At 30.7% G+C, this 52,325-nt stretch overlaps 5 protein-coding genes across 5 annotated transcripts; 2 read left to right on the top strand and 3 right to left on the bottom strand.

The window, feature by feature from the left end:
• The first annotated feature begins 9,058 nt into the window (after positions 1–9,058).
• On the top strand, positions 9,059–12,744 carry LOC123910726 (serine hydroxymethyltransferase 6-like). Its single transcript, XM_045961922.1, has 4 exons — positions 9,059–10,420; positions 11,181–11,586; positions 11,843–11,944; positions 12,049–12,744. The coding sequence occupies exons 1-4, from the start codon at positions 9,386–9,388 to the stop codon at positions 12,270–12,272; spliced, it is 1,767 nt and encodes a 588-aa protein (XP_045817878.1). The 5' UTR covers positions 9,059–9,385; the 3' UTR covers positions 12,273–12,744.
• A 9,559-nt stretch (positions 12,745–22,303) lies between these two features.
• LOC123910725 lies at positions 22,304–23,800 on the bottom strand. Its single transcript, XM_045961921.1, has 2 exons — positions 23,260–23,800; positions 22,304–23,043 (listed from the first exon to the last, which is right to left on the bottom strand). Exons 1-2 carry the CDS (start codon positions 23,623–23,625, stop codon positions 22,426–22,428), a joined length of 984 nt encoding a protein of 327 aa, XP_045817877.1. The 5' UTR covers positions 23,626–23,800; the 3' UTR covers positions 22,304–22,425.
• Positions 23,801–30,408: 6,608 nt separating this feature from the next.
• Positions 30,409–32,504, top strand: LOC123910724 (CRS2-associated factor 2, mitochondrial-like). The gene is made up of 6 exons (XM_045961920.1): positions 30,409–31,006; positions 31,122–31,249; positions 31,369–31,594; positions 31,679–31,806; positions 31,910–32,086; positions 32,216–32,504. Exons 1-5 carry the CDS (start codon positions 30,589–30,591, stop codon positions 32,000–32,002), a joined length of 993 nt encoding a protein of 330 aa, XP_045817876.1. The 5' UTR covers positions 30,409–30,588; the 3' UTR covers positions 32,003–32,086; positions 32,216–32,504.
• On the bottom strand, positions 32,494–39,525 carry LOC123910723 (potassium channel AKT2/3-like). The gene is made up of 11 exons (XM_045961919.1): positions 39,028–39,525; positions 38,146–38,364; positions 35,991–36,149; positions 35,822–35,879; positions 35,412–35,729; positions 35,044–35,283; positions 34,416–34,733; positions 34,128–34,313; positions 33,637–33,712; positions 32,959–33,528; positions 32,494–32,779 (listed from the first exon to the last, which is right to left on the bottom strand). Exons 1-11 carry the CDS (start codon positions 39,246–39,248, stop codon positions 32,670–32,672), a joined length of 2,475 nt encoding a protein of 824 aa, XP_045817875.1. The 5' UTR covers positions 39,249–39,525; the 3' UTR covers positions 32,494–32,669.
• Positions 39,526–45,583: 6,058 nt separating this feature from the next.
• On the bottom strand, positions 45,584–48,996 carry LOC123910722. The gene is made up of 7 exons (XM_045961918.1): positions 48,752–48,996; positions 48,568–48,667; positions 48,237–48,357; positions 47,853–47,974; positions 47,078–47,199; positions 46,832–46,991; positions 45,584–46,006 (listed from the first exon to the last, which is right to left on the bottom strand). The coding sequence occupies exons 1-7, from the start codon at positions 48,876–48,878 to the stop codon at positions 45,898–45,900; spliced, it is 861 nt and encodes a 286-aa protein (XP_045817874.1). The 5' UTR covers positions 48,879–48,996; the 3' UTR covers positions 45,584–45,897.
• Between the last annotated feature and the right edge of the window lie 3,329 nt (positions 48,997–52,325).

Here is a 52,325-nt window from a genome sequence, read left to right as displayed (position 1 = left end):
ATTCGTTAAATAATTTATGTATCTGGACTAAAATACGGACCAAATACATATATTAATCAATAAATCTAAAAAGAAGACTTTTTTTATATCTATAGTCGAATCGAGTACTTTTTAACATGTGCAAATTTATAATCACTCTAGTCATTATTATAAAGAAAAAATCACATTTTAAATTCATTAAAAATATAATGTATTTGGGTAAAATGTAATGTATTTGGGTAATATTATTGCTCAAATACATTACATTTTTAATTAACCTAAAAAATGATTGTTTTTTATTATAATAGTGATCGAATTGAGTATATTATAGAAAAACTCAATTTTTATTTACTATACTGCAGCTATGGCCCCACTTCCTTCTTGATATGGACATTAACTTTTATTTTTTTATTTTAATTTTGGAATATGATCTACTTTTACTCAAAGTTGTGGTTGTTTTTCGCCCATAAATTTAATTTAGTTGATAAAAACGTCATATTATATATCGTAGTAGTTGGATATGAATTATTATCTTAGAAGAAATATCTATTTATCAAAGAGACTACTTGACAAAAAAATATTTTGTTGCTTTTAGTTTAATTAATTGGATCATTATAAAACTTAAAATGTCTTCAAGAAATCATTGGATTAATTAAATATTTTTTTACAAAAGAGGGTCGAAAATAAAACTACAAAATTAGACGAACATTTATAGGAATACAAAGTCAGAATTTATACTTTGGATGCACTGCAATTCATTATCTCTTTATATTTCATATACTAAAACTAAACTAGTACTTGTCAATGTGTCATCCTTTTATTATACTCATTGGTGCCAAAACAGTCACTGTTGTATGTGAAGATGAAATGTGTGGCGGATAAGGGGCGATGAAACTATTGGCAGGTATATTTCCTTTTCCTCTACCTAGCTAGCTTTGGAGATGGGTTTAGGGTGATTCCATTTCCATCTAATGAATTGATTAGAAAATATTTTTTGTAAAATACTATTACTAGAACATATTTTATGAATGTGTCTCAAATAGGTTTTTCGATGGAGATTAGTTATCGTTAATAATAGTGAAAATTTCGTACAAATATCATGGTAATAATTAAAAACAAAAAAAAAAGAGTATGTGAACTGTGAATAACTCAAAGTGGAGAATATCAAATTTCACTAATAGGAAATAATAGCTTGGGACTTTGTTAAAGTTTTGCTTGGTGAAAAACGTCAAAGCAGCTGTAAACAACTGTTAAATTTTTGCCGTTAAAGAAAAAAAAAACTGTTAAATTTTGGTTTAGTAAAGTTGACAAAAGCTTTTTCTAAAAAAAAAAAAAAAAGTTGACAAAAGCTTCGACTCAAGTATTAATTTTTTGTTTATTTAATACTTTTATTTTCTTCCACTTAAAGTTAAATATTGTTATAGTTAAAAATTATTTTATCTAGTCTTTAATATAAGAAGTTGACTTTTTAGATATATTAAAAAATAAATGTATCTATCTAATTTATAGTCTTTAATAAACCAATTTTTCAATATATCTAAAAAGTGAATTTCTTCCTATCAAGGGAGTATTGAAAAAAAATTATTTAGGAAGAATAATTGTTTAAGAGTTGGGAGATAAATCGTACAATAATTGTTTGATTACATACGCCAAAAGAAAAAATAAAATTTTATCGGAATAGAAATTCTAGAATGCTGCACTGCTTTGTACTCAAAGAATTTATTGAATGACACTTCAATTTGTCCTGTATTTTTGTGATAAATAGCAAATATTTGACCAAATTGATATCCATTCCCAAAAGCAAGCAAAGGTGTTATCTCACCACCACGAAATTATCATGTGGCCACCTCATGTTTACATGACTCAAACGAAACAACAAAGATAAGGGTGATCAGGACTAATTAAATAATTGTGTAAACAAAAGAGTAATTAATTGTGATCCATGATGCCTTTTGAGTTTTGTTCAACTTTATGCACACAGGCCATCAGAAATTAAGCTCTATGTGATCTATATGGGAGTAGAATAATACTAGCAACACACTTTTTAATAAACACACCCCAACACACTCTCTTTTATTGGTTAAAATTCACATGGGTCCCATAAAAAAAATGTGGTCCCATATAACTTTTATGGGACCCATATAAATTTTAACCAATAGAAAAGAATATGTTAGAGTGTGTTTGTTAAAGAGTGTGTTGCTAGCACTCCTCTTTAATGGTTGATAAATCACAAAGAACATAAAAGCGTAGCTGTCATTCAAAATGGCATACGACAAAGAACATAAAAGTATTTAAGAAGAGAGAAAAAATTGAATAAATGGCTAAGATTAGTATACCATGATCAACATGAGGAAAAAAATTGGAAATGATATAAATTTGGTCTTTGTACATCAAGTAAAAAAATGCATGTCGTATCATGAATGAAAGTGAAATTATTTACACTTGCATCAAATAATATCTCTATAAAATTGATTATTATGAATAACTAGTACATCAAAAAGATATAAAAAAATAATTGAATAAACAGGAAAAAAAAAAAAAGTAAAATGAAATTGATCGGGTTTGGCCCAATAACCCACATGGGCCGAGCCATGCTTGATAATTGGTAGCCCAATAATAATCGGGTCAAACCAGTCTGCTCTTTATTTTGTCTGACCCACCAGGCGTTCAGGCTACATCAGATTGAGTCGGACCAGCCCATTTGACAACTCTAACTTGTACCTACATTTATAGATTTACTTGATTAAAAACAAAATTAAAATCAACAAAAAAAATATTGTAAAAATGAACATGAACTTTAAAAAATTAACCATTTTTTGTTGTCAAAACTCAAAACCAAGAGATATAGGACCTGTACTCTCAAATAAATATCACAATCTTGCATGCAAACTTGTGATAAATTTTAGAAAGAACAAAGAAAACTAAATCCGTTGTCCAAAAACAAAACAAAATTTCTATCATTCTATGTTGCTTGGTTTGTGGACCTCAAGTTTGATGCACGATCTCAGTTTTTATTACTAATGTTTTTTTTCTATTCAAAATAAGTTGTGATAAAACAGCCAACCAAGATCACCTACGCACGTGATGTTGCAAAATCTTAGCCGCATGAGAATGTTGGAGTCAACATTCAATTTCGATTAACTGACCTATTTAGAGTTTGCGTCGTTTAACATGATTAATTTCTATTGTAAAATTTGTAGAACATATGAAGTGAATTCTTTTTCTAATATATATATATATATATGAAGTGAATTCTTTTTTTTAACCAATTTCTTTTCCAAAAAAATAAAATGACGCATCTCTAACTTAGAGGCTATAAGCACTTAATTAAGAAATTTTTTTTTTTATAATCACTTAATTAAGGAATTTAAAATAGTCAAGAAAAAAAATTAAAGAGTTTAAAATTCTTATATTACTTAGACCAATTAATTATTAATCCGATCAACCAATTTTATAACAAGGAGACAACAAAAAGTAAAGAGCATAGTTTTTTTTTTCTCCTGTGTTAATAGGTAATTGTTCGACCCTAGTTTGCTTCACATCTTTGTGCACGATTCACCATCAGATTTGATGCAGTGATTAGGAATATCACCGTTTGAACTTTGAAACTTCGAGTGGTGTTGGTTTGGGCCCTTGGAGTATGCTCCTCTCAAGGTCTCAGGTTCGATTCTCACTAGTGCCAATTTCGGTGGGCTAAGTCCATACAGAGCAAAAAAAACTTTGGCTTTAAATGGGCCCCCCGCAAGTGGGCTGTGGAATTGGTCCCCTTAGATTAGTCGGTCCTAAGGCCGGATACCAAGTTTTCAAAAAAATAAAAAAATAAAAAAATTAGCAGAATAGTTTTTAGTAATATGAAATTTAGTCGGGAGATAAGAAATATACATCAAGTATTATTCAAATTAGAGATCAAATTCGAATACTCATAATCAATAATTTAATGTTGAATTCAATCTTAAATTAAAGATTTTACTTTTAATTTAAAAATTTAAGTGATATGAATATTAATTACATAATATATTTAAAAAAAATAATTTTAAATATTAGATATTTCAAAGAAAGTTGATTTTGTCTTATTTGCATGAATTAAATATGAATAGAGTCATGCATTTTATCAACAAAGAACACCAACAACTATATTATATAGAAAATTGATTTTATCTTATTTTCATGTATTAACATGACTCTTTAAGACATGCATGTCGTGTGAATATGAATATTATATATGACTGAAATACAAATTAATTATAAATTTTAACCCTGTTATTTATTTTATTGTTATGAAACTTATATTACATTTGTGTATTTATTATTTATCAAATAACTTATTATAATTAAATAATCGCATAAGATTTTATAATACTCCCTCCGGTCCTTATTATAAGGAACACTTTGGAGAAAGAAATTGGTCCTTTTTATAAGAAACTTTGACCAATTTTCAAATGTTTTAAATGTTCAATTTCACTTGTGCCCTTATTTATTATGAGAGAGAATTTTAAAATAAGTAAGTTAGTTGAAAAAAGAGTAATTAAATAAGGGTATATATGGAATAAATTTAAATTTATAAGAGTATTAAATAAAATAACTATGTTAATTGTGTTTTCTTGGTCTGTGTGATTTTTTCAAAATGTTCCTTATAAAAAGGACCGGAGGGAGTATTCTATTATCTTATAAAAAATTAATTAAGTCAGATTTGAAAATGTATCGGTGTAAAAAATTGTTATACTCTGATCATTAACAAATACTATTATAAAGAGCGCTAAAAATTGTTACACCTTTAACTATTAACCTATATTATTATAAAAGTGTCTATATACTGTCAACCAATATCAACCGTGTTTTTTGCCACATTACACCACTTTTTTTATATGACATGGCAAAATAATAGTTGTTTATTGGACGATTGTATAAAATTATTTTACAATGTCGATGCATATCAATTAAACTCTATAACAAATATGAACTAGTCTGTCAAATTTTAGAGAGTGAAATAAATACTTGGAATGTGAATTGCTCTCTCCTCTCTCTTGAATCCTTTGTGGATATTTTATCTCACTTGTAATCATATTTCTAAAACCCAGACAAGTGATTGATTCGGTTAAAGTACTGGGTCACTGAGTTATTGGTCGGATTGGTGAATCATTAGTCGGACCGTATAACTGTTACCCGATCTATGCAACAACAACAAATAAAAAAATTCTATCACTTAAATTTGACAATTATAAAATTTAATAAAAAATTTCGTTCAATTTTTTCTTAATAAGTATTCATATATTTAAAATATAAAAGCATCATTTCTTTTTTTTTTTAAATTTTGATTCACATATCTATTAAATCATACTTTTTGATATATAGTTTTGTCTTTACTTATTTTTAATATATAATTTGGTGTGAACTAAACAATTATATATCTAAATTAATGTTTTTTTTTTTTTTTTTACAGAATCAAAATTAATGTCTTAAGAAAGGAACCCATAAAGTATTTTTTTTTGCATATAATATTGACATACGTAGCTCCATAAAGTATTTTTTTTTGCATATAATATATGATTGTAAATCATGAGCATACTAATTTATATAATTATTGAAAATGATAAATTATGGATAACGACCATATTTACAATTATTTTAATTAATAAGTTATTTGTAATTAAAGTTCAAATTAATTATGAGCAACATAAAATTGGAGTAACTTGACACCACTACTTCATAGGAATATAAGTTAATGTTTTTACCCGATTCACCTAGGTACAATACCCTTAAGTTTTGTTCATCCTCAAAGATCTTCAACTCTTGTCTCCAAGTATCAACATTTGGTGTTAATAGGAGACTGTTCTTGGGTTCAGTCCTATATTTTTTTGGCCTATTTATATTCTCATCCCTCATAGTGACATCAATATCTTTCATCAACTATACATTGTGCATAATCCCTCTGCGAATAAGTGAAGAATTCTAGTCCATCATTATTTTTGAATTTGCAGCATTTTTAGAATCTTTTAAATAACATATTTCAATAAAAAAGAAACATTTGCAAAAAAAAAAAAATACTTAAATGTGTAAGCTTAATAAAATGGACACGTTTACCTAAAATTAAAGTCTAATTGATATTAAAGATTAAAAAAAAAAACTAATTGATATCTGGTGTTGGTGTAAAAATTATTTACACTTGCATCAAATAATATCTCTGTAAAATTGATTATTATGAATAACTAATACATCAAAAATACATAAAAAAATAATCGAACAATAAGGGAAAAAAGTAAAATGAAATGGGTCGGGCTTGACCCATTAACCCACATCGGTCGAGTCATGCGTGATAATTGGTAGCCCAATAATGATCGGGTTGAGTCAGTCTGACACATTTATTTTATTTGATCCACCGGGCCAGATCAGGTTGAGCCGGACCAACCCATTTGTCAGCTTAGCCGGTACCTACATTTACAGATATACTTGATTAAAAACAAAATTAAAATCAACAAAAAAAAATTGTAAAAATGAACATTAAAAAATTAACCATTTTTTGTTGTCAAAACCAGTTTTTTACCAAGAGATATAGTACCTGTCTCAAATAAACATCACAATCTTGCTTGCAATGCAAACTTGTGAGAAATAACTTTTAACTTATTTTACTGATTTATAGTTTATTTTTCAGAAGTTATTTCAAATAGCTTATGAGCTTATAGCTTCCTCTTTTACCCTTATTATTTTAACTAAAATCCATATTTACCCTTTATAATTTATTATCATTAGAATTTAAAATAAAATAAGTAAATGCATGTTTTAACGCTGCTTCTTTTAAAATCATATATATATATATATAGTATGTTTTAACATTGCCTTATTATCTATTTTAAAATATGAAGGCTAAAACATTTTTTTTATCAATTTATAGGTACGTATCTTACTATATTTTTTTTGAAACAACGTACCTTACTATAATTAACCATTATACTATATTGTCAATATATTTTGTTGTTATTTTTTATAAAGTATATCAACTGAAATGAAATTTTTTTATTTTTTTTTAAAAATTCAGCATATAAAAATTGGTTTAATAATAAGTCACTAGGTTTGGTCTAGTGGTGAGGCGTTCAGGTAGTATGTTATAGGTCCTAGGTTCGATCCTCAACTCATTGTAAACAAAAAAAATAGTTTAATAATAATATTTGAAAGATATATTTTTTGAATTAATAAACTTAAAATATTGTAAAAAAAAAATAAAAACAACTTAAAATATTAAATTCTAAGTATCTTAAATAGTATTAATTTGATAAAAAAAAATTATTGAATTAAAGATGTCCTTTTATATCATTTTTTTTTGAAGAAGCCTTTTATATCATTTTAAATGTATCAGTCAGTTGAACCGCTAATTTTACCAAATATTTCAATCAACTTATCAGCTAAAAGCTATCAGCCATAAGTTATTTTTGCCAAACAGAGCTTTAGAGTTTCCGTTGTTTAACATGATTAATAGTATTTAGTAAAAAAAAATGATTATTAGTATAAAATTTGTAGGATATATGAAGTGAATTATTCTTTTTTAACCAAAAATAAAATAAAATGGCGAACTTCGTGCTGATTGTTTCTGAAAGTACAATAATGTCCTTATGTTACTAGATTTTTCAATCAAAGAGAAGGGTAATAATAGAAAAAAGAAAAATATCATCTGTGTTACCTGCATTATCATCTTTGAATGGAAAAGAAAAAAAAATCATAAACATCCTACATGTTTTTATATCTATAAGCAAAAATCACATTTTAGGTTCATTATTTAATCAGTGTATCTGATCTATAATATAGAACAGATATATTGAATACGCAATGAATTTAAAAAGATAATTTTTGCTTATATATTATCACTGATGGAGTAAGATAAATACGGTCCCTTAAAATTTAGTCACAATTTGGTCACCCATATAAAAACACGTATTATTTAATTATTTTAAGGGTCTTGCTAACGAGTGCCCCCGGGGCACTCTTTAAGCATTCCATTTAAAGAAACTTTTTATTCAAAAAGTTAAACACTATAATTTCCAATGCATTGACTTTACGTATTCCGATAAAAATTCTATAAAAAACTTACTATTTAAGGGCTTAAAGAGTGCCCCAGGGACACTATTTAGCATTTGCCTTATTTTAAAACACATATTATTTAATTACTTTCTTTTTCTACCTTTTAATGAACCATAGAGATAAAAAGACCATGCAAGTATTTCTCACAAGATAAATGACCATTTATCTTCAACTTCTCTCACAATTTCTCTCTTTATCAAATCGCCCAAACCAATCACGTAATGTATTTATTTTTGCCACCAAAAAAGTTACTTAAGTTACTTATCTACTACTATTAAAGAATGAAAATTAGTATAAAATAATTAATAATAAAGTTCTTTTTGACAAATTAATATCCCATTTAATTGTTAATGTAAGAAAAATTTAATTTTTAAATACATTGAATAACTCAAGATTAGATACATTAACTGGTTAATGTATTAAAAAACAATTTCTCTGTTATATTGGGCTGAAAATAGTAATAAATTAATTTTGTACAAATACTACATTTATTTATCGACCAAAAGTGAACAAATACCATGAAGTATGGAAAATACAAAATGCAATGAAGGAAGTATTTGATTTAACCACATCACACAGACGTCAGATAGTATACAGCAAAACATCAACAACGTCCAGGTGCATCCCCTAAACTAAACTAAAAACTAAACTAAATGGCTTTGGCTAAAATGAAAGAGTGAGACAAGTGGTGCACCATGCACCACTTGTCAATATCTCGATAACGAAAGCAAATTTTATAAAATTTATCGTTTGATTGAAAGTTTATATCATATAGATCATTCATATAAATTTTTAGAAAAATTGAACATCATTTGATATGTTATTGAGACTCATCAAGATTAACGGTTTATGAATTTTTACTGAATACCGTTAATTTTGATGGGTCTCAATAACACATCAAATGATGTTCAATTTTTCTAAAAATATATATGAATGATCTATATGATATAAAGTTTCAATCCAACGATAGATTTTATAAAATTTATTTCCGTTATCGAGATATTGACAAGTGGTGCACCGTGCACCACTTGTCACACTCTTTCATGTTAGAAGTTGCCACTAAATTAAACTAAACCCGATTCATCTTCTCATTAATTAATTAAGGATTAGGGTTTGGGTTTTCTTCTTCTTCTTCTTCCTCAAATCACTTCATTCTCTTCCTTTTTCCTCATCCAATCCATATTCAATCACCACCGCAAAACCTCTTCTCACTTCCTCTGTTGTTGTTGTTGTTGTTCTTCTTCTTCAAAGGCATAATCAATCAATCAATCAATCAATCAATCAATCAATCAATCGAATTCCATTTCTTCATTTTCGCACGCAAACTGTTTGTTTAATGGACCTCTCTCACCATCAATCCAATTTATCTCTCACCTTTTCATCTTCTCACTCTTCTCCGCCTCGCCGTCCTCCGATTCCCGACGACTCCATTTCTCTACATCTTGAATCCAGTTTCCGTGATCCATCGCACCCTGTCCCTACGGTTCCTCTTCAGCTCATGGAACCTCAAACGGATGCTGAATCGAACAACAATAACAACAACAACAACAACGATGATGATGATGATAGAGAAGTTGAAGAATTTCGCATTTTAGGTCATTCAATGTGTCTCAAAAGACGAAGGGATTGCGAATCCTCTACAATTACGACGACCAAGAGAGCAGCTTCCCTCGAACCCAATCTCGAGGCTCGAAAGGCTGCAGTTCGATCGTGGGGGGATCAACCATTGCAGGTAGCTGATCCTGATATCTACGAGATAATAGAAAAGGAGAAAAATCGTCAATTCAAAGGGATTGAATTGATAGCTTCTGAGAATTTTGTGTGTAGGGCTGTCATGGAAGCTCTTGGAAGCCATTTGACCAATAAATACTCTGAGGGAATGCCTGGTGCACGTTACTATGGAGGAAATCAATACATAGATGAAATTGAAATGCTTTGTTGCGACCGTGCATTAGCAGCGTTCAATCTTGATCCTAAGTGTTGGGGTGTGAATGTTCAGCCATATTCGTGTACCTCTGCTAATTTTGCTGTGTATACAGGATTGTTGTCGCCGGGGGATAGAATCATGGGGTTGGATACTCCTTCTGGAGGGAATACTAGTCATGGTTACTATACTCCCAACGGGAAGAAAATTTCGGGGGCATCTATATTCTTTGAGAGTTTACCTTACAAGATTAACCCTCAGTCAGGTTTTATTGATTATGATAAGCTTGAGGAAAGAGCACTCGATTTTCGTCCTAAGATACTTATTTGCGGGGGAAGCTCTTATCCTAGAGAGTGGGATTATGCTAGGTTTAGACACATTGCAGATAAATGCGGAGCTGTGTTATTGTGCGACATGGCCCAGATTAGTGGGATAATTGCAGCTAAGGTATGAATTATCTTCCTCCCTATACCTGTTGAGCTAGGATTTTTACTTTTGATTGTCATGGCTTGTGTCGGTGTTCCTTCATGGCCGTTGTGGATTGCATTTAGTTAATTACTTATGAGATTATACCAGTTGTGTTATTATTATTTTTTCCCATTTATTTTATATGATATGATTATCTGCAATTTAATCACATTAGTCCTTATAGATCAGTCAATTTAGTCCATGAAATTGTTCTTAAGGGACCAATGTGATTGAGAATTTTTAAATTAAGGCTATACCGTACAAATTCAGGGGCTATATTGGTCCCACTCTTTTCAAATCAGTACCTAGAATGGTTATTTTGCAGTTCAGAAAAAGATTTAATTGTTGTAATGTCTCACCCATTCACAAGGCTCACAAAGATTTCTGTTTGAATTAATGTCAGAGTCCATTTATTGTGGTTAATAGTTATGATCATGGAATATGAGAATACTGCTTAGTTTTTGAGGCTTGATATCAATTATTGGATCCCTGAGCAGGCTACTGGTTTTAATAAAATTTTCCGCTAATCTAAATAAAAATTTACCCGTATTGACTTTAACGTGTTGTCACACTTTTAAGTTAATCCTAGTAGGTCATTTTCTGGAATTACTGGACGGGTGTTTGGAGTCCATCAATGGAAGTTGCACAAATACTACCTAATACTAATTTGTGTACTTTCAATTTTGAACATATATATACCCGTTATTTTTTTTAACATATGATTTTCTGCTCCTTGCAGGAGTGTGTGAACCCGTTTGATTATTGTGATGTTGTAACTTCGACAACTCACAAGAGTCTTCGAGGTCCAAGGGGAGGTATAATTTTTTATAGGAAGGGAACAAAACCAAGGAAGAGAGGGATACTTCTAAGTCAGGGACATGAAAGTGATCAATATGACTTTGAAGAAAAGATAAATTTTGCTGTTTTTCCATCATTGCAAGGTGGGCCTCACAATAACCATATTGCTGCACTTGCTATTGCCTTAAAACAAGTGGCCACTCCTGAGTATAAGGCATACATGCAGCAGGTGAAGAAGAATGCTCAAGTTTTAGCATCTGCTTTATTGAGAAGAAAATGCCGCCTGGTAACTGGGGGTACAGACAACCATTTAATACTTTGGGATTTAAGGCCCCTAGGATTGACAGGTATTATATGGTTGTGTCATATTTTTATGATATATTGCTGATTGCATCTTTGTTTGTTTAGTTCTAACTTGTCAACTAGACTCATCTATTTTGCATGCTTTCTGCACTTCACATTGGTTTTGAGTTTGATAGCCACTTTGTGATCAAACATTATGCATGAGTCATATGGTTCAAGCTGGACAGTTGTTAATGTTTGATTCTTATGTTTTTGTATATGGTAATAACAAGACCTGTGTTTTGTTTTTTTGGCTTGTAGGTAAATTTTATGAGACGGTTTGTGAGGCATGCCATATTACTTTGAATAAAATTGCTATTTTTGGTGACAATGGAACTATAATTCCTGGAGGAGTAAGGATAGGTGAGCGATCATTTATATGCTTGTATCTTCTATGTTTTGTATGCTCAGAATATTTGATAGGCAGTGCATTCTTATGAGACAGTTTTTTATGTTGTATTACCAAGGTACCCCTGCCATGACTTCAAGAGGGTGTTTGGAGACCGATTTTGAGACAATGGCTGATTTTCTCTTTAGAGCTGCACAAATTGCAAACATGCTGCAGAGGGAGCATGGGAAGTTGCAGAAGACTATTTCCAAGGTACTTGAGAGCAATAGGGACATTCTTGAGCTCCGGGCACGGGTTGAAGCTTTTGCAACTCAGTTTGCATTGCCGGGTTTTGACATTTGAACATAATGCATATGGTGTGCAATGTGGTATAAAACAACAGTACATAATTGAGTGTCGCCATTGAGGTTTTTTGGTAATCAAGCAACCTGTTCCTGCCTTGATGGACCGTTCCTGCTGAACGCAGCAAGTTGGCCATTACAGGGGTTGGAACAGAGATTCTTGACCAACCAACCTGAGTACAAAATTCTTATGAGGAATCTGCAGAAAATAATTAATCTGATAAAGGTTAGTCACCTTAAATTCTTTTACCTTCTGTTTCATGATGAAAGCAATGGTAATCCTGTTTTTACTTGCCACATATTACCCGTTTTTTTATATGATAGTTGTACTCCTTTTCAGCAACAATACAGTGCCGAGTTAATTGTTAAATATACAGGTTAATGTGTTGAATAAGTGATTACTTTGTATCCTTGTATAAATACAATATCAATTATCATTTATTTTCTTAAGAAAGCTTGATGATTCTTTTATAGTTGTTGGTAATGGAAACATCTTTCCGAAGCTGTTTTGAGTTCATTCAACTTCTGTTAGTGCGATATTTTTTATTGACTTGTACTAGAGGATTGAAGTATTTTGTGTCATTGAATGGGAGTTGTTACTTGTCCGATCTATATGTTTATTAATTAGATACTTAGCCACATTTACTATATTTTTTGAGAGAGGGTGTATTTGGCAAATAGTTGGAGTTCTTGAATTAGTCTTGTAAATGTGGTAAGACTATCTAATGGATCTCAATATCTCATTTTTCCCCATAATCCCCCTTACGACAGTGTAAGTTGTCCTAAAATAAATTTAGAATGTCACTTGTAAATATCTGGTTTAGTGGGACTGTAGGAGATATGAGATGATTGTATGTATATATATATATATATATATATATATATATATATATATATATATATATATATATATATATATATATATATATATATATGTATGCGTGTAATGTAATAAACATGAGCATTTCAACTATTTTAAATGAATATAATCCTCAGTATATTTTATGACACTGAATCTTATTAGAAATTAATCTCATTTCTCCACAGCATAGTTGTATTGGTTAAGAGTATGGGTATGATCATGCTTCTTTGGTGGTTTAACATACAGCGGATTCTACCGTGGGCTATGCATACTAATAAAATAATAAATCAGGACCGTTCTTTTATGAGGGTACACAATAAAGTGCATGTATTTTATAATTTTTCATTATTCACACTCTCTTCCCTTCCTTTGATGTCTCAAGTTTTTCAAGCAAACAAATCATTGTAGAAAAATGTTGAATCAATAGTGTGTTTCAAAAATTAAAATCAAAAGCGAAAACAAAGCACGAGAGAACATAGTAATTTTGAAGGGTTGAAGAAAAAATAAATGGATATGTGAAAAAATTCTGGGTATTGAAAAATTCAAGAGAGGAGATTAAAAAATTCTTGTAAATAAAAAGATACCCATATTTATCCACCTCATTATCCACACTTTTTGAAGAAAAATATGTTCTTAAATGCAGCAAGGCTTAGTTTAATTGTACTGGTGGGACTGGTATGGAAATGCATGTAAGTTTTGTCCTTTCTCTCCTGTGTGTTAACCGGTAATTGTTCGACCTAATTTGCTTTACATCTTTGTGCACGAGATTCACCATCAGATTTGATGCAGTGATTGGGAATAACACTGTTTGAAATGACATTTATTTAAGATTAAAATTTCATGTAATATAAATTAGCAGATTAGTGACTTGAAAATTCTTGCTGTTTCATTCACAAGTCCATAGAGGAAATTGGTTTAGTTTGAGAAAAATTTACCCAGAAGTATTATAAAATTTCCACTTGCCATAATGAAAAACATGTTAAAATGAATGATATAGTATTAATTATTATATTAGAAAGGGGTAAATGTCAAAGAAACTAAGCAGGGAAAGCCGACTCTCGTAGATTCGTAGAGTTTACCTCATATTAAAATTACATGTATATAATTTAATTTATTATAAATTTAAAATATATAAAAAAAAATCAGACCATTTATTTCTAATCCAAATGCTCATCATTGAAATTTTTGGTATCTTCGGCCAATTAAAATAATTGTGCCCTTTATAATCATATCATTGGAACCGTTTCTTTATACACAAAGGAAGAACTTGAACAAGAAACTTGCGCGTGTCAAAGCGAACATAAAAGTAATCACCAATGTAATTATGAGAATTGTCAATTATTTGGAAAAAAAATAATTTATATCCCTCCAATTCTCAAGGGAAATAGTTTTTAGTTTCTATGTTTAGTTTTTACTTAATTTTAATCTCTATTTTTTCTTACACAATGTTTTCTTTTGTTACCATGATACGAAATTTTCACCGTCGTTAGCAATGATTAATCTACGTCGGGGAACTTATGTGACACACAAAATGAGTTTTCCCTTTCCAACCGAATTTTTTTCGTACGCATGAGTCAGGAATCTAACCCCTAACCACATACTTAAGGAGACCAAAACCCTTTACCACTTGAACAAATTCACTGTTGGTTCTTACACATAGTTTTAGTCCCTCCTAAAACTAAATTTGTTTAATTATCATTAAAATCTTTAATTTTTAATGATTTTTTATAGGCATGTTTAAAATATCATATAAAGTTTATTTACTAAAATTTAGAATTTTTTAACATGATACGAATTAAATATGATTTTTTTAAACAACAAAAAATCTAGATAAAAGTAATGAAAATTATGACCTATAAATCATTTGAGTTCGTTTTTTTTGGAGAATGATGTTTAAAATATACCTGCAAAAGAATCATTCTAAAATACAAGTTATCTTAACATTAGGGACCTAAATTGAGGGCATGATTATTTTCTAGGGGCTAAAAATTTAATAAAAAATAAATAAGGAGTAAACTAAGAAGGTCACTATTCTGTAAAGGCCAAAAACATATTTAGTCCTTAAAAATATATGCATCAAAGTGAGTTTTATAGTAGGATGAACTCATTAATTTTTTTTTTATTCCACCGGAGGAACCTGACGTGACAAACTGAATTGCATAAAAATTGTAAAAATACCTTAAGTAAATTACAATATCATCCCTGTCTTATTATTTTACCATTGGATAATTAGTAGTGTATGAAAGGTCAATCGGAGATCTTCTAAAGACAAGTGAATTAGTTAACTATAAATATTCCCTCTAATTTTTCTAACCTACAAAATATTATTAATGGATTTATCTGTATACCTTACATCTTTCATAATTTATTTTTAATGGGTGGTCCATAAAAATTATATGGTATATGTACCGGGCCATGGACCAGGGTGTGATTTGTTAAGGCCCAATACGAAAAAGCCCAATGGGAGCATCTAAAGGAGAAGCGTGAAAACAACCATGAAAAACACATGATAAGCGTGATCCACCATGACTTGGAAAGGAAGGAAGAAACTTGGAGAAGAAGGAAGAAGCTTGGAGAAGAAGGAAGAAGCTTGGAGAAGAAGGAAAGTAACCGCCCACTACCCATGAATTCCTCTCCAAGCAAGGCGGTTATCAAGCAACAAGAGGAGATTTTTTGCCTATAAATAGGGTCTGTTTCAAGAGAAGGAGGGAGAGGTTTTTTCACTGATTCTACATAGACAGTTGATTCATTCTAAACAATTTTTTCATTCTTGTAAAGAGAATCAATTTTTTCTCTGATCATATTTATATCGGTTATCAATCTTGAGTAATACAAACCCCCTTGTTTTTTTACCAGAACAGTATACATCATGAAAGCTACCTTGAGCGGTAGGGTGGTAGCAGTTTAGGCTGGGAAGTTGTTCATGACTTAATGTGGTCCATTCCCAATCAATTAATCATGAAGGCAACATGGATTGTAAGATTTTGGTAACATTTGAGAAGAATAAAAGTTAACCCTACTTTGGTATTGTAAAAAAAAAAAAAAAAAGTTAACCTATTTTGGTGACATTATAAGGTCTAAGCTATTAATTCTGGCCTCTGGCAAAAGAGATTATCATCTAAGTATGTACTGTACTTTGGAGCCATATCTAGACCATGCATTCTTTCTATATACAGTAAATCTCGATGGCCACTTCTCTGCCATATAATTTTCGTGAATATTTCCTAAATATTTGATCATCTGCTTTCTCATCACTCTCTTTCACTTTTCTAATCGTTGGCTTATAAAACAGTATTAGTATATCAACGAGTCTTTAAATACTTCAATGAAGGAAAAAGTAAACATTGTATTTACGTATTTGCTTGATTAAATAGAAAATCAAGTAACTTTTTTTAATGACATCATTTTCCGGTAGATAAATAAGATATATAAAATAAAAAAGAGCATAATTTTTTTTTTTAATATTATAGAATTGGGGGGAGACGTGATCTCTTGAAGACAGTGAACAACTCCTCTTTCTAATTCTACCTACATTCTTGACTCAATGAGAATTTCCTTCCCCGAATCCCCGAACTTCATTTAGTTGTTTTTTTCGTTGTTGTTGTTGTTGTTGTTTTCTATTGCATAAAAAATATTAATGAAATTTGAACCTAGCACTCTATGCATACTACCAAAAAATTTCATTACTACACCAAAAATATTGGCTTAAAATGAGCATATTTATTTGATAGGTTTTCACAATTTCTCTTTTTTTGTGTTTGTGTTTGTTTGTTGTCAAGTAGCCTAATTGATAAAAATTATATTTTAAAGGTGAATAAGTCGAGTGTCCGGAGTTTGAACCACAATTTTGCACACACACATATATATATATATATATATATATATATATTATAATGTTCCTACCAACTGAATTAATTAAACTAACTCACGGGAACACAATTTCTCTTTATTCGAGGAGAATAAATTTTGATGTGAAGCGTAAACTCTAAAATACTACTAAATTTTTTTTTTTTGACGCAATATATTTTTCTATTTAGAAAAATGTTAACAAATATCTTTAGCTGAATAACTTTTATATAGAACGATCCGGTATGTATTTTTTATTTTGACTAGCGGTTGACATGTATTTTCAAGACAATTTTTTTGAGTTTTTTAAATAATAACGCCACCCTTGGGCATCATTGTGTTATTTTTTTTATGCCAATAATTTTGCACTTTATTTGTACTACTATATTTTTTTTTGTCAAGTAGCCTAGTGGCTAGAAAATTCACCTTTAAAGATGAATAAGTGGAATGTCCCGGGTTCGAACCCAGGCTCCTGCACATATAGTGCGATGTCCTACCAACTGAGTCAAGCTCACGGGGACTATTTGTTTGTACTACTATTTTATTATTCTAAGATTAGTCAATTTTTTTTTTTTATTCTAAGTCAATAATTTTATTTTGGGTCGTACTAATTTATGTCTTAAAAACATACATTTTATAATTTAAAAGTAAAAATTTTATATTAAAAAAACAATTTTAAATTTTTCAAGGAACATAATGCACATCTTTTAAAATAATATTGATTTATGGGAGTTTCATAACATATACTCTACTTTGAGAAGCATACTTCTTCCATTTTTAATTAAGTATATATTTTAGGCTTTGTTTGGTTTGAAGGAAAAAAAATTGAAGGAAGGAAAATTACAGAAACTGATGGATGAATTTGGACTAATTCTAGTTCAAGTTCATCCATCGACTTTCGTAATTTTCTTTTCTTCTATTTTCTTTCCACTCAACCAAACAAACCCTTAGATTCATTGAACTAGTTATGAATCTGATCTATATTGCGAAATTAAAGTTGAAAGATGATAGTTACTTGGTGTGAGTGTAATTAGTAAAGCAATGGTAGCTAGCTAGCTATAGAGGTCACTGGAAATGGAAGATACTACCGTGATATACAAAGTAAAGTAGTATAGTCATATCATACGCCGGAAACACATAGAATATTCTTCATTATTGCTTAGTGAATCAATGAATGAAATTAATAAATACTCAGAGAAGAATATTGTGCATTTGCAAGGGAGAGATCTCAAATTGCTAGCTAGTAGTACTAGTACTATATATCGATCTGTTGATACTACTCCTATAATAGTACTAACCTAATCAGACAAAACAAAAAGCCATGCACCTTATAGTGGAAACAGATTTATTTCTTCAGTAACTACTTCGTCGTCGCAATTATAGTATAAACCGATTGATATTTTTTTATTGCATAAACCGTCTGGTTTGAATGGATGACTGAGATCATATTAGTATATATATGATCTAAACCGTTCGGTGTGAAATAAATGGTTGGAATTGATTACTGCGTTAAACTGCTTGCTTTTTAAATTAATTACGGTAAATCTGATTCCTCTTATAGCTAGTTATTTGTGTAGTTCGGGGGATATAGTACGAGTTAAAATCCTGTCCATTTTTTATTATTATTATTATTATTATTATTTTCATTTTCTACATTTACTTTAGTTTTAAAATATTTTAGGTGTATGTGTCAAAAAAATAATATATTTTAGGTGTATAAAGAAATTTGAATGTATTTAATGCTACATTTTTAAAATTATATAGTAATAAAAGAAATGAAAAAAATATAAATAGATAGGATCCCATTGTGGCATTGTCTTACTCATTGCAAATTTTCTTCATTATTATTTCCAATCACATCACTATAATATATATAGAGGCCAGGAATCTCATTATATAATAAGGTACATATATATGCATGTGTGAAGTACATTATATCCATTTCAAGGTACAATATATATATGGTAATGTCAAACATGCATATACTGCAAATATAGAATTATCACCACTCTTGTCAGAAAAAAGAAAAAGAAGAATTATCACCACAAATTCTATGTTCCCATGGAAAAATAAAAGCACTCAATTTGGTTCACATATATAATTTGCAAGATCTATCCGGTGTTTAATTTGTGATGACCCATAAATTTAATGTCCTAAAGTTTTAAGTGAGGCTCAATATTCAATCAATCGTGAAGCTCAATATTCAATGCGTTAAACTCCCCTCTCATGCCCAACAATAATAGTCAAGAGAGCTTTAATTTTATTTTCCTAAAATAGAATTTAAATATATAATTTTTTTTTTGGTAACAAAAGAGAAAAAGAAAGAAAAACAAAATCAAAAGAAAGGGGGGCTACTCCCTCACAACAGATATCCCCCAACATCCTGCAAGCTCAATAGGAGGTTCTGTTAACATCACCGGTGGCGAATTCGACGATGCTTCCGACTTGGCTAAAAGACCTGCACACCTGTTATCCTCCCGAAATGTATGCTCAAAATTTAAATATAGAATAAAATAACACTAACAACATCTTTTATGCCTCATGAAATCACTTTTAAATGTTTTTATTTATTTGATGAAATTATGTTGAATATTGTATCTAAATACTTATAAATTAACCATAACTTTTTTACTCATTTTCTTTGTTTAGATCCTTAAAAGAAGTTATGAAGATGGTGCACCCATTTTTAATGGTTGTACCGTTAACTCATAAAAAATGTTAGCGCACTCTTAACATAATTTAATCAATTTTTTTTGCTGTTGAGATCTTAATTACTTTAAATACAAGATTAAGATTTGTCTCATTAATTGAGTGATATTGTCCCATGAAAAGTGATATTGTCGACCAAATCCTACTTATGATATATAGCAAGGTAAATACTAATCGACCATATTTAATATTTTAGTGGAGTCACAAACGTGCGGGAATGACATTCTTCTCTTCTTCAAAAGTTGAAATAGTAACATTTATTACTTTTCTTATAAGCACTTTTGTTAGTACAAATTTAATTTACAGATGAATCTGGTCTAATTGAGGGGATTATACTCTGATTTGTTTTTTTAAACTAAATAGTATAAATATTATCGCATATCTTTAAAAATTAATCTCATGATATATATATCTATGTTAAGGGGTTGACATCCCGCACTACAGTACTATTGGTAGATTTGAACCTAACTCAACCCTATAAAACCCACTTGTAAGGTGGGGATAATGGTGGATCTGTAATATTAGTTTAGAGTTTATTATTAATAACCGTAAGTCTTTCGGTACATATTTTAAGTATTAGTGTAAATAATAGTTTATATTCTATTATTGTTGATTTCAAGTCATTCGTTATACATAGTGTATTATTTTAAGTTATATACTTTATTTTAATAATCAACTTTGACTTTGTTCGTAAAAAAGAAATTTTGACAAACAAAGTTTGTTAGTTTATTATTATTTTTTTAATAGAATTTTTTTGGATTGTTGGTGTTTTTCTTTTTTAGAATTTTATATATTGTTTGTTGTTTAACCTGAATTATTGAGACGATGATGATTTTTTTTTTTAGTAATACTAAAAAATTTAACCCCATTAATAATTCATGGCTGGGTCCGCCCCTAGGCGAGGATAGAATTATCTTTGCATTATAATAATCACACATATTCTAACAATCTCACAACCATGTGATACTTCTTAACAAGCAGTAATTTATTCGGACTACTTAAATTGAATCAGCAGTAGCTCATCACTATAATTTAAGCTAATTAAATTGGATGTGAAATAGACAATTAGACAACAAAAAAGAAAGGTAATTAAAAAGGGATGACACAAACAAAGGTGAAAAAGGATATTTGTTATTTCATCAAAATATTAATTTGTTTCATGAATTTCTCACTTTGTTCAGTAGTAGGCAGGCAACACAATCCTATTTTTCAATGTTATAATCATGATCATTTTCCACTTTCTAATTTTCCATGTGGAAGCACTTTTGACTTTTACAGAGGAAGATCTTCTCTTGCTTCTAAGATATCAACTACCCTAACACTAGATACATTAGGACTTTTATTGAAAGGTATAGTTTTCAAATCTTTGTACATTGAAGTGTCGTTTAAGATTATGTCTACTATTTACAAAAATTATTGATAAGATATATAATAAAAACAAATCGTTAGTTTTTTTAGTGGTGATTAACGTTGAATTTGGTAGAGAAAACTACAGTTCGATTCCTTGAAAATTTCTTCACCATATAATATTTTTGTTTCACTTTTTTACAAGAATTAATTTGGACTAAAATTTAATTTAAGTTTATTAATCGGTTTTTATGTTTTTTTTCCTTTTTACTTTTTTTTTTGTTTTCAACCAAACAGACCCATAAACTACAAAGTCATATTTTAAATTCAATAAAATAAACACCACATTACTTAAAAATTGCATTCTAACTCACATATTAGTAAGCTATATAGCTCGTACAATTTGATTGAGAACATGATCATGACAGAATAGAATCATGGTTCCGAGTTGTATAATCATAATCACATTCAATTGATTTTTAATTACTAACAGACCATAATTGAGTAAATCCTATATATATATAATATTAAAGATATGCTCCCTTCATCATTTTTTACACCAAAAAACACTAAATGACAGACACATATATAAGATTCATTCAGAAGTTTTATTCTTAGCTAACTTTAAACACTCACTCACTAGAATACAAAATTGTAATAGAGTGGAAATTCTGCCACATAACAGAACAAATTAGTATACTCCTCATAATATCTAGTTATCTAGTTACTTCACAAAAAGATTCTCATTGACTCTACTCAAATATTTTATATTTTAATTTTAATAAATAAACAACTAAGCTGAGTTATATATTTTTATAATTAAAAAAATATTTAAATAATTTGTTTTGCGCATATAATAATGATCGGAGCATATATCTTCTGGTTATCAGAGGAAAGGACGCCGATAATTACGAATTCGGTCGCAAAAACATCAATTTAGCCTCCCAAAAAAGATATGAAGATAAAGCAGCTGTTTAACAAATACAGGTAGAAAATACTGCCCTTGGAATAGAAAGATATTTTTCTTTCTCTTGAAGTTACCAAACTTCTAAATATTCTGTATTCTTATCTAAGAATAGTAATGTTTGCTTTTCTTTAAAGCTATGGAATCACATTCTATTCTCTTGCAAAAATTTATTTCTTATACCACTACTACATCATAAAGGCTTCTTCAAGGCTCAAACAAATATTCTCCTATAGCTAGTTGTTTAACAATAATTTTAAACCATATATAATAACTTAATATAATTATTTTTTAAAAATAAATAAGAGAAAGACCTTAGATTAATGAACAAAAAAGGGATTAGGATTTAGGATTACATTGCTTCATTAAAATTTTATGATAACATAAAAAAATAAATAAAAAAGTACTAGTTATTAATTTCTAGTTCTACCTATGGCTGCACATATCCAAAAGTTTCTTCCTTCCTTCAACTATTTCATCAAAGAAATCATCAAGTTGTCCTGTTATAGTCTCTACACCACATCTCAACAATCCAAAACAACTCTTCACATTCTCAACTTTTTCTTGAATAATCTCACCACCATTATAACATGTTATTCTTTCCAATTCCACTTTCAATTCATCCATTGCAATCTTTGCTTGTTGAAATTCAAACATCATAATCCCTTGTTGAACATCATTGTTGTCTATTTCCTCTGCCACTTTTTGTTGCAATAATGACATTGATACCATGAAACCAGATCCAAAAACCATGTGTCCTTCATGGTATCCTTGTCCTAGTCCTTGGTGAAAACAAGTTGAAGACCAACAATAAGCAATTCCAGTTAGTAGAATCATTAGAAGTAATGAACTAACACTCCTCATTGCGAAAAGAACACCTCTAAAACCACTGAATCCATTTAGTTTTGAATTCGAATCCGAAGAGATGTTCGTGTTTTGGTTCAAACATTGAGATAGTTGTTGAATCCTTGTTTCTGTTAAACTCTTGTTTTCCTCCTCCATTCCTAGAATCTCCCTTTGACAAACATTTATCGCGCGAATAATCTGTACATATTTTTGTATGCATTAATAAAAATATAGAATAAAAATATGATTGCTATTTGCTCATTTATTTATATAACAATGTCATTACTATTAGTACACATTTTTAGAAAATATTTTATATAAAAATTAAATTTATAGAAATGTTGAGAAGACAATATATGTTCACCCGTGCATCAGTTGTAAAATTATGCACGGGTGAATATATTATATACTCACTCGACGTGACAATTCTGGAGTGAAGTGATGGTAGCCATCTAAAGAAGAAGATATATTTGTGGCAGATGAGCAATAGTTGTCCATTCCAGATATGGCAGATTTGAGGACATGACAGGAATCCCAAAGTCTTGAGCTTTCATCCATGTATTCATCAAGCCATTTTCCTCCAACGGGCAACCGAAGTTTGCGAACCAAAAGGGTGAGTTGAGAATGGAAGGATTGGAGAGATGAGATAATTTGTGAAAGGAATTGGAAAGACATGAAGTTGTGGGAGAGAAAGGATTGGTGAAGCTCATTGAGTCCTTGGTTAAGCATATTGTAGAAGCCATTTATTGAAGAGTTTGTGCATGAATTTGAACTCATCATGCAAAGGTAGGTGGAAAAAGAGAGTGTGTGTGTGGAAGTTTATGATGGAGATTGGTGGATTTATATAGTTGCAAGATTAAGGAAAAAGAGTTAATTCAAGCTATATATCAATCAATTAGAAGTTGGTATAACTTAGGAGCTGTTGGGTGCAATTATGAGTGTTTCCTATACAGTGGAGGAGATGATTGGGAATCTCTTGTTTTATTGTGAAAAAAGAGAGAAAAAGAAGAAAAAAATTATGTTTTTTTCTTCTTTTTTTTTTATGAAAAAAAGTTTTGGTGAGTTAAATTTTGAAAGCTCGTACTATCGTTAGAATAGACTTTAAGACTTACAGAATGTCGGGTTTGAACCTTCTCCGGCTACTGAATGGTACTATTCAATCACAAAATTTGATTTCCATTAAATATTACCAGTCAATATCATAGTATAATTGATTGACAGTTCAGATTTGCGCAAGACATAAAATTGGACAGGAAAGCAAAGAGAAGAACCATATCCGAAAATATCAATAGAGATACACACTCTTACAAGTATGAGTCAACTTCTTAATTATCAACCGAAAAAATCTCAGTATATTTGCAATAAAACAAAAAATTTAAATATAAAATTAAGGGAAAAGAGAAGTATAGGTATAGATGATTTTTTTTTTTTTTTTGGTCAAGTAGTCTGGCTAGAAAATCCACCTTAAAGGTGAATAAGTGGAGTGTCCCGGGTTCGAACCCGGGCTCCTGCACATATAGTGCGATGTCCCTACCAACTGAGCTAAGCTCACGGGGACTATGCAACATGAAAACTTGTGTTTTTATTTTTCAATTTCTATGTCTCACATATAATTTTAATTTTATTTCCTTATTTGTTATTCCTTCGAGGGCTATAAGTACAAGTGGTGGGAAAGGAATATTAACAAAAATTGAAGCTCTTCATATACGATATATGTTGGATTGTGTTTCTTAATTGGGGTTTCAAGTTTGACTACTTTGACTATAAAGATTCTGTTTTTCATTCTTCCATTTTGATTTGGTTCCCTTTTGGATTAAGTACAAAAAAATTCTCTTTGGCTTCATTCTTCCCTATGTTTTAATTTTCTTAAGGATATATATTGCATCCTTTGTTGTATTCTTGAAAAGAGAAGTGAATGATGATAGGTTATGTGTGTGTACTAAGTATTTTACACATAACAATGTAGATTCTTCTTTCTTCTTTAGGACCCAACATTCTATTGTGGCAATAAATTAAATCACCATCGTTTGCATGAAATATTATACTATAGAAAAGCCCAAACATGTTGCCAAATGCCAGCAATTCTTGATAGATATATATAGTGCACTAGCTAGTATATATCATATATGTGATGGGTCCTTCTTATATATATTATATAGGGTTTGAATGAATTTAATTGACAAAGATGTAACTCAATATTTTATAATATATATCTTATGCTTTCATATGGTGATATATTTTGCTTAAGAAAAACACATAATTTTACAAACAAAATGATGTAACTAATTTTTTTTTAATAATAACTCATTTTTTTAATTCGTAAGTGTTCTGCGTTTTTGAGTCGTGTGAAAACTGTCTTAACTCTGGTGAGTTTTTTAGACGCAACTCACATAATTTTATCTTTTGTATACATAGATATAGATGTGATAATAAGATGATTGCAAAATCTATTAGCTGGAAGTTGATCATCTTCACTTTATTTGGTATGAGCAAATCAAGCCAACATTTTCACCTTATTGTTAGTATATTCACTAAGCTGTTTGCTTAACATAAAATATTCATGGTTATATTAATTAATTAATTAATTAATTGATATTTGCTATGGGACATAAAACAAAGTTGAATATTCTCTTTGAGATGTTAATTTGTGGTTTATTTCGATCAAATCATTGAAGAATTTGGTAAGGATTTGCACGGGTTGTATTGTAAAGGAAAATACAATGTACCCAAAACAAAATCATCAAAGGGATATCTTGAAAGGAGGACACTTAAATTGCTCTTTCCAACTTATTAGCTGATTTTAAGGGTAAATGCAACCTTCAAGGGAAACCATATCAAATATTCACGGATATTGATCTTGTTGCATTATAAAATCCTTCCCTCCTTTTAATAATGTAAGTCTTTCTTAAGCTAAGGTGCCCACATTAATTAAATATATATACTATTCCTCATATCATTATCCATGTTGGGAAATCAATTCAAATTTCCAATGAAATGTATGAAGATATTTACTAGGTTAATTATGGCAATTCATCGTGTTGATTATTCCTAATTAGTATGACGTTTGTGAGCTTGGGACTTACTATTGGCTCCATAATGTTGGTGTGCCTTTCAATTTCATAGACACTATTGATAAATTTACTGTAGTAACATTTAAGATTAGTACTAATAATTCTTTGTAAGTGGGCTCCAAATTAATCATCTTGACTCACAAGCCGCTTGATGACTATTTGGTTGGTGGTAAATTAAAACGAAAGTGAAGTGTAAGCTGAGATTCTTTGTTTTTAGATCAAGTACTTATACAGTATTAAGACACCAAACAACTAGAGTACGGCGGATTCTAGCGTGAGTGAGGCAGTCATATCTCTCATGGGTGAGAGACTGACTTTGAACCACTGGATGAATTGAACGGTTGTGATGTGGTACCTAGAGAGAGGAAAATTTCTGCGGTAATAGCAGTTGAATAATTCTATTAAAAATGTTATATTATTTTTTGTCTTTAGAATATGTACTGAAATAATTATTTTCTGCAAAACAAAGAAGAAGAAAGGCGAGCTGAGCTGCAAAACGAAGAAGAAACTCAAGGTGCATAGATAAATCAAGCAAGACCCAAAAATATCAAACTCAATATTTCTTCAAACTTTCTTCTCACTCTAAACAACATCAAAAGATCAATAATAAATCTAAATCTATGAAGAAAAGTATCTGATTTGAGAAGAAATTAATCTCTTTAATTTATATTTTCCCCTTTTCCATCTCACTCTAAACATCTGAATCTTGCAATCGTCTCCTTTTCATTTTGCTAAGGCTGTGACAACCATTTTTTTTTAATTTAATGATTTTATGGTTTTTGTTTAGATCTTGATTTTTTACAGATTTGGGGTTTGGAAGAAAGTGGAAGAAAACATATTTTCCATGTAGAGAGTGATGGAAGTTGATGAAGTTATTGGTGGTAGTGATGAAGATGATGAATAAATTGTTTTAAATTTTTGTTTTAAATTTTTTTTTTCTTTTAGAAAAATGAATATATAATTAATTAATCTATGTGACACTAAATAAATAATGAAAATTCTAATTATGGGTTTTTCGTTTTAGAACATTTGATTCAAAATTAAAATAAAAAAATGTATTGTAAATGATTTTTATGATGTTTCTGATAATTAATCGTTATTTTTGACGCTAAAAATGGCTTGAAATCGTCGGGTTTCGTACTGGGTCGCGGGTTAAAATAATCCGGCTGAAGGTTGAAGATAATGATTAATTTAACTTATTTTAATCGACGTTGTCATAATAAAACATTACTTAGCAGACACATATTACTAATAAGATCATGTGTTGTAGCGGCTAAGAACACTACATGTAAGCGTGATGTCATGCGTTCGAATCTGTTCTCATTTGTTTGTCAGTACAATTAGGTGATATTCAACGGTTGGATTGATTAAATTCAAAATTTTCAGTCAAAATCGATAATTGTATTCAAACTTCATGACACTTTCATCAAAACTAGATTTCTGATGAGTCTTTTATTACAATCTTTCTATTCATTCGGAGTCCGATCATCAAAAAAAAAATTCTCATTCGTTTGTCAGTACAAGTAGGTGATATTTAACGGTTGGATTGACTAAATTCAAAATTTCAGTCAAAATGGATAGTTTTATTCAAACTTCCTAACACTTTCATCATAACTAGGTTTTCGATAAGTCTGTTATTACAATCTGTCTATCCATTTGGAATCTGATCATCAAAATTCTATTACTCATTCATCTATTAGTCCAATTGGGTGATATTCAATGGTCGGATCAATTAAATTCAAAATTTTCAATCAAAATCGATACTTTTATTCAAACTTCATGACACTTTCATCAAAACTAAATTTCCGATGAGTCTTTTATTACAATTTGTCCATTCATTCGGAGTCTGATCGTCAAATTTTTTTTTCTCATTCATTTGTCAGTGTAGTTAGGTGATATTGAACGGTCAGATCGATTAAATTTAAAATCTCCAATCAAAATTGGTAGATTTAGTCAAAGTTCATTACCCTTTCATTAAAACTAGGTTTCATATGTGATTGTTATTAGAGTAAATAATTTTTTATCCCATTGCAAAGTATGCAGATTTGTTTTACCCCTATAAATAAAAATTTATAATCCCCGCAATGCACAAAGTATGCAGATTATTTATTTAGTGTCACATAGATTAATTAATTAATTATATATTCATTTTTCTAAAGAAAAAAAAATTAAAACAAAAATTTAAAACAATTTATTCATCATCTTCATCACTACCACCAATAACTTCATCAACTTCCATCACTCTCTACATGGAAAATATGTTTTCTTCCACTTTCTTCCAAACCCCAAATCTGTAAAAAATCAAGATCTAAACAAAAACCATAAAATCATTAAATTAAAAAAAAATGGTTGTCACAGCCTTAGCAAAATGAAAAGGAGACGATTGCAAGATTCAGATGTTTAGAGTGAGATGGAAAAGGGGAAAATATAAATTAAAGAGATTAATTTCTTCTCAAATCAGATATTTTTCTTCATAGATTTAGATTTATTATTGATCTTTTGATGTTGTTTAGAGTGAGAAGAAAGTTTGAAGAAATATTGAGTTTGATATTTTTGGGTCTTGCTTGATTTATCTATGCACCTTGAGTTTCTTCTTCGTTTTGCAGCTCAGCTCGCCTTTCTTTCTTCTTTGTTTTGCAGGAAATAATTATTTCAGTACATATTCTAAAGACAAAAAATAATATAACATTTTTAATAGAATTATTCAACTGCTGTTACCGCAGAAATTTTTCTCTCTCTAAGTACCACATCACAACCGTTCAATTCATCCAGTGGTTCAAAGTCAGTCTCTCACCCATGAGAGATATGACTGCCTCACTCACGCTAGAATCCGCCGTACTTTAAATGCATTACATTTAGAACAACAATGAGTTAGTAAGGTAAATAAATTAGTAGTATTAATTAAGATTATGTTTAAAAAATAAAAATAAATGCATATAGAAAATTGAATTGAAAGAGAGCTTATTGAAGGACATTTTATATCTTTTTAAAGGACGCTTATAATTGTTTAAAAAAAAAAAGACGCTTATAATTAGAGACAAATGAAGTAATATTTATTTAGAGTCCGTTTGTTACGGATTAAAAAAATAGTGATTTTGATCTAAAATAATTTAGAGATTAGTTTTTAGAGATTTTTAGAAAAGTTGAATTTACTTTGTGTTTGTTTATTATAATAAAAATCACTTTTTTTAAATAAAATAATCTTTAGTTTGTTTGGATAGAACTTATAAAAGTGATTTTTTTAATTATAAATAATTTTTTTCTTTTAACATTTTTTTTCTCTCTCCTCTAAAAAAAAATCTATTATTTTATAAGCTACTCTTAGTAGCTTCTCATTTTTAGCTGTTTTCTGATTATTTTTAGTTTCTGATTATTTTAAAAATCTATAACAAACAGATGCAAAATAATTAAAAGTGATTATTTTTATAAAAAAAATGATTTTTTTTTCTAAAATAAACTATAACAAACAGTCTCTTAGTCAATTTCTATTTGATGTGGGACTAACGATAAACACTTGAATTTCATTAATTTCTTTCTCAAGTATGTGTAACTATACTCGCATAGTTGTTATCAACCAACAAAATATGATATCTTACTCCAGAAGACATTCGAAACAAGGATCCATTTATAAAAATTAGACTCTAAAATATTTATAAAAATATAAAATAAAAAAACTCCAAAACCAGTTATTGAAAAACTGAAAGAATACTGGAAGTGACAAAATGCTAAAGAGAATGAGAGTAATTTCAAAACCATAATATGTTCTCAAAATAATAAAAAAAATTAATCCAAACTAATAAACCATAAAACTTATTTTAGTTGAGATGTTCTTAAAAATCTAGGCCTAATGTAGATTAACTTCTAGTTTATGGAAACATCTAAATTAAAATAAGTTTTATGGTTCATTTTTTTTGATACAAAAGAGGCCTAAGCCCAAGAGAAGAAACTAAAATGAGATGACTCTAGGGGTAGTAACCCCCATTACATCCATAAGCAACAAACTACTCAAACTAGTCGGACATTGTTCATAAACACGTAGTCCAGGTCCATGTTGGCAAGAGCATCCGCACATGCATTTGCTTCACGGTATGTGTGACAAATTCTAATCTCTCAATCCAATGCTAACAGTTGACGGATTTCCTGAATAAACCTCCATCCGGCAATATTACCAGTGTCCAGTATTAGTACTGTTTAGCATCTGAACCACAAGTCCACAACTCTAGAATCCACTTACACCTTCAACTTGGTGATGTCGTATTCCCGCGCAACTCTAGTTTATGGTTCATTTAGTTTATGGAAAAGTGTTAACATGTCTAAGCTAATTTCATTTTATTTTTTTTAAAGTTTTATTTATCAAAGAAAAAAATTTGAAAATTACAACTTGTAATTGTATACAAAGATAAATTTGTTTGTGGTTTATCTTACTTAAATTTAGAGGTGAAATTACTGATATATCCCTAATATTTTAAGAAAATTCTTCTTCTTCTCCCGCGGTGCAATCATCGTCCCTGCGACTGCGCCACTTCACCTCATACCTAATTTTCATCATTCGATGGAGTTTCTTTAGTTTTTCAATTCAATACTAGAGAATGAATTGTTGTTTACTTTGAATAAAATAGTTGCAGAATTTGGGGTTTACAAAAAAAAACTTTTGTTTGCAGTTTCTTGCTGAATGCGGAACCGGCTCTTTTCCTTCCGTCGATATCTAAGCCAATCCATTCAACATGACCTATACGATCCGCCATTTTCCCCCTCTACAAACAACAAAAATGGATTGACTCAGAAATCATCGATGGAAGGAGACACTCTGAAATCAGATCTTCCATTCCAGTTCATGTACTCTTACTCAGAAACTGACCCCTCTATAAAACCAATAAGCTTCCGTGAATCGCCCAAGTTCTCTCCTTTTGGACCAGGCCGGCTCGACCGCAAATGGACTGGAATCTCCGCTCCGGTTCAGCATGAAGTGGACCGGAAGAAGATTGAAGAGGACCGAAACAGGGTCCTTGGTGCCCCTCTGGATGATCAAGAGGTTGCGGAGTTCGTTGAACGCTACCGTCACAGTGACTGCTCTAGGCAAATCAATTTGGGTCAGTAAATTTTTTTATTTTATTTTATTTTTAGTTAAGGTTGTTTAACATAATAATATTCTTTACCTAATTTATTGATTGATGGTTGATCCATCTTGATGTTATGTTGTGCTAGGGAAGGGGGGAGTCACTCACAACACTTTGGATGACATCCATAACCATTGGAAGAAGGCTGAAGCTGTGAGGATTAAGTGCTTGGGTGTGCCAACTCTAGACATGGACAATATTTGCTTTCATCTTGAGGTCGTCAACACAATTGTTTTGCATTTTCATTTATTTATTTATTTATTACTGGAAAGATGATTGATTGATCGATCTTTCTAAAATAGTTTGTGTTGAAATGCTTGTTTATTTCCCTATAGGACAAGTCCGGTGGGAAAGTTATCTACCGCAACATCAATATACTGCTCTTGTATAGAGGACGACATTATGATTTCAATAACCGTCCAGTTATACCTCTTATGCTGTGGAAGCCTTATGCACCAATATATCCTAAGCTTGTGAAGAATGTGATTGAAGGTTTGACACACGAGGAAACAAAAGAATTGAGAAACCGGGGTTTGAACTCCCATCCTCTGATGAAACTCAGTATGTAAATATGCGATTATCTTTTTACTATTCCGGTTTAAAGTAGTATTATTCGATATGCTAAGTTGTGGTTTTCATGTTCAGCTAGAAACGGTGTTTATGTGAATGTGGTGGAGAGGGTGAGGGAAGCTTTTAAGACTGAGGAGGTTGTGAGACTGGACTGCACTCATGTGGGTACAAGTGACTGCAAAAAGATTGGAGTGAAGCTAAGGGTATGTATGTGTGTCTATACAATTATAAAATTCAATGTTTTTAATCTTTAGATTGAAAATAAAATGTGTATGTTGTGGTTAATGTATTTTCCTATTAGCACAGGATTTAGTGCCATGTGTCCCGATCTTGTTCAAGGATGAACAAATAATCATTTGGAGAGGAAATTTAGATCAAGAACAATCTTCGGACCCATAATGTAGTCTTAAAATTAGAGATGTTTCCAAGATTGTGTTTGATTCAGGCCTTGGAAGGATGGTCTTAATTGACTATAGTGCAAAGGTAATATTCTTTTTTTAATTGAAATTGTTGTAACTTGTATGGTACCATTTCTTTGACCAATGAATTTGACATAGACATAGTTTGCCAGTCAACATTTGTATTCATGAATCATAATCTGGTAATCTGCAGGAGGAGAAATTCATTGGTTCATGATTAAAATCACTCAAATCAGCTTGCCACCTGTCAGACAAACTGTAAGACTTTCGTAGCCGGATTATTTCCAGGAGTTGATTATTCATTTGTTTTTGAAATGACAAATGTTAGTTGTTCTTAGTTACTGTATTTTGTTAGTATCCTCCTGTGTTAGGCACCCACTGCGTTCACTGCTTTAAGGAAATGTTTATTTTGATAGCTTGAATGAAATACTATATGTTGTTATGTATTTAAAGCAATGAATCAGACCATTATACTATTCAAAGTTTTTCTTATGATGTATCAAATTGTTTATTTTCCTATGAATCAGACAAATCATACTCCAATACCACTTTTTAAGAAACCCGAACAATGAGAAACAAAATAAAAGACACAATTCTATTGTGCAATAGTATATATTTACACTTGACGTTTTGCATCAATAGGCTCTTCAACAAAAAAAAAGTTTATCATTATCTCTGATCACATCAATACTGTCAATTTCTGCTCCTTCTTCATTTGTCACCATTGCACCTCTCGCATCAAACCCAAATTTTTCACCTGTGTTGTACACATGTATGATTATATATCAGGATACTAAGACCTGCATATTTTTTCTCTCAAAAATTATGGTTTCTCACTTTGCCGGGATGAAAAACAACTTACAGGGACTAAAACTAAAAAAAATGGGGAATCTGAATTTTTTTTTTTTTTTGATGATGAGGAATCTGAAATTTTACCTGCAATACTTTTGAGCTTTTCCAATGAATCAGGCAGCCTTATTAACTTTCCAGCTTCAATAAAACCTTTTTCTCTTCTCACTTCTGGGTGACCTCTATATATGCTTACTCTCGGACACTCTAGTCCATTAAATCGTCCCCAAATTTGCTTCTGTTCTTCTTGATTTTTCCCCTTTAATACAAACTCACTAGGCATTGTCTCACTCACATTAATTAGATGCCCGATTTCGCGTTTCTGCAGCATTTCATTTAAGGTGGATGCAGAAAATTCGTGAACATGTACATCAGCGACATCTGAACCGTTCATGACAAGCAGTTGAACCATATCCACAAGATTTTCTGCCATAGCAATTTGTATAGCTGTCATGCCATGTCGATCTTTGGAGTCAATGTTTAGTCCTTGTTTTAAAAGCTCATTCATCACTGTTAAATCATTTCTTTTTGCTGCCTCACATAGGATATTTCCTGCTGTGTATGGATCGGAAAGAGCAGATAGCTGATAGAGGATTCTGAATATTGAGTAATGATTTGATGCTATAGCATACCACAATGCAGTATTGCCATTGATATCTGACAATAATGGTAATGTAAATCACTACATGAATGTAAAATATCAACCTTAAAAAAGTAAAATAAGAGAGAACTATATGTCTAAGTTAAAAGATAGATATCTGATACCTTTTATATGTATGTTGCATGTATGCTTGAGCAAGACTTTAACACACTCTTCATGCCCGTTTGAGGCTGCTATGTGCTGCACAAAAACCAACAAGTTGATAGTTTTGACGAATACTTGTTTGATAATCCCTTATCAGTTTTGAAGTTGTAATGATCAATACTATAGTAAAGGAAGGGAGTAACCTAAGAAGTACTCCTACAAACACGGACATCAGAAACGACACTAACACAAACACTGATTATAAATGCAACATAATGAAATTAATTGAATGCAACCACATGTCTTGGTGTCGTATCGGTGTCAAACACTAACAAGTGTCGGAAACCATACAGATCATCGATTTGAAGTGTTGTTCTACATACGAAGTAACCTATTTCAAAGGTTAAAATATCAAAAGTATTGAAAGGGCAGATACCACAGATGCAATATCAATTTTTAAATGTTAGATATTTGATTTGATTTTAAGAAATATAGACATGAGCATACATACCAATGGAGTTTTCCCTTTTGAGTCTCCAATGTCAGGATCCAAACCTGCTCTCAGAAGCTCCTCAAGAAAAGCAGCATTACCTGTGCTGGCCACAGTTAACAAATTCACAGCCATGTTAGGGTCCTCTTCTTCCACATTTTCCACCATTAAATCTTTGATACTCAAATCCTTAAGCTGCTTGAAATGCTGCAATTGAATCACATTATACATTGGGCTTTAGAATTGAAACCATAAGCATCATTATTACTAGTAATTACTCACAAGTCACAAGCCAAGACAGTAACCAACCTGAAGGAAATTTTTGAGTATTAGTATATTGTCTTCTTTTTTAATCTGCATTGCTTCTATAAGAGTATTGGTTTTCACCCTCAGAAGCTGTGTGAGAGTCTTGGTTCTGTAGGTAAAGCTCTGAGGCCTGCAACAAAGTGCACCAACTTCTCCAAACATGTCTCCTGTTGTTAGAGTCCCTAAAGTTCTCTCTTTCTCTATAACACTATCAATGATCTCTACTTCTCCTGACACTATAATATAAACATCATCTGGTGATTCATTTTGCATTATAACATCCTCTCTAGGTGGTATGTATTCTGCCTTCATTTTTGCAACCTGCAGCACATTCACAATTTATAAGGGACTGTTTGGATTGACTTATTTGAACTTATTTACTGACATAATCACTTGTGAGACTGCTTGTGAGAGTTCATAGAAACAAAACAACTTATGACATGTCATGAGCTGTTTTTACCTTATTTCCATAATCTCTCCAGGATAGATTATGAAAACAGTTTGACTTAATTTTATCTGTGTTATAGAAATAAGCGATTAATTAAGCTATTTATCCAAGCAGGGTCTCTATCCATCTATTCATTTTGACAATCATCAATATAAGTGTAAGAATCAAAATTTAGTATCTTACTAGGGACAAAAGGATTTCTTTTGAGACGCCTTGGAAGAGATAGACTTTCTCGACAGTTGGAAAAAACAAATGCTGGCAGATGCTTTTGCAAATTGACTTTGGTAGCTGTTCAATTAGTTCGTGTTGATTCAAGCTCTCTGCCTTAAATCTTAAACACATGTAAGCTAGGATCTGTTCTTTTAACCTTGGAGGCAACCGGTTTCGGCACACAAAGTTTGATGCTGCTTCAATGCTATTTCTCTGCAACAAAATCATATGTAATAAACGGCATTGTCATGAAGTTCTTGTGACATGAAACAGTAGTATGCAATCTCTTGCAGTAGTAATGAATACTTTCTGTCAAAAAAATGTAGTAATGTAATACTTACAAATTCCATGGTGCGGCGAGTTCCTTCAACAACAAGATTTGTCATGTTACCAATCAAGTAAGCAGTTAGACCAAGGTTGAAGAGCATGTAGAAAATAATGAAAATCATTTCCATGGTGTTGACAGCATGAAGGTCACCATAACCAACAGTTGTCATGGTAGTGATGGACCAGTAAATGGCTGAAATATATCTGATTCGAGGGCTTGTCTCTCTAAAGTTTGGAATCACTGCTCCAATCCATGTCTTTCCTTCATGAGGGTACATATCAGCTAGCATGTAATACAAGCACCCGGCACAATGAACTGAAAAAAGTGTTACCTGCACCAAAATTTATCAACTAAACCATTAATTTTACCGAACATTTCATATTTATCGGCTATAACTAGCTTATACACGAAAATGTGACATACAGAAAGAAGCCTAGCACATCTGACCCAGAAATAGCTGAACCTGATGTCTTTCTCAAGCCTGGCAAAGTAAATGAATGCAGTTGAATCAATTCTATTATTCTAACGTACATTTACAAAACTATATGGTAAAGTGAATGGGACATTAATTAAAAAGAGAAAGATTGAGAACCTAGTGAAGAATTGCTTGACACGTCTGATTCTCCAAAATCTTAGCATTCCCAAGAGGAAGTAAGGTAGACCCAATTTGTGTTTTCCAGTTAAAAAAAAGCCTATTGCTTCATATGGTATAGTTGATGCCACATCCATTAGGAACCATGTTGACAAATACCTACCTCAACATTTAACATCATCATCAATTCATCATCATCATCATCATCATCATCATCATCAATATAGTAAAAGAGTCTTGTTAACAATTCTTTAAGCTCATGATCTAATGCTTATTTAATATAAATTTGTTTTTTTAGTTATTTCAAAAGTAAGTTTTGAGTAATTTTTTTAATTATTTTTAAAGCATGTATTACCAAATCCTTGACCATTTGTCTCAAAGGTGTCAGTTCAATGGTAAGAGTTTAACCTTGTAATCTCATATGACGAAATTCAGTGTCACTAATATAATTTCCCATATAAAAAAATATTCCCCCAACACTTAGCATATAATTCATAAAAATATGATACAAATTATTAATCCAGTGTGTATATGATGAATAATATGATGTTACCCAATGACTTAATATCACCTTTCTTAATTTTGTTTTTAATTGTATATGGTAATTCTTTAATTTAAGTCAATCTTTTGTCACATGGTTGCAACAACTAGATAGTTTCTCTTCACAACCCAAGTTTCTCTTCTGACACAAAAAATGTAGAAAATTTAGGTAAATAGAAATCGAAGTTTTCTGCGTGTTTTTGTGTGCGAAGAAAAACTTGACGGTGGGAAGAAAAACTTTCCAACAACTATTTTTGGACTGAGGCTCTAACATTTATGGATCATCCTGATTGCTTTAGATTACTGGGCCCTATATTTGAATTGGACTGGCCCACTTAAATTTCTAGTACCCACTGATTGTAATTTGGTGGACCCTGGCCCATACATATTTTTGTGGTTAAACATAGACCAGGTGTTCACTATCTTATCTTATTTAAATTTAATTTAATACTCCTACAACTTAATCATCATTATTATTAAGACAAAGACATTTTTTGGTTGGATTAGATTATTCAAAACCGACAACTGAATAGTTGATCTAACACATGAATGTTATCAAACTTAGGTTGGAATTAGGCCATAATGTTTAGCCTCTCCAAAAATATATGAATTTGGAATTTAGGAAAACGAATAAGTACAAGCAATCCCTCACGCATGAATATAAATTAGACAAAGAATAATAATAATAACAAATCAAGTTCTTTCTGATCAAAGAATGTCAGATAGTATTATATTCGGGAAATGGAACTTTTGATCTTTTTCATTAGAATAAATAGAATAATAATACTCTATTTATGTTTCAAAGAATAATAATACTTTCTTTTTCCATAAAAATAGAATAACAATACTTTCTTACTTCTGAGATTGAATAATAAAATATTAAATTGTTTTTTATGGACAAAAATATTAAATTCTTCTAGTCACCTTTTCATGTTTTTGTTCAATAGACGAAGTGAATCACCACTATAAATTTATACACGCAATTATGTTTTGAGTTTGAATTTAAATGAAAATATTCAACCTAACAATATTTACATTTATCAGTTGAGTTGAACTTGACATATTTTATATATAAATTTATACACGCAGTTATTTTTTGCGTTTGAATTCAAATGAAAATATTCAACCTAACAATATTTACATTTATCAGTTGAGTTGAACTTGACATATTTTATATTCAACCTAACAATATTTACATTTATCAATTGAATTATATTTTATAAATTTCGTGTTTTCTTTCCTTTAAATAAACTAAGAAACTAACCGAATACTCCAAAACATGCAAACCCGCAAGATCATAAAAATTTATCCATTATTATTTTGCATAAATATTTCTAGATTGCCGAATAAGTAAAGTTCATAAAAAATATTTTTAAATAAAATAAATAAATAAGTGAACTCTAGCCACTAGGCTACTTGACAAAAATAAATAAAAAATAAATAAATAAGTGGTTATGAGATTTATTTTATTTTTTTGGGAAAAAGTATTGAATTGTTCTCGTCATTTTTTTTTTCTTTTTCTAATTGGCGTTTACTACACAAAACAATATATAAAATCCAAGATTGCAAAATAAAAAAAAAAAAAAAGTGATTTAGTCATTTAGAAATTAATTACCTGACAGCAATTTTTTTGGAATCTCGTACAAGTAGATGAGTTGTTCGATCTATGTATGCGACGAAGAATGTCAAAACAATATCAACAGCAAAGAAAAGATCAACAATATTGTCCACCTTATAGAGTTTGCTATTTGGAGATGAATGCATGAAAGCAACTTCAAAAGGATAAACCCATGCAGAATAAGCTACCAAAATAACCATAAAACTCTCCCAACCCCTGCACATTAATTCATCATATCATTATATATCAAAACCAAAAATAATACTTTAATTTAACTAAGATATTGAGCTTAAATAGTAAATGAACTTCTCCTAGAATAGATTGTTTGAGAGAACCTAAGTTCAGTTCCTAGAAAAACAATTCTTAATCAGATTTTCCTAACCTAGCAGCCGAACTCTGGATTACCACGATCTCTTCTCTTAGATACTTTGAATTTTTACGAAATCACAATGATATATTTTGATTATGTTTCAAACCTAAAAGTGTACTTTTTGTTAAAATTGGTCCAACAAATTGAAGTGAGTTCTTTAAAAATTAACTATTATAAAATTAGTGGTCTTTTGAGACTATTTAATTTTTACCAAAAATATAATTTGGACTTTTTGTTCTTACAATGTTAAACAAGTATTAAAATATGGAAAATGTTAAACGGTGCCCCTTGTGTCAGCTCAATTTTTACTAAAATTGTCGTTGAGATTTTATCAAATTCACCGTAAATTCAAACATACATTAATTACTGTCAAAATCAAGTATTTACCTAAAAGGAAGTCCTAAATGGTATCAATATAAAATTATAAAAAGCTTAATTATAATGTTAAGAGAGAAAGGGGTTGAAAAGATTAATTAACTTGGTCTCAAAAAAATAAACTAGCTCTCTACCTGTATCTAGAATCCATTGGGGATATGATCCACCCTTTTGAGCAAACTGGATTTTGCTTTGAAACACCAAGTGGAGGAAGAATGAGCTTTGAAATATTCCTTAGATTGAAAGATGAAGAAGATGTATAATCTTCATGAAGATGCTCTTCATGATGGTGCTTTCTCTTCAAGCTAGAGGCTAAGTCATGAAGAGGATTATATGAACTGAAATTGTTCTCCATTCTAGCTACTTCTACGTGTATACAACTCACAAATTCTAAAATAATGGTATGGAGATTTGAGAATAGATCCTAAAATAATGAACAAGAAGAAGAATATATTGGTTAAAGGAGAAAAGAAAGAAAGGGCAAACTCAACACAAGGAACATGATGATATTATTGTGCGGTCCTTTCATTTAGCACTATATAGTGACCCAAAAAATTGTGGTTTTGAATATATATAGCTGGTTGTTAGAAGCACATAAAATTGAAGTAATAATTGATTGTGTTATATGATATATATGGTATTAGTATACTATACTATATAAAACCAATTTCAATGAATTGGTCCAAGTAGTAACCGGAAATGATCTTGATTCCTCTTAAGCATGTGGTCATAAGTACGATTATGTCTCATACATGTGGAGAAAATTAAATTAAGAGGGTAGAACTCATCTTGTGTGTCCCACAGATTTCCCAACGAAAATTAGTCATTGTTAAATCAGTTGCAGGCTATAATGTAGAATATGCGTGGGATGAAATCTTTAATAGTGCACTGATGGTGGAAGCCAATGTATATTTTCCATTTTTTAAAAGTAAGAGTAGAAAAAGTGGGTTATGTCCTCACGAGTTTAGCTCAGTTAACATTGACATTGCATTATATATATTCACCGTGAAATTGAATCTTCTAGTCACCGTGAGATTATTATGCTAAAGATATTGGTTTGGTCTATGGTACATATCCGCGTGACACTCTCTCTCTCTCTCTCGTATAATTGTAACATCATTTTCTGATGTTACAACATGCATTATTTGGTCGACTACTTACTGGCTAGAAAACATGAAAAATGAAAAACTCGTACAAAGTGTGTAAACTCAAAAGCAATACTAAATTATGTGGTTATTATATATTCAAAAGGTGTTACGGTAAAAATAATAATAATAATTCAAAAGGTGTAATAAGGAAATGGAATATATATCATCTATCATCATGACCTCCATGTGTATTGCAAGAATTCATGTCATCATACAAGAAATATCTTGAGTATAATATAAACAAAAGGGTAATTTCTCTTTGTTTTTTGTGGAATTTTGAGTTTTTGGACTTGTTAGAAACACATAACATGTGAAAAAAATAGTAGTGTTGGAAATTTGAGTAAAGTACCAATATGAAGTCCACACACTCGATCTCTTAAGAAGACAAACTCTAAGAGAAAAAACTGCAACACCATGCGCAATTGCGCATAATTCAATTATAGGCATATAAATTTTAGAAATGTTACTAAAAAAAATGTTTTGGAACTTTTTCTGAGGAGTCTCTAATATCATCATAGCAAAATAGTTATAAATAAAATTAAAAAATAAAATTAAAGATTAGTACGTTTAACTAATTTGCGCTTTGGTTTTCTTCACATACATGTCTATAGGTTTGCATAACATGGGTTATTATATGGATTTATGGATTTGGATTCTCTTCAATATTTTTCTTTTTCCGCAGTTTGATAAATATTCATCTTTTATTTCAATATATATTTAGCTTATAGATAATAATGTTTAAATATGTTAAGAAGTCCCACATCGGTTGCGAGATGGCCTGACTAAGTGTTTATATACTAGAGGCAATCCTCACCTTACAAGCCGGTTTTGTAAGGATGAGTTAGGCCCAATATCCATTTCTAAGATGGTATCAGAGCCTATCCTAGATCCATTTGTTATTTGTTGTGGAGACCTCCCATATTTGGGCCACCCGTTGTTGTTGATCCCACGTTCCAGCTTGTTCAGTTCTGGACGTGAGGGGGTGTGTTAGAAGTCCCACATTGGCTAGAGATATGGTAAAGATAGCCTTTATAAGTGTAGTGCAAACCTCAACTCTTAAGCTAGCTTTTGTGGTTGAGTATAGGCCTCTAAAATTCTAATATGGTATCAGAGCCTCTCCAAGATCCGTTGGGCCACCCGATATCGGGCCACCTACCATTTATATCCGCGTACCAAGCCCAATAGCGCTGGACGCGAGGGGGTGTGTTAAGAAGTCCCACATCGGTTGCGAGATGGCCTGACTAAGTGTTTATATACTAGAGGCAATCCTCACCTTACAAGCCGGTTTTGTAAGGATGAGTTAGGCCCAATATCCATTTCTAAGAAAATAGGTATTATGTGGTTATCACTTTGTGATTGTTTACTTTTAAGTAATTTCTATGATTATTTTCTCCTTTATTTATCTATATAAACTTATTATATTCTCTCCGTCTAATAAAATATTTATCTTGAATGGTCTTAAATAATATAAACAAATATTAACTATTTCTAGCTTATTATTTTTTAAATTACACTTTAATTTAAATAGTTTGGATTTTATACTCCAGTAAAAACTTTATTCTAATAAAAAAAATTCCAGTAATTTAGAAAATACAATTTTTTTGAAGCAAAAATACAATTTTTTTTAATAGCCCACTAAATGCTGAAGATAAAAATAAAAAAGAATGATATAGCGTTGGAAAAGTCTAATGGAATTTGTGAAGGGTGTGTTAGAAATAATATAAAACCATTGATATGGCTCTATCCTAACACCTTAAGGTTTTGGGATAATCGGTTATTTGACATGGTATCAGAGCTTCTATGACTAAGTGGTCTAGAGTTCGATCCCCGCTCCCCTCACTTTCTAATTAAAAAGTGGAATTTAAGCATATGGTAGGTGGGCCTATGCATTATCCACGCTTCAAGCCCAAGTGGGCTCTTGCGTGAGGGGGCGTGTTAGAAATAATATAAAACCATTGATATGGCTCTATCCTAACACCTTAAGGTTTTGGGATAATCGGTTATTTGACAGTCACATTAATACTCACTCGATATGGGATGGTTCAGAATAGGTATTTTCATGTTTATGCCTTCAGTCACCCCATGCCATGCCATGCCATGCCCTGCCCTCCAAGTGCAGTGTAAATTACGTGTTATCGACTACTTTCATGTCTTTAAGAACCTAACTAGTACTAGTATCTATCAACATATTTGTTGGAACATTTGGTGATATGATTCTCCTTTATTAAAAAAAAAAAACTTAGACTCTTAAAGTTATCAAATTTATAAGTGACTCCAACTCTCTATAAGAAAATTATCAAAGTTCTGTTACTAATCTGAAAAAATTGGTCTTAAATCTATAAGGACTATGAATTATACGGGTCGATTCACTCGACAGAATATAAAATAGTGTCTTCCCTTCAAACTTGCAAATAAAACTTAAGTTTATATTCCATTTTTTCAATAGAAAAAATTGATATATTTTTTTATATTTAGAAGACCAAAGTTAATAAATAAAAGAGACCATAAACTTTGCAAGTAGAAATAGTAAAATAATGTACATGTTTGAATTTATGGTAAAATCAACAGAATCAAACTGAAACACCACAAATAAAATAACCCACTTGGATGGTTAGGTGTTATTGGCTTGTGATCTGGGAGTGCACTCCTCCTTAAGGTTTCAAGTTCGATTCTCTCTATCAATTTAAGTGGATTAATTTAACTTCTTAAAAAAAACATTGCAAATATGATTTTCTGAGATGAAATATTGTAATTATAATAAAACCTCCTTGAAAAATTAAATAAAACTACAATGTCAACAATCACCATAATTTAATAAAATTCACCCCACCTGCAAACATAAAAGAAAATTGCATCTGAGGCTCTGAGCTATGTTATTGAGAATGCATGTGCTTCTGTAGCATAAAAAGGGACAGCATGGTAACACTCACTATCAAGGTAAAACAAAAGGGCTTTTTTATGTGGCAATGCATCTTTAATATTCATTTGTTTATTTATTCTATATTATATAAAATAAAAAAAGTGAGGTTGCATGAATAAAAGTTTGTCACGTAAGCATTGGTCCTTTTAATTCTGATAAAACGACGACCATATAACAATGACAAATTGACAATAGACATGTTTAAAGTTTGGCCATATACATTCTTTGGGACCTTCTTCCAACTTCAAAAGCCGTATAAATTAGTAAGAGTTGTATAATTTCAAAATTAAAATACAAACATACACTCCGTACGTTTTCTAGCTTTTACAATGTATATAAGAAATTATTTTTTGTGTTAATCATTAATTTTTAAAATAATAAATTCTAATAATTCAGAGTTCAACCAAAAAATAAGTAAAACTTGATTAAAAAATTGTTTCACATATTAAAATTTTGATTGTATGAGCTGACATGGATACTATATGTTTTTTTTTTTACTAAAATATGTTGATCACTTGGTTTTATGAAATTTTATATGGTTTGGTTTTCCTCTCAAGAAATTGTGGTTGGGTTAATTTTTCTAAAAAAAATGAAAATAATGATTTTGCAAACTCCAACAGAATATGGAAAATAGAAGATATTAGTGTTTCTAATATTAGAAGAAAACAAAAACATCAACAAGAAGACTACCATCTATCTAAAACGAGAAATTTTTTGGTGGTTAGATGATGTTCTTCTCTAGTCTTCTTAGACAAACCCATTTTCGCTGCAAATTAGAAAGGGAAAAAAAAAAGTGATATGATATGAGAAAAAGAAAGAAATAAAAATGACGTAAATACCTAATATAAAAGAAGAAAAATCGAAAAATAATTTGTATACGGAAGTACATGGATTTGTGTGGTTGAATAAGGGGCATGATTTTCACTATGGTTGTCAACTTCTCACTAGCTTGATTTGGACCATGGTGCTTTTATTTTGTTCCACTTTTGAATACAGAATATATTACCAATGATATTGGAAAGAATAAATTATGCCTTTTCGGTGTGACGAGGAGCCAGTACAAGAAACAACCAAGATGAACTTCATTCTCCAAAGACCACTATACTACTCACTAGTGCTTTTGTTAGGAATCAAAGGATTTGCGGGAAAAAGAAGAGTGAAATTCAAATAAAACCATTTCAATAAAAATGGTAAATTTTAGAAGAATGCATCGTGTATCGGATGAAAACCAAGAACGACGGCCAATCATATTACTCTGAAACACTTTGTGGCAAAGAGAATAGATGATCACCAAGAACAGTAAACCTCATCAACATAGGAATCAAAACACTACATGGTTAAAAGTACAATGGTGATGGCTAAGAGATCAAATGATGACTAAGATGCTTTTGACATGAACAACTTAAGTCATTGAATAAACAGAGGATTCGATTATAACGATGGATTTAAGGTAAAAGGAGAAGGGGACCATTGAAAGCTTGAGGGAGAGTAAAACACACAAAGCTCTATTTATATAGAGCTTAATGCAATAACGAACTAACTAATGAACAATCTAAACTCGAACCCCCTCTTCTTCAAAACTTTAATGTTAATCTTCTGTCCTAAAAAAAGGCACAATATAAGAGTGGGGCTTAAATCCATAGCTGTTTCGGCTCCGGGGTGTCAAAAGAATACTTATTACATAGAACACAACTCTTTCCAGATTTTAGTGCTTCATTCTTTTCCTACAGCAAGATTGAAGTTTGGCTGAATAAATGACAGCAAGTTCAAATGAAAAAAAAAAGGAAGTTCCCAATGTTTGTTATGTATAGTTGCTCTCCTATTTTTCTTCAAATCAAAATGGATGGCACTCCCTAATCAGTATTAACAGTACACAATCTAAATGTCCCGACCCAAATTCATGGTCGGTATGCAATGAGGGTAAATCATTGACTTAATACAATTCCAAACTATACAAAATACAAGCCTTCATAATTGGTAATTCACATAAATATTTCATAAACACCAGTGTGGTCATCAAAGGGCCTAAGTAATTTCATATCAATTACTTCATACATAAAATTTCATCAATAATCAAATTCAAATATGCAATACACAAATAATTAAATAATTCTATAAATGTCACCTATTATTATACTATGGAGCTTCTAAGCAAATGTTTGGAAATGTTTCCCAAGTAAAATGCACTCCCCCGTAAAAACTATCTCTAATAACCTTGGATTGGAGGTGTGTTAGATGGCTTGTGAACATGGTTCCAAAAACACGCTGAATAAGATTTATAATAAATGTAAAAAATAAATGTCACAGACGATAAGACAAGCTCGCCGAGGATAATCATATCCAACTCATTTGCAGTGTCTTTGGAACCAAGTTCTGATGGAAAATCTCATGCCCCAAAGCACATTTAACCGTTAATTTGAAAAGCTACAAACTAGAGTGGTAGCTCAGCTCATGTTCTCAACGTAAAACTCAGTTTTTTCCATACGCATGCTATATCACTTTGGAGAGTAAAACCCAAAACTATTTCTTTAAGATACTTTGCATCAATTCAGAGCGACTATAAGCATATCAAGATATCAGGAATGTCCTAACATCTATATCTTACCAGGTAAACCTCATAAGTTCTGTAAGCACAGTCTAACATATCATTGGAATAGTTGGAACAATTTCTCGTGCCAACAAGCACTACAAGTGTATGAAGCAGGTGGGACAGTACCATTATTGAACTAGACAAGACATCACATTCAGATCTAAAATGGTCCTTGCTATTTGATAAGGATCAGGAACTATACATATTATAAGCTAATTACAGTTAATGTTGTATGAAAGTTAGCTTACTGTGGTTTGTTCTACTGAGTCCATGATCATGTGTTACGGATATTCTGCAATAATCTAGTATAAGCATTTCTTGTGGTTGATGGAAATGTAGACAGACATTACTGTGGCTCTTCAACCTCCACCCTGGAGTAAGTGTAGCTCTCAACATTTGAGTCTCCATCTTTGACCTTTGTCCAGGAAATCCTCCATATTGTATACAAACTTTGCCTGCATGTAGACCACAGCAATCATAAAACATCAAGACAGTGGTCAAACTATGATATTGTAATCGTAACTCAGTGTTCCAAACCAGCAAAAGAAAATGAACAAGTTCTCCAGTAATGCTACAATCATGGGTGGTCGGTGGATATTGATTCAAAGAAACAAGATAGAAACAGTTTACTTTGATGATTAAATCGGGGTTCCTAAACTAGATGCATGTGTAAATCCCCTTGCTCTTATTGACATGGGATAGGAAATTCTATAGTAAGTCTGTCGATTTTGCAACTCAGGTTCCCATAATTATTTGGTTAATAGTTCAAATATATGAAATATAAGGTGCAAGAGTTATAATTATATAGTATCCTTTTTTTTACAAGAGTTATACATCCTGGTAAGGGAAACAATTAATTTAAGACAGAAATAAATGCAGCAAGTACAGGTATTTAATATTTTTATAGTCCTTATAAAATTAAAAAAAATTAAGTTTAGTTCCTAGATAAATTTTATTCAACTTAAATCTCTATTTTTAGTAATTTCTACATAAAATGGGTGATTTTAGTCTCTGCATTTAGTCCCTACAAAAAGAAATATAAGCACTACAATTGAACAATTTATACAGGGACTAAACTTGAAAATTCATTAATTTTATAGGGACTAAAAACATATTTAATTCAATTTTATAGAGCACATAAGGGCCTAAGCCTGATGCCAAGTCATTTTGAGTTAACTGCATATTCCCATAATTGGGGAATGTTCTTGCACACAATTCAAGCTCGATTATAATTAAGTCCATCAATAATATGCAGTTTACTGCCGGGGACAAGCATATACCTCTCTAGTTCCAAACTCCTCTTTGCAAGCATGAATGTCAAGAAGACAGGAACCATTGCTGCAAATAAGTGCTTAAGTGTATGACCGCTGACAATATGGTAAGTCCATTTGTAGACGACATCATCAGTGGCCTCTAGTACCTTAGCTAGAAGATAAAATCCTGCGAAGAGTTTACTGAAAAACCTTAGAACGTTGGTGTTTATAATTAATCTCGAGATAAAACAATACTGTAATAAAATAACAAACCTGCAGCCCAGAGCCAATAAGTTGAATGAGTGTACATTGGAGGCAACAAAATAGCCATGAGTGGAATGGCAATGCATGGTACAAATTGGATCAAAGCATACGGACGGAGGTCATCGAAGAACCTGAGGATAAATGTAAGACGGGTAATTATTTCATGAGTTAAAATTCAGTTGAATGATCGAGTACTTACATTAAACCTCAAATGGGTACCACAAATGAATAATAGCATTAAAAAGGACTAGTCTAACTTCTGGCATTCTGGACTATTTTGTGATCAATGACTCATATAACTATAAATAAATGGAAAATATATTTGCAGAATTCACAATGAGTTTTATGTTGTATCCATATGAAGAACAACATTCTTCACTTATCGTTGTAAAAGAAGGAAACATGTCAAACAAGAGGTGAAAGTAAAAATAATCCAATACAGGTTCTTCATCAATGACTGAACTTCCAATAACAATATGAGACAAGCAAATGAAAAATTGTGAATAAACCATCACTTTAGTCCTTCAAAGTGTCAGGAGCTATCTCTATAGTCCTTGAATTAACTAAGATTACAAAACCATCCTCAAATTTGTTTCTCGTTAGTTATTTTGATTTTTGAATGTGTCTTCCTTTACTCCGTTTGATCTATCAAATTACTAACAAAAGATACACTCGATGATGCTTTCATGGACTATAGTGACACAATCTCACACTTTTAGGGACCAAAATGAGTGTTTAAACTAAAAACTGTACACAAATTAAAATAAAAGGGCAGTGAGCTTGCCTCCAATACACAATGCTAATTACACCAGCCAAAACTAGAGGTACAATAGAGATCATTCCTTTCCTCTCATCAACCCGCTCAATGATGAATATTGCAATGATTGACGTAAAAGCAATTGTCATCTGAAGTGATAAGCAAATTAGGAATTAAAACTGACAGAGACTAAAAAGAAAGGGGGGGAAGGGGTATTACTATTAGGGCCTGTTTGGATTGGCATTTTTCATCAGCTTTTCCAAGTTATTTTCATAAGTTCTCAAAGATAGCTTGTGAAAACAGTCTATAAGCTTATACATAAGCGCTCGTGCTATAAGTTGTCTATCCAAACAGGACCTAGCAGACAAAAATTGCATCTATAACTAGTACTACAGAAGGAACTGAACTCACAGGTAACCTATCCCACACAAGAGTATCATCATTTGGGTTTAGATGATAGTATGAAGATCCAAATGCAACAGCAGCCACACCAACATAGAAGCATGTCCAACCCCATAGTTCACCTTGTAAGCTTTTGGAATGAAAAATTATTCATATCAATCATCAATAATAACAACAGCAACACAACATATAATAATATTCATATGCCATCGGGAGCGGGCTGAAATCACTTGATGTCAGAACTGAGCCCGAACCAGATTAGACGGTCCAATTGACCGGATACTATGATGAAAACCAAAATATAATAATATTAATTAATTAATATGAAAAAATAGAATACCTTAGCTTAAAGTAGTTCCCATAATGACAAAGTACAAGTCCAATGAGACCAATAATGAGAAAAGGGAAATTGGATATGACATTAAGTGCATTAGGAATGCCTACAAATTATGAAAATAAATCAAATTAAACTAAAATCATACGCAAACAGAGAGTAGAAAATAGGGTTTGTTAGTTAGTAATACCTAAAAAGGTGCGTTGATCGGCGAAATTATGGTAATCTTGGGACTGAGGAATAGCTGGGGTTATAATCATGAGTACTATGAAGCAAATAAGAGCTACGGACCAAGCATAAACGCTGCGTTTTCTCATTTTAGCGTTCGAATAACTCAGATCAATACGATAATGGAACCAACAGACTAAGGAGGAAGAATGGAAGATATCTGAGAAATGCCGTGTATAGTGCGGTGAATACAACTCCCGTGGCGGTTTGGATATTTGACTTCAATAATTAATTATCATTTAATATTGTGCAGAATAATTTATGAAAAAAAAAATTATAAAGAAAAACAAAAAAAAAAATTATAAAGACACGATTTTTGTTAGTGAAAACTTGTAAAAATTTATTTATTTAGAAAGTAAGTCAAGTTCAAACGGGTAAGGAGGAAAAAAAAACTTTAGATAATATGAATAAAAATCACACATGTAACTACATAAAAATAAATAAAAAATGAATCATCGTTTTATCTTGAGCAATTGTGCTTAGCTGATGTATTAGGATTATCTACTCCTCGTGTTATTTTCTTGTAATTTGTTTTTGGCTTATGCCCTTTCTATTGCAATAAGAAAAAAAATTAAACTAGTGTTTTCTTTTTCTTAATGTGATTTTTTTATTACCAAATTGATGTGATTTTTTTAAAATTGCTTTTTAAGTTAATATAGGCTTTACCACTTTCAAGTGATTGTTATTGTATTTAAAAATGATATTTAAAATATCTGAAATATGTTGAGTGGTTGGAAGTATCGATGCTTCAGTCTACCTGACAATTATTTTTCTTAAGTCGGTTGTTAAATCTACTTAATATTACAATATGTAGTATACTATGATTCCCAAAATTGTTTGTGATGAGATTTAAAAAATTTAGTGTGGTTTTTTGTGGGGGGTATTGAGTAGGGTAGGAAGTCTCACTTGGTGGACTTAACATGTGTTGTCAATTTAATTCGTATAGTTAATATGGTTTTAAGAGAGTGTACCTTATGAATGATATTTTTCTCGTGAAAATGATGTAGAACATCGTTAACATGCTATATGATATTTGGTGAGTGAGTCTCCTTAACAAGTATGAAGAGGCACCAACACTCATCAATTTGTCATTTATTGTGCACATAGGTTGCCGCATGGGACTATTCGAGCTATTGATTACCATTAAAAAACTTTGTGGGAGTATAGAGGACCCCAAATGCATCCATACTTTCATATGATTGATTGTATGTTATCGTATTATGACAAATAATTACATGAACAAATGGAGAGTGAGAATTTCGCCTTTTTGCATTGTTCGTAAAAGATATGTTTAAACATTCATCTATGTGTTGTGAGATATGTTAATGCCATTAGGCATAGCTTCACCTTTCCTTTTTAGTTTTGGCACTAAATCCTTTTATATGGATTCTATGAGTTGAGTTTTAATCAAATCAATAAAAGTGGGATTAAGGTTATCAATTTGAACTAACATGCAACTTTGTTATTTGTCGGGTCTTGAGGATGTGGAGAAACAGAGTAATTTTTTAAGAAAGATAGATATTTGTACTACTTAAATACTTTATCGTAATCATAATTTAAATGAAAACGATCTATATTGGATTGGGGAAAAAGCTTTTGAATGACCGAATAAAGCTTAATAGTAGGAGGGCTTATATGGGTTGGAGAGATATTGGGATGCAACAAACTATTCCGCAACTTTGAAGGAAGATGAATAAAACATTCAAATGTCATTGAAGTGTGTCACACACTCACACCCTTCATTCCAAACATAAACTTTTAATGTATTAAAAAAGTTTTTGTATTTTCTCTGTGAATTTTTGTTACTTAAAAACTTAAAGGACTTATAGATGCATTTTGCCAAATAATATTATTTAAAGATGATCAGTAGAGTGTCCGAGGTTCAAACCTCGACCCATGCATATAAAATGCGATGTTCCTACAAGTTAAGCTAAACTCACAAAGTCAATACAAAAAAATTTTTAATAAATTAAAAGTTTATGTTTTCTATCGTATATTATTTTGTGAATAATTACCTTAATGTTCCGTTTAGTTGGAATGAAGGAAAGTAGGAATGAAGAGAAACATGAAAATCGATGAATAAACTTAAACTAAGGACTCGTCTGACCCGGTTTTTTTTAGAGTTTATGCAAACAGCTTATGCAATATAAATTATATTTTATGCTATTTTATAAGTTCACACTAGTGAAAATTGTAATTTTATAAGTTATTTTATCATAAACTACATTGACAAACTTATAATAATATGAATAAGCTATTTGCATAAGCTCTAAAAAAGTTAGGTCAAACAGACCATAAATCTTACTTCAAATTCATTCATTGATTTTCGTATTTTTTCCTTCTCAATTTATTTCCTTTCAACCAAACTTACCCTAAATGAAACCCTTCTACTACTACCGTACATAGTAGTACATACCCATAACCATAAGGGTGTATATGGATTGGGCAAATCTAGTCAATCCGATCAAACCCACCCAATCCAACCAAAACAAAGTGGGTTGGGTCGGAAAATTGGGTTGATATGGATTTCAAAAGTGAAAAACCCATAAAAAATCGGGTTCCGGGTAAAATCGGATCCAATCCAAAAAAACCATTGACCCACTAGTATTATGTTTTTTTGAAATATTTTTTTATAAAAATACTAAAAATTTTGTCATTTAATCGTTAAATATTTTTATAGTAAAAATAACTTATACTACTATTTAAGAAAATAAAAAAATTGAATAATTTTTATAAACAAATATGATAATTAATCGCACTATTTTAAAAAGGCTTAAATGCAGTTTTGACCCATCAAGTTTCACAATTGCTTGATTTAGGCCCCCCACATTTCAATTGCTTGATTTTAACCCTCTAAGTTTCACAATTGCTTGATTTTAGCCCTTCAAGTTTCAATTGCACGATTTTGGCCCCCAAAGTTTACCCCCTTTTGTATTTGCTAGCCCCCCGTTGACTTTTTTTACTATAAATTGCTTATGTGACATTTTAAAAAAATTAAAAATATGTTTTAATTAAAAAATAAAAATATTTGCTTTTATAAAAATGTATTAAAAATTGCTTTTTTAATAAAAAGTTTAATAATTATTTTTTATTTAAAAAAAAGTTTACAAAGTTTTTAAAAAATAATTCATAAAATGTTTTTTTTTTACTTTTTTATATAACAAAATTATTTTACAAACTACATATAATAAAAAAAAATTATAATTTAGTTTTTAAAAAACAATTTGTAATTTATTTTTAAATACTTATTTAATTTTAATCCAAAAAAAAATACTTATTTAATTTTAAAATGCCACATAATCAATTTTTAATCAAAATATTCAACAGGAGGCTAGCAAATGCAAAAGGGGGTAAACTTGGGGGGCCAAAATCGAGCAATTGAAACTTGGAGGGCTAAAATCAAGCAATTGTGAAACTTAGGGGGTTAAAATCAAGCAATTAAAATGTGGGGGACCAAAATCAAGCAATTGTGAAACTTGGGGGCCAAAACTGCATTTAAGCCTTTTAAAAAAAAATAAAAAGATTGAATAATTTTT

The sequence above is a fragment of the Trifolium pratense genome, linkage group LG2 (assembly GCF_020283565.1).
Source record: "Trifolium pratense cultivar HEN17-A07 linkage group LG2, ARS_RC_1.1, whole genome shotgun sequence".
Taxonomy (NCBI): domain Eukaryota; kingdom Viridiplantae; phylum Streptophyta; class Magnoliopsida; order Fabales; family Fabaceae; genus Trifolium; species Trifolium pratense.
This window is presented reverse-complemented; position numbering and strand designations above follow the sequence as displayed.

Coding starts and splice junctions, on each gene's coding strand:
- LOC123910726 (XM_045961922.1), top strand. CDS start 9,386: ATGGACCTCTCTCACCATCAATCCAATTTATCTCTCACCTTTTCATCT. Junction 11,587..11,842: donor AAGGCCCCTAGGATTGACAG/GTATTATATGGT, acceptor TTTGGCTTGTAG/GTAAATTTTATGAGACGGTT. Junction 11,945..12,048: donor TCCTGGAGGAGTAAGGATAG/GTGAGCGATCAT, acceptor TGTATTACCAAG/GTACCCCTGCCATGACTTCA.
- LOC123910725 (XM_045961921.1), bottom strand. CDS start 23,625: ATGATGAGTTCAAATTCATGCACAAACTCTTCAATAAATGGCTTCTAC. Junction 23,044..23,259: donor CTCCAGAATTGTCACGTCGA/GTGAGTATATAA, acceptor AAATATGTACAG/ATTATTCGCGCGATAAATGT.
- LOC123910724 (XM_045961920.1), top strand. CDS start 30,589: ATGCGGAACCGGCTCTTTTCCTTCCGTCGATATCTAAGCCAATCCATT. Junction 31,007..31,121: donor CTCTAGGCAAATCAATTTGG/GTCAGTAAATTT, acceptor ATGTTGTGCTAG/GGAAGGGGGGAGTCACTCAC. Junction 31,595..31,678: donor CCATCCTCTGATGAAACTCA/GTATGTAAATAT, acceptor TTTCATGTTCAG/CTAGAAACGGTGTTTATGTG.
- LOC123910723 (XM_045961919.1), bottom strand. CDS start 39,248: ATGGAGAACAATTTCAGTTCATATAATCCTCTTCATGACTTAGCCTCT. Junction 36,150..38,145: donor TCCAAAAAAATTGCTGTCAG/GTAATTAATTTC, acceptor ATGTTGAGGTAG/GTATTTGTCAACATGGTTCC. Junction 34,314..34,415: donor TACTCAAAAATTTCCTTCAG/GTTGGTTACTGT, acceptor ATTCAATTGCAG/CATTTCAAGCAGCTTAAGGA.
- LOC123910722 (XM_045961918.1), bottom strand. CDS start 48,878: ATGAGAAAACGCAGCGTTTATGCTTGGTCCGTAGCTCTTATTTGCTTC. Junction 48,668..48,751: donor CGATCAACGCACCTTTTTAG/GTATTACTAACT, acceptor CATAATTTGTAG/GCATTCCTAATGCACTTAAT. Junction 46,007..46,831: donor AGGAGTTTGGAACTAGAGAG/GTATATGCTTGT, acceptor GTCTACATGCAG/GCAAAGTTTGTATACAATAT.